Source organism: Triticum urartu, chromosome 2A (assembly GCF_056163025.1).
Source record: "Triticum urartu cultivar PI428250 chromosome 2A, HENAU_Tu73, whole genome shotgun sequence".
NCBI lineage: Eukaryota > Viridiplantae > Streptophyta > Magnoliopsida > Poales > Poaceae > Triticum > Triticum urartu.
In genome coordinates, this window is record NC_141874.1 from 658,518,630 (window position 1) to 658,590,718 (window position 72,089).

The 72,089-nt window shown below is 49.4% G+C and overlaps 2 protein-coding genes across 6 annotated transcripts; both read right to left on the reverse strand.

The window, feature by feature from the left end:
* Window positions 1-26,648: 26,648 nt before the first annotated feature.
* Window positions 26,649-27,784, reverse strand: LOC147986490 (ethylene-responsive transcription factor 4-like). Its single transcript, XM_087544786.1, has one exon. The coding sequence runs from the start codon at window positions 27,680-27,682 to the stop codon at window positions 27,041-27,043; it is 642 nt and encodes a 213-aa protein (XP_087400912.1). The 5' UTR covers window positions 27,683-27,784; the 3' UTR covers window positions 26,649-27,040.
* Window positions 27,785-33,248: 5,464 nt separating this feature from the next.
* On the reverse strand, window positions 33,249-40,204 carry LOC147986491 (uncharacterized). 5 transcript variants are annotated; one of them, XM_087544789.1, is made up of 9 exons: window positions 39,735-40,204; window positions 36,650-38,246; window positions 36,503-36,570; window positions 35,445-35,569; window positions 35,174-35,357; window positions 34,652-35,086; window positions 34,248-34,565; window positions 34,102-34,164; window positions 33,249-33,491 (listed from the first exon to the last, which is right to left on the reverse strand). In XM_087544789.1, exons 1-9 carry the CDS (start codon window positions 40,122-40,124, stop codon window positions 33,417-33,419), a joined length of 3,255 nt encoding a protein of 1,084 aa, XP_087400915.1. In that variant the 5' UTR covers window positions 40,125-40,204; the 3' UTR covers window positions 33,249-33,416. The 5 variants fall into 5 exon arrangements, with proteins under 5 accessions (XP_087400915.1, XP_087400914.1, XP_087400913.1 ...); XM_087544788.1 differs by having other exon boundaries at window positions 35,445-35,578; window positions 36,650-38,243; window positions 39,735-40,203; XM_087544787.1 differs by having other exon boundaries at window positions 35,445-35,578; window positions 39,735-40,203.
* Window positions 40,205-72,089: the final 31,885 nt, after the last annotated feature.

The following is a 72,089-nucleotide window of genomic DNA, read 5'->3' on the forward strand; positions in this document are numbered from 1 at the left end:
TATCCTCTTCGGTACCGTGCATTGCCCTTTCTCACATTGAGAGTTGGCGCAAACTTCGCCGGTACATCCAAACCCCATGATATGATACGCTCTTTCACACATAAACCTCCTTACATCTTCCTCAAAACAGCACCATACCTACCTATTATGGCATTTCCATAGCCATTCCGAGATATATTGCCATGCAACTTTCGATCATTCCGTTCATCATGACACATTCATCATTGTCATATTGCTTAGCATGATCATGTAGTTGACATAGTATTTGTGGCAAAGCCACCGTTCATAATTCTTTCATACATGTCACTCTTGGTTCATTGCATATCCCGGTACACCGCCGGAGGCATTCATATAGAATCATCTTTGTTCTAGTATCGAGTTGTAATCATTGAGTTGTAAATAAATAGAAGTGTGATGATCATCATTATTAGAGCATTGTCCCAAGTGAGGAATAAATAAAAAAAGGCCATAAAAAAGAGAGAAGGCCCCTCAAAAAAGAAAGGCCATAAAAAAGGCCCAAAAAATGAGAGAAAAATAGAGAAGGGACAATGTTACTATCCTTTTACCACACTTGTGCTTCAAAGTAGCACCATGATCTTCATAGTAGAGAGTCTCTCATGTTATCACTTTCATATACTAGTGGGAATTTTTCATTATAGAACTTGGCTTGTATATTCCAACAATGGGCCTCCTCAAGTGCCCTAGGTCTTCGTGAGCAAGCAAGTTGGATGCACACCCACTAGTTTCTTTTGTTGAGATTTCATACATTTATAGCTCTAGTGCATTCGTTGCATGGCAATCCCTACTCCTTGCATTAACATCAATCGGTGGGCATCTCCATAGCCCATTGATTAGCCTCGTTGATGTGAGACTTTCTCTTTTTTTTTGTCTTCTCCACATAACCCCTCATTATATTCTATTCCACCCATAGTGCTATGTCCATGGCTCACGCTCATATATTGCGTGAAAGTTTATAGGTTTGAGATTACTAAAGTATGACACAATTGCATGGCTTGTCATCCGGGTTGTGCATGATGAGAGCATTCTTGTGTGACAAAAATGAAACATGACTAAACTATATGATTTTGTAGGGATGAACTTTCTTTGGCCATGTTATTTTGAGAAGACATAATTGCTTAGTTAGTATGCTTGAAGTATTATCATTTTATGTCAATATGAACTTTTGTCTTGAATCTTTCAGATCTGAATATTCATACGACAATTAAGAAGAATTACATTAAAATTATTCCAAGTAGCACTCCGCATCAAAAATTCAGTTTTTATCATTTACCTACTCGAGGACGAGCAGGACTTAAGCTTGGGAATGCTTGATACGTCTCCAACGTATCTATAATTTTTTATTGCTCCATGCTATATTATCTACTGTTTTGGACATTATTGGGCTTTTTTTTCCACTTTTATATTATTTTTGGGACTAACCTATTAACAGGAGGTCCAGCCCAGAACTGTTGTTTTTTTTGCATGTTTTAGGGTTTCGAAGAAAAGGAATATCAAACGGGTCCAAACGGAATGAAACCTTCGGAAACATGATTTTCTCATCAGATAAGATCCAGGAGACTTGGACCCTCATCAGATAAGCCACGAGGCGGTCACGAGGGTGGAGGGCGTGCCCCCTACCTCGTGGGCCCCTTGAAGCTCCACCGACGTACTTCTTCCTCCTATATATATCCACGTACCCCAAAACGATCGGGGACGGAGCCAAAAACCTAATTCCACCGCCGCAACTTTCTGTATCCACGAGATCCCATCTTGGGGCTTGTTCCGGAGCTCCGCCGGAGGGGGCATCGATCACGGAGGGCTTCTACATCATCATCCAAGCCCCTCCGATGAAGTGTGAGTAGTTTACTTCAGACCTACGGGTCCATAGTTAGTAGCTAGATGGCTTCTTCTCTCTTTTTGGATCTCAATACAATGTCCTCCCCCTCTCTTGTGGAGATCTATTCGATGTAATCTTCTTTTTGTGGTGTGTTTGTTGAGACCGATGAATTGTGGGTTTATGATCAAGTCTATCTATGAATAATATTTGAATCTTCTCTGAATTCTTTTATGTATGATTGGTTATCTTTGCAAGTCTCTTCGAATTATCAGTTTGGTTTGGCCTACTAGATTGGTTTTTCTTGCCATGGGAGAAGTGCTTAGCTTTGGGTTCGATCTTGCGGTGTCCTTTCCCAGTGACAGAAGGGGCAGCAAGGCACGTATTGTATTGTTGCCATCGAGGATAACAAGATGGGTTTTTTTATCATATTGCATGAAACTATCCTTCTACATCATGTCATCTTGCTTAAGGCGTTACTCTGTTTTTAACTTAATACTCTAGATGCATGCTGGATAGCGGTCGATGATTGGAGTAATAGTAGTAGATGCAGGCAGGAGTCGGTCTACTTGTCTCGGACGTGATGCCTATATACATGATCATACCTAGATATTATCATAACTATGCTCAATTCTGTCAATAGCTCAACAGTAATTTGTTCACCCACCGTAGAATACTTATGCTCTTGAGAGAAGCCACTAGTGAAACCTATGGCCCCGGGTCTCTTTCTCATCATATCAATCTCCATCACTTTATTATTGCTTTGGTTTTACTTTTTACTTTGCATCTCTATACCAAAAATACCAAAAAATATTATTTGTCATCTCTATCAGATCTCACTTTCGTAAGTGACCGTGAAGGGATTGACAACCCCTAAGAGCGTTGGTTGCGTTGAGCTATTGTTTTTGTGTAGGTACGAGGGACTCGCGCGTAGCCTCCTACTGGATTGATACCTTGGTTCTCAAAAACTGAGGGTAATACTTACGCTACTTTGCTGCATCATCCTCTCCTCTTCGGGGAAATCCAACGCAGTGCTCAAGAGGTAGCAAACATCAACATCGTCACCACGTCGTCTTGTTGACGAAACTCTCCCTCAACACTTGGCTGGATCGGAGTTCAAGGGACGTCATCAGGCTGAACGTGTGCTGAACTCGGAGGTGCCGTACGTTCGGTACTTGATCGGTCGGATCATGAAGACGTACGACTACATCAACCGCGTTGTGCTAACGCTTCCGCTTTCGGTCTATGAGGGTATGTGGACAACACTCTCCCCTCTCGTTGCTATGCATCACCATGATCTTGCATGTGCATAGGAATTTTTTTGAAATTACTACGTTTCCCAACAGTATGTCAGACGGATCGAGTGTCTTGAAGTCAGGGCGTTCTTGAATCATCAGGGCTAGGGTGTCAAATGAGCTGTCAAGTGATCTCAGGAGTCTCTTGACGATTTCATGCTTGGTGATCTCAGTAGCGCTGTGAGCTTGGAGCTCATTTGTGATGTCAGTGAGGCGATCAAATGTAAGCTGAACATTCTCATTGTCGTTTCTCTTGAAGCGGTTGAAGAGGTTGCGAAGGATACCGATCCTTTGATCTCACTAGGTTGAGACGCCTTCGTTGACCTTGGAGAGCCAGTCCCAGACTAGCTTAGATGTTTCCAAAGCACTCACACGGCCATACTGCCCTTTGGTCAGATGACCACAGATGATGTTCTTGGCAGTGGAATCCAGTTGAACGAACTTCTTGACATCAGCAGCGGTGACACGTTCACCAGCCTTGGCGACGCCATTCTTGACGACATACCAGAGGTCGACATCAATGGCTTCAAGATGCATGCACATCTTATTCTTCCAGTAGGGATATTCAGTTCCATCGAAGACGGGGCAAGCAGCGGAGACTTTGATTATCCCTGCAGTCGACATAGCTAAAACTCCAGGTGGTTAAACCGAATCACACAGAACAAGGGAGTACCTTGCTCTGATACCAATTGAAAGTTCTAGTGATCGACTAGAGGGGGCTGAATAGGCGATTTTTATGAAAGTCTTCAAAACATGGAAGTTTCGAAGACAAACGATAGAAATAAACCTATTAGCATGCAGCGGAAGGTAGACTACACTAGGCAAGCCATAGTCAAGTATTCAATGAAGTGAAAGCACAAAGACTAATAGCAGCTAGGCAGTATGGATCAAGATGGAAGACAGTATGAAGCCAATCAGAACAAGCAGTCACAAAGTGAAGACAAATAAATAGTGCAAACAGGCACTGACTTCACAAGGACCAACTGTAAATAAAGAGATGGAAAGGATAGAACCAATTGCTCGTTGAAGACAATGATTTGTTGGACCAGTTCTAGTTGTTGTGAAAACTATACGTCTGGTTAGGGAGGCTGAGATTTAACTCAGAAGACCGTGTCTTCACCTTATTCCCCTTGAGCTAAGGACACCCAGTCCTCGCCCAATCACTCTGGTAAGTCTTCAAGGGAGACTTCCAAACCTTCACAGACTTCGTTCACCGGCGATCCACAATAACTCTTGGATGCTCAGAATGCGACGCCTAACCGGCTGGAGGATTCACAGTCCACAAGTGTAACAAGTCTTCAGATCACACAGACAGGAATACTTCAGTGATGCCTAACATTCTTTGGCTCTGGGTGTTTAGGGCTTTGTCCTCGCAAGGATTTATCTCTCAAAGGCTTCGAGGTGGGTTGCTCTCAAACGACAAAAGTCGTGCACTAACTCTGAGCAGCCAACCAATTTATGGTGTAGGGGTGGGCTATTTATAGCCACTAGGCAACCCGACCTGATTTGTCTGAAATGACCCTAGGTCACTAAGGAACTGACACGTGTTCCAACGCTCAGATTTCAAACACACGCGGCAACTTTACTTGGGCTACAAGTAAAGCTGATTCATCCAGGTCTGGATAAGATTTGCTCTCATTGTCTTCGCTCGAAGACATAGGATTTTGGTTAAGCATCACTTCAGTCACTCTGACTTTGTTCATTAGGACCCCACTTAACAGTACGGTGGTTCCTATGACTCAACAAATAAGAAAAGTAAACGACGAAATAGCTCAGTCTTCGCGCTCCATAGTCTTCACTCAATGTCTTCTCTTGTCATAGTCTTCAATGTGAATATCTTCACATACCACCTTTGTCTTCAATGTCTTCATACATTTTTAGGAGTCATCTCCGGTAGGAAAACCGAATCAATGAGGGACTACTACCTGTGTTATCCTGCAATTCTCACAAACACATTAGTCCCTCAACCAGGTTTGTCGTCAATACTCCAAAACCAACTAGGGGTGCCACTAGATGCACTTACAAACTTGATCATTTAAATTGGGATTGGATAGTATGTTTGACGCTGGTTGTCTGCATTGTAGATGAGCTCGGTTGAATCCTCATTCATGGACGATTCATCGTCGGACGAGGAATTTGATTTGCATGAAGAGGAGGACACATTGCTATGCTAGTGGCCATGGACAAGGGGAAGAAGCCAAAGCATGGTGGTTCCGTCTATGATGGTGCGTTCATTCGGAGAGAACGGATTGATGCACACAAACGGGTGATGCGCAACTACTTTGGATCACCACCTGTTTTCCCGGAGAAATACTTTTGACGCCATTTCAGAATGTCGAAAGACTTGTTCATCCACATTTGCAATTTCGTGAAGCAGCATAATCCAACCTTCTAGCAGAGAAGGAACTGCGCCGGGTTGCTTGGCCATAGCATTGAACAGAAGGTCACTGCCGCTTTGTGCATGATGGCATATGGTGTTCCGGCAGATTACATTGACGACAACTTAGCGATGGAAGAGATCACTTCTATCTTCTATGTCAAGCAATTTGCAATGACCATGGTAAAAGTGTGTAACACCCCGGTGTAATGATGCTACAGTAACCCCTGGGGTTCAGTTAATTATTTTGCTAAAAAGTGCTTGATCATTTTTGTCTCCTCTCTCTTTCAATTTCCAGTTGATTTCAAATTCAAATTTTGTGTGGAATTCAAAATGCTCAAACATGAAAATTAAAATGTTCATCATGTGTAAAATATTCTCCTGGTAATATTGGTGGTGATCCACCATTTTTGCAAAATGCCTAGGTGGCCTAAAATGGCTAAAACAGAAAAGCAAAAAAAGAAAAGGAAAAGCAAATAAAAAAAAGGAAGGGGCCAGAGCCCCTGGCCCCCCCCTGGGCCTCGGCCCACCCCTCCACCCGAGTGAGCTGGCCCAACAGGCCACGTGGCCCACTCCCCCTCCCCCTGTCGCTCTCCCTTCCTCCTGTTCAACCGACCGTGGGCGCGCGCTCGTGCGTCGCCGCCGAACCAGCTCGCCGTCGACGACGAGGGATAAGACCCCCGACGCCTCGGGCTCCCCTCCCCTCCCACTTGTCGTGCTGCCCCCACTCGCGCCAGTCCCTATCCCCTCTCCCCACTCACTCTGTCGCCTCGCCTCCTTCTCAGAGCCACCGCCCGAACGCCTCTGCCGCCGCACGCCGTCGTCCTCGCGGTCCCCATCGCCTCCGAGCCGAGCCATCATGCCATAGAACTCCGCCCTCGCCTTGTTCATCGACCGGTGGCCTCAGCTGGTGCTGGGAGGCCATGTCGCTGTTGGACGCCGCCATGCCCATCGTCTTCGACCTTCGGAAGCCCGAGCTCGCTGCCGTCGATTCGCTCCGGCGAGCTCTCCCCCGAGCACGCTGTGCACATTTGCAGGAGTGCTGTGAGCTCCTCTCCTTCTCCCCTCACTCCCTGCTCATCCATGCGCTCGTAGCCTCCGACCACGTCATGGCCGTACTCATCGCCGTAGACGAGCTCGCCGCCGTGACCACCGTAGCCCGAGCTCGCGTCCGAGCTTGTAGACGAGCTCCTGGAGCTCGTGCGAGTCCAACGAGACCCCTAGCGCCCCTTCCCATGCCATGTAGCGCCGTATCCGATGACGCCCGAAGTCCGGCGTCTGCTGCGGTGCTCGCCGCCGTCACCCCCGTCCAGCTTCGGCCTCGTAACCACTCCGGTTGGACGCGTCATCTTCTCCCCATTCGAACGCGCCCACCCGTGGCCATTTTGGCCGCCGGACGCCGAATCCCGACGCACGGCCACGCCCTCCACCGCGTTTTTGGTCGCCGGAGTTGTCTCCGGCGCCGACGCCGACGTGGCGCAGTGGGCCCCGCCTTTGTGTCACTGCCAGTGGGGCCCAGGGACCCTAGTTGACTGGATTGACCAGTCAACCCTGCTGACTGGGCAACCCCGAGCCACTGACCAGTGGGACCCTCCCCCTAATTAAGAGGAATTAATTAAATTAGTTTAGTTAACCTAAATTAGACACTGACAGGTGGGCCCAGTAGTTTTACTAACTAAATTTAGATTAGTTTGCTACCCTGTTTAACCCACTGTCTATGACAGGTGGGTCCCCCATGTCAGCTTGGCCAGTCAACCAAACTGTTGGCTGCTAACGTCACTCATACGCCATGCTGACGTCATATTCCTTTTCTGTTAAATTAAGTAATTCCAGAAAATTATTTAATCTTTAAAAATTCATAGAAAATAAACCGTAACTCTGATGAAAATGTTTCCTATATGAAAGTTGCTCAGAAAAATCCCATGAATCTGAATACGCGGTCCGTTCATCTGTCACATGCCCCTAGCATGCTGAACATGGAACCGTCCCCTCTCTTTCATCTGTCCGGAATCCGCCTAACGCCGGGAATTCATCCTCGGATGTTTATTACCCCGCCCCCCCCCCCCCCCGTCTGCAACATGTAGTACTACGTTAGGGCAACCCTAGCTCTGCCCGTCGTCATGTTATGCCTTGTGATGCATTGATTGCTCTGTATTTACTGTTTCTTCCCCCTCTTCTCTCCGGTAGACCCCGAGACCGATGATGCCGCTGTGATCGACTACGTCACCGACGACCCCTCCTTGTCTGAGCAACCAGGCAAGCAAACCCCCTTGAGCATTCCGATATCGCCCATTTCTTTCCCTCTCATGCTTGCATTAGAACTGCTACTGCTTTCTGTATGATCCTACTCTGATGCATAGCCTGTTGTTGTTACCTGCTTTCATACCTTACCTGATTTTCCTAAACTGCTTAGTATAGGTAAGTTAGTGTTCCATCAGTGACCCCCCACCTTGTCCCAGTTGCTCCACTTTATGTTCGATGACTCGATCAACGTGTTCGACGTCCAGGCCCCGACACCGCACATCACCCCCCCCTTAGTTGTACGACTCTGTAGAGTAACCATCGAGTGCCAAGGGTGGAACCTCATACATCACTCCTGATGAGATCTCTGTAGTGTAGCTATTCGGTCGTGATCATCGAGGGTGATTTCCTCCTTAACCACTTCCGTTACGGCTCTGTCGTGCAACCCCTCAAGTGTGAACCTCGAGGGTGGATCCTCTTACGTTCACCTTGATGATAACACCGAGTGGAATTCATCGGGGGTGATTCCTCGGGTTTTCCCCTTGGTGTTTGACACACAGTTACTATGACTTTGCATTGAACCATGTTGCTAAAGACGGGTCGACCCTGAGTGGTACCCGCGCGAGCTTAATTGCGGGTGATGTGGAGTCGGGTTGACCTGGAAGGTGCCCGCGAGATACTTACGAGGCGTGGCCGGGCATTCTTAGCCCTTGCCGCAAGTACTCGAGACGGGGCAACGGGGTCACATCGATCGTGAGTCTCTGCTCGTTACCGCGCGTTCCTAATCCACTTTGACTTGGATATTTGATCCGAGGGACCTCTGGCCTGATAGCACTAACCATCACATGGGCATAGTATGGGCGTTCTGCGTCGTATACATCAGCAGAAGCTTAATAGACGTCAGCGATTGAGCGGCGCGTGCCGGGTTGGACTGGAAAGCACCTACCTTGTTGAAGGACGTAGCTAGGTCTGCTCACCGGCCGCGTTCGCAACGTGCAGGAGTTCCCGAGGAGATGGCCCATGACCCCTGGGGGCATAGGTTTAGTCCGGCGTGCTGGCCTCTCTATTAAGCCTAGGTCGGGTTGCGGCGTATTGTTTGGCCGAGGCCGGGCATGACCCAGGAAAGTGTGTCCGGCCGGAGTTAATCGAGCATGGTGGGTAAGTTGGTGCACCCCTGCAGGGAAGAAAACATCTATCGATAGCCTGTCCTACGGTAACGGACACTTGGAGTTGTATCCCGATCGATACAACTAGAACTGGATACTTGTAATGAGAACTGGATGCTGATGAGAATTGGATTGTGATGATAACAGGATAGTATGGCTCTGGGATTGCTTTCTCGCAGGGAGTCGAGAAAGGTTCTCTGGCCGAGGTTGATAACACTTCTACAACTTTACTTTATGATACTCTACTCCCTCCTATTGCTGCAAGATGGTGGTTTCCAGAAGATGCTAGTCTTCGATAGGCTAGGCTTTCCCCTTCCCTTCTGGCATTCTGCAGTTTAGTCCACAGATACAACCCTTTCCTTTGATACAGATGCATACTTAGTTTAGGTCTGATGTAAGTCTTGCGAGTACTTTGGATGAGTACTCACGGTTGCTTTGCTACCTCCTTTTCCCCATACCCGATTGTTGCGACCAGATGACGGATCCCAAGAGCCAGATGATGCCACTGATGACTACTGCTACCCCGGGGGTGAATACTACTACGTGACGGCCGCTGACGACTTGGAGTAGTTAGGAGGCTCCCAGGCAGGAGGCCTTGCCTTTTTGATCGTTGTTGTTTTTGTGCTAGCCTTCTTAAGGCAAACTTGTTTAACTCATGTCTGTACTCAGATATTGTTGCTTCCACTGACTCTGGTGTATTCGAGCTTATGTATTCGAGCCCTCGAGGCCCCTGGCTTGTAATATAAAGCTTGTATTATTTTAATTTGTGTCTAGAGTTGTGTTGTGATATCTTCCCGTGAGTCCTTGATCTTGATCGTACACATTTGCGTGTATGATTAGTGTACGATTGAATCGAGGGCGTCACAAGTTGGTATCAAAGCCGACTGCCTGTAGGTAGCCCCCTTTCCAACTCCTTGGCTGAAGTTGAGTCTAGTCACTGAAAAACTTTTACTAACATTGGCCGTGTGTCTTACGGACCCACGTCGCCATTGGGTGGTATTAGGATCTTTTATTCCTCGTCTATACTCTGGGACTCTGATCTCTCTTCTATTCGGGTTAAAATGGTTTTACTAACTCTAACATTAGGATCCCATGACCACATCCACCCCAAAGCTGGATAAGCCATAGTTTTTCCTTAGAATAGTATTCTGGATAGTACACACACTGTCGTGGTGACAATGAAGTGGTATCCATCGTACCTCTTTCATTATGCATGTTTCATCATGAATGATCCTTTGTTTTTGCAAATGCTCAATGCTGAACTACCCCCTGTTACTTGTTAGCAGGATGGTTAGACCCGCTGGTCGTGGTCGTGGTGCCAATGATCCACCACTGCCCGAATTCTTTGCTGGAATGATGCAACAGTTTGAGCTGAATCGCCTATTCATGGAAGGAATGATGGCTCAGTTTCCTCATCCGAACATGAATCAACAGCCAACCCCAGGAACTTTGCAGGACTTCATGCGTCTCAACCCAACTATTTACCACAGCTCAACTCAACCCCTTGATGCTGATGACTGGCTCCGCGACATCACATATGAAATGGAGTCTGCTAGTGTGGCCCATGCTAGCTATGTCACCTTTGCATCTTTCTTTCTGAAGGGTCCCTCTGCTCAATGGTGGGACAGTCACAGGCGTACCCTACCTGCTGGAATGGTCATCACTTGGACGGATTTCCAAGATGCCTTCCGTGCCCGCTTCATTCCTCAGGGAATCATGGACAGGAAGAAGCGAGATTTCCGCAACCTCACCCAAGGCAACAATACTGTAGATGCTTATCAGCGGGAATTTCTGGACTTGTCTCATTATGCTGAAGAAGACATTGCAACTGATGCTCGTAGGCAAGAAAAGTCCCGTGATGGACTTCACCCTGATATTAAGCTAGCACTGCTCGCTCATGACTTTTCCGACTTCGCCACCTTGGTGAACAAGGCTATTCAGGTTGAGACTGGTCTTCAGGAACACCAGGGATCCCTTAGGCGCAGCCGTGATGCTGGCTCATCTTCGGGCCCGTCAGCGCAGAAGTGTCGGATATGGATTCCCCACAACATGTATCGTCCAACTGCACCTGCACCAAGACAGTCCTATGTCGCACCTCATCTGCCTCCTCCACCGCAGAGGCAGTCCCTTCGGACTGTACCACCCCGAGCTTCTGCTCAGAATCCCAATGATGGTCTGTGCTTCAAGTGTCGCCTTCCGGGCCATCACTCCAGGAACTGCCCTCAGAATCAGAACCAGCTGGCTTTGCCTTCAACTGGCCGTAACAACCAGCCCCACAACAATAATGCCAGACAGTATGGTCGTGGTCAGGCTAATCATGTTGATCTGAATGAAGCTCAAGACCAGCCTGCTACTGTGATGGGTACTCTCCTTGTTAATTCAGTATCAGCATCTGTTTTATTTGATTCAGGAGCATCGCATTCATTCATGTCAGAAAATTTTGCATATGCACACAACATTCGATGCGAGCCCATGAACACCCCGATAGTGGTACGCACCCCTGTGGGTCAGTGTCAAACTACCATGATTGGTCGCGACGTCCCCGTTGAAATTGAAGGGTTGGAATTTCATGTTTCTCCCATTATTCTGGAGTCTTCCAACATTGACCTCATTTTGGGAATGGAATGGTTGAAAGCACATACTGCCTCCATCGTTTGTGTCACCAAAGTCGTTCACCTCCTACATCCTTCCGGTGAGATAGTAAGCTACCATGCTCAACTTGTTCAAAACGCTGAAGCACGACTTTATGTCTTGAATGCGTTGAACACAGCACCTCTTGAGGGAATTGAAAAGATTACAGTTGTTCGCGACTTCCTAGATGTCTTTCCAGAAGAACTTCCAGGAATACCCCCTGCCCGGGCTGTCGAGTTCGTCATCAATTTGAAACCAGGCACCGTTCCTATTGCCAAACGACCCTACAAGATGCCGCCTCATGAACTCCTTGAACTTAAGGAGGAAATCGACAAATCTCTTCGCAGTGGTTTCATTCGTCCAAGTTCCTCAGCTTGGGGAGCACCTTCTCTATTTGTGAAGAAGAAGGATGGAACAAATCGTTTGGTACAAGACTATCGTCCTATCAACAAAGCTACAATTCAGAACAAATATCCGCTTCCTCGGATCAATGATCTGTATGATCAACTGGCTGGTTCATCAATATTCTCTAAACTCGACTTGAGGTTGGGTTACCACCAGATCCGTGTTCATGAAGAGGATATTCCAAAGACTGCATTCATCACTCGTTATGGTTCTTACGAGTACACCATCATGTCTTTTGGCTTGACCAATGCTCCAGCCACTTTCTCTCGTCTGATGAACTACATATTCATGGATTACCTCGACAAGTTCGTCGTAGTCTATCTGGATGATATTGTGGTATATTCGAAGAACAAAGAAGAACATGCTGAACATCTTCGACTTGTTCTAGAGAAGCTTCGAGAACATCAACTTTATGCCAAGTATTCCAAGTGCGAATTCTGGCTTCCTGAAGTCACCTACCTTGGTCATGTCATCTCCAAGGATGGTATTGCCGTCAACCCAGAGCGCGTTCAGGCTATTCTTGACTGGACCCCTCCGAAGACTGTCAAGCAAGTCAGAAGCTTTCTCGGTCTTGCCAGCTATTGTCGTCGCTTTGTCGAGAACTTCTCCAAGATTGCCAAGCCACTGACCAATCTGCTTCACAAAGGCGTTAAGTTCGATTGGACAGACAAATGTCAGGAAAGTTTCCAGGCACTCAAAGACAAGCTGACATCTGCCCCAGTGCTTGCTCCCCCTGATTCTCGCAAGGACTTTTTCATCTATTGCGACGCTTCACGTCAAGGATTAGGCTGTGTCCTAATGCAAGAGCGCAGAGTGATTGCTTATCCTCTCGTCAAGTGCGTTCTCATGAAGAGAACTACCCAGTTCATGACCTTGAGCTTGCTACGATTATCTTTGCACTGAAGCTATGGCGACAGTACCTTCTCGGTAATCATTGCGAGATCTTCACCGATCATCAGAGTCTGAAGTACCTATTTACTCAGCCAGATCTGAACCACCGTCAGCAGCGATGGATGGAAGCTATTGCTGACTACAACTGTGGTATATCCTATACCCCTGGTAAGGCTAATGTAATGGTCGATGCCCTGAGCCGTAAGTCTTATTGCAACAATCACATGGTTTTCAAAGCTCAACCCCGCCTTTATGAAGAGCTGTGCAAGCTGAACCTTCAACTAGTTCCACAAGGTTCTCTGAATAACCTTGTCCTGGAACCAACTCTGCTGAAAGCAATTAAGTCTGCTCAAGCCAAAGATGCTCACGTGGATTTGATGAAAAAGGATCTTGCCTTAGAGAAATCCCGAGATTTCTCGCTTGCTGAAGATGGGACCTTATACTTCAGAGATTGCATTGTCGTACCCCGATTTGAGCTTATGACAGAGAAGGTGATGAAAGAAGCGCATGGCACCCCTCTCTCTATTCACCCAGGAAGTACCAAGATGTATGTAGACATCCGTCAGAAATACTGGTGGTCTAATATGAAGCAAGGCATTGCTCGATATATTGAAGAATGTGACGTTTGTCGTCGTGTCAAAGCAGAACATCAGAAACCGGCTGGACTTCTACAACCGCTTCCGATTCCTGAATGGAAGTGGGATAAGATTCAGATGGACTTCGTCACAGGCCTTCCCAAGTCTCAGAAAGGTAATGATGCTATCTTTGTTGTCATCGACCAATTCTCAAAGGTTGCTCACTTTCTGCCAGTCAAGGAGACCATCACTACTAGTCAATTAGCAAACGTGTATATCTCCCGAATTGTGTCACTCCACGGCATTTCAAAGGAGATCAGTTAAGACCGTGACAGTATATTCACTTCAAAGTTCTGGGATAGTTTTGAAGAGGCAATGGGAACTCATATTACCTGGAGCACTGCTTATCATCCCCAATCCCAAGGCCAAGTCGAGCGAGTTAATCAAATTCTTGAAGACATGCTTCGAGCTTGTGTTATTTCTTTCGGTAAGAAGTGGGAAGAATCTATCCCTTATGCGGAGTTCTCTTATAAAAACAGCTATCAAGCCAGCTTGAAAATGGCACCCTTTGAAGTGCTTTATGGACGTAAGTGCCGAACCCCTCTGAATTGGTCAAAAACTTGGGAACGGATGCTCATTGGTCCAGACATTATTCAACAAGCTGAAGAGCAGGTTCGCATTGTCCGGGATAATCTCAAGGCGGCCCAGTCCCGCTAGAAGAGCAACTATGACCGGAAACACTGGGGTTCAACTTATCAACCCGGTGAGCAAGCTTATCTGCGTGTCACTCCTTTGAGAGGCACTCATCGGTTCGGAGTCAAGGGCAAGCTAGCTCCGCGCTACATTGGTCCCTTCCGAATCCTCGCCCATCGTGGACTGGTGGCTTATCAATTGGAGCTGCCACCTCAGTTCTCTCACGTCCATGATGTCTTCCACGTGTCGCAACTTCGTTGATGCTTCAAGGATCCGGAACGTGAAGTGGACCCGGAACTGATTGAAGTGCAAGATCTCACATACAAAGAGCATCCGATCTGCATTCTTGAAGAAGCTGAACGTCGAACACGCCACAAGGTTACCAAGTTCCTCAAGGTGCAATCGTCAAATCATTCTAAAGATGAAGCCACTTGGGAGCGCGAAGATAACCTCCGGGCTGAATACCCCGACATGTTCCCTTCTACCTCTTAATTCTCGGGACGAGAATTTCTTTTAGAGGAGGAGTGTTGTGACACCCCGGTGTAATGATGCTACAGTAACCCCTGGGGTTCAGTTAATTATTTTTCTAAAAAGTGCTTGATCATTTTTGTCTCCTCTCTCTTTCAATTTTCAGTTGATTTCAAATTCAAATTTTGTGTGGAATTCAAAATGCTCAAACATGAAAACTAAAATGTTCATCGTGTGTAAAATATTCTCCTGGTAATATTGGTGGTGATCCAGCATTTTTGCAAAATGCCTAGGTGGCCTAAAATGGCTAAAACAGAAAAGCAAAAAAAAGGGAAAGCAAATAAAAAAGGGAAGGGGCCAGAGCCCCTGGCCTCCCCCTGGGCCTCGACCCACCCCTCCACCCGAGTCAGCTGGCCCAACAGGCCATGTGGCCCACTCCCCCTCCCCCCGTCGCTCTCCCTTCCTCCTGTTTAACCGACCGTGAGCGCGCGCTCGCGCGTCGCAGCCGAACCAGCTCGCCGTCGACGACGAGGGATAAGACCCCCGACGCCTCAGGCTCCCCTCTCCCCTCCCACTTGCCCTGCTGGCCCCACTCGCGCCAGTCCCTATCCCCTCTCCCCGCTCGCTCCGTCGCCTCGCCTCCTTCTCAGAGCCACCGCCTGAACGCCTCTGCCGCCGCGCGCCGTCGTCCTCGCGGTCCCCGTCGCCTCCGAGCCGAGCCATCATGTCGTAGAGCTCCGCCCTCGCCTTCTTCATCGACCGGTGGCCTCAGTTGGTGCTGGGAGGCCCTGTCACTGCCGAACACCGCCACGCCCTTCGTCTTCGACCTTCGGACGCCCGAGCTCGCCGCCGTCGATTCGCTCCGGCGAGCTCTCCCCCGAGCCCGCTTTGCACATCTGCAGGAGCGCTGTGAGCTCCTCTCCTTCTCCCCTCACTCCCTGCTCAACCCCGCGCTCGTAGCCGCCGACCACACCATGGCCGTACTCGTCGCCGTAGATGAGCTCGCCGTCGACCACGTCATGGCCGTACTCGTCGCCGTAGACGAGCTCCAACGAGACCCCTAGCGCGCCTTCCTGTGCCATGTAGCACCGTATCCGATGACGCCCGAAGTCCGGCGTCCGCTGCGGTGCTCGCCGCCGTCACCCCCGTCCAGCTCTGGCCTCGTAACCACTCCGGTTGGACGCGGCATCTTCTCCCCGTTCGAACGCGCCCGCCCGTGGCCATTTTGGCAGCCGGACGGCGAATCCCGACGCACGGCCGCGCCCTCCGCTGCGTTTTTGGTCACCGGAGTTGTCTCCGGCGCTGACGCCGACGTGGCGTAGTGGGGCCCGCCTTTGTGTCACTGCCAGTGGGGCCCAGGGACCCTAGTTGACTGGGTTGACCAGTCAACCCTGCTGACTGGGCAACCCCCAGCCACTGACTAGTGGGGCCCTCCCCCTAATTAACAGGAATTAATTAAATTAGTTTAGTTAACCTAAATTAGACACTGACAGGTGGGCCCAGTAGTTTTACTAACTAAATTTAGATTAGTTTGCTACCCTGTTTAACCCACTGTCTATGACAGGTGGGTCCCCCATGTCAGTTTGACCAGTCAACCAAACTGTTGGCTGCTGACATCAGTCATACGCCACGCTGACGTCATATTCCTTTTCTGTTAAATTAAGTAATTCGAGAAAATTGTTTAATCTTTAAAAATTCATAGAAAATAAACCGTAACTCCGATGAAAATGTTTTCCATATGAAAGTTGCTCAGAAAAATCCCACGAATCCGGTCCGTTCATCTGTCACATGCCCCTAGCATGTCGAACATGGAACCGTCCCCTCTCTTTCATCTGTCCGGAATCCGCCTAACGCCGGGAATTCATCCTCGGATGTTTATCCCCCCCCCCGTCTGCAACGTGTAGTACTACGTTAGGGCAACCCTAGCTCTGCCCGTCGTCATGTTATGCCTTGTGATGCATTGATTGCTCTGTATTTACTGTTTCTTCCCCCTCTTCTCTCCGGTAGACCCCGAGACCGATGATGCCGCTGTGATCGACTACGTCACCGACGACCCCTCCTTGTCTGAGCAACCAGGCAAGCAAACCCCCTTGAGCATTCCGATATCGCCCATTTCTTTCCCTCTCATGCTTGCATTAGAACTGCTACTGCTTTCTGTATGATCCTACTCTGATGCATAGCCTGTTGTTGTTACCTGCTTTCATACCTTACCTGATTTTCCTAAACTGCTTAGTATAGGTAAGTTAGTGTTCCATCAGTGACCCCCCACCTTGTCCCAGTTGCTCCACTTTATGTTCGATGACTCGATCAACGTGTTCGACGTCCAGGCCCCGACACCGCACATCACCCCCCCCCTTACTTGTACGACTCTGTAGAGTAACCATCGAGTGTCGAGGGTGGAACCTCATACATCACTCCTGATGAGATCTCTGTAGTGTAGCTATTCGGTCGTGATCATCGAGGGTGATTTCCTCCTTAACCACTTCCGTTACGGCTCTGTCGTGCAACCCCTCAAGTGTGAACCTCGAGGGTGGATCCTCTTACATTCACCTTGATGATAACACCGAGTGGAATTCACCGGGGGTGATTCCTCGGGTTTTCCCCTTGGTGTTTGACACACAGTTACTATGACTTTGCACTGAACCATGTTGCTAAAGACGGGTCGACCCTGAGTGGTACCCGCGCGAGCTTAATTGCGGGTGATGTGGAGTCGGGTTGACCTGGAAGGTGCCCGCGAGATACTTACGAGGCGTGGTCGGGCATTCTTAGCCCTTGCCGCAAGTACTCGAGACAGGGCGACGGGGTCACATCGATCGTGAGTCTCTGCTCGTTACCGCGCGTTCCTAATCCACTACGATTTGGATATTTGATCCGAGGGGCCTCAGGCCTGATAGCACTAACCATCACGTGGGCATAGTATGGGCGTTCTGCGTCGTATACATCAGCCGAAGCTTAATAGACGCCAGCGACTGAGCGGCGCGCGCCGCGTTGGACTGGAAAGCACCTACCTTGTTGAAGGACGTAGCTAGGTCTGCTCACCGGCCGCGTTCGCAACGTGCAGGAGTTCCCAGGGAGATGGCCCATGACCCCTGGGGGCATAGGTTTAGTCCGGCGTGTTGTCCTCTCTATTAAGCCTAGGTCGGGTTGCGGCGTATTGTTTGGCCGAGGCCGGGCATGACCCAGGAAAGTGTGTCCAGCCGGAGTTAATCGAGCGTGGTGGGTAAGTTGGTGCACCCCTGCAGGGAAGAAAACATCTATCGATAGCCTGTCCTACGGTAACGGACACTTGGAGTTGTATCCCGATCGATACAACTAGAACTGGATACTTGTGATGAGAATTGGATGTTGATGAGAATTGGATTGTGATGATAACTGGATAGTATGGCTCTGGGATTGCTTTCTCGCAGGGAGTCGAGAAAGGATCTCTGGCCGAGGTTGATAACACTTCTACTACTTTACTTTATGCTACTCTGCTCCCTCCTGTTGCTGCAAGATGGTGGTTTCCAGAAGATGTTAGTCTTCGATAGGCTAGGCTTTCCCCTTCCCTTCTGGCATTCTGCAGTTTAGTCCACAGATACAACCCTTTCCTTTGATACAGATGCATACTTAGTTTAGGTCTGATGTAAGTCTTGCGAGTACTTTGGATGAGTACTCACGGTTGCTTTGCTACCTCCTTTTCCCCATACCCGATTGTTGCGACCAGATGACGGATCCCAGGAGCCAGATGACGCCACTGATGACTACTGCTACCCCGAGGGTGACTACTACTACATGACGGCCGCTGGCGACTTGGAGTAGTTAGGAGGCTCCCAGGCAGGAGGCCTTGCCTTTTCGATCGTTGTTGTTTTTGTGCTGGCCTTCTTAAGGCAAACTTGTTTAACTCATGTCTGTACTCAGATATTGTTGCTTCCGCTGACTCTGGTGTATTCGAGCTTATGTATTCGAGCTCTCGAGGCCCCTGGCTTGTAATATAAAGCTTGTATTATTTTAATTTGTGTCTAGAGTTGTGTTGTGATATCTTCCCGTGAGTCCTTGATCTTGATCGTACACATTTGCGTGTATGATTAGTGTACGATTGAATCGAGGGTGTCACAAAGTGTTTGGTCCACGGTACTTGAGAGCACCCAATGCCAGGGCATTCATAGGCTTTTGGAGATGAACAAAGCTCGATGGTTTCTAGGTATGCTCAGATATGTGGATTGCATGCATTGGAAATAGAGGAAGTGTCCAAAAGCATGGCATGGACAATTCAAGGGTCGTGGGAAGGATGCACTATCATTCTTGAGGCAGATGCCGATCATGAAACATGGATTTGGCATGCATGTTTTGGTATGCATGGATCTTGCAATGACATCTACGTTCTCGATTGGTCATCTATGTTTGCCAAGTTAGCAAATGGAGAAGCACCACCAGTGACCTTCGAAGCAAATGGCCGCACATACAATTATGGGTACTATCTTGCAGATGGGATCTACCCGAGGTGGAGTGCATCTGTCAAGCCAGTTGCAAAACCCGAAGGTAAGAAAGAACTCGTCTTTCACAACGCACAAGCAGCCGCTAGAAAAGATGTTGAGAGGGCTTTTGGGATTTTGCAATCTCAATTTGCTATGGTGCGAGGATCATCTAGATTTTGGGATCAAAAGATTCTTTAGTGCATCATGACTGCTTGCATGATTATGCATAACATGATCATTGAGAACGAGCGTGGAAAAAAATTTAGATTACAACTTCTATCACTTGATGGGCATTCCTGTTAACCCCATGCGAAAAGAACAGCGCATCAGACGTTTCATGAAGGTGTATATCGAGATTAGAGACACCGATGTGCATGATCAACTCCAGAAAGATTTGATGGAAGAGCATTGGAATGGCATGGCGAAAGAGCCGCATAGATTCATTATTTGTTTGTGAAAAACTATGTTGTATTGTGCAAAACAATGTTGCATTTGTGTTGCATTTTATCTCGTGGATTTGAAGAGCTATGTAATAATTTGATATTGTGGACATGTATAATTTTTTAAGTTGTTTTTAGATGTTTTTTGCAATATGTGCGGTTGTACAGTGGCTGAACAGCAGCCGCGCGGCCGATTTTACATCTTTATTTTGGACCATCTATTGGAGTTGATATTTTACATCTTTATTTTGAATCATCTGTTGGTGTTGAGACTTTTTCAGAGATGTAAAAAAACTCTTTTTGGATGCTCCAAAGTTTTACATCACCAATTTAAAGTATCAAAAGATACATCATCTATTAGAGATGCTCTAACCAAGTCAAGATGCATATACATACGTAAAGCTACTAGTAGGAGTAGTAAAGCTGATACGATATGGTCGCTTGCTTGCTTGCTTGCGAGAGCCTCCGTCCAGCCGCAGCAACAACAGTTGTCGGAGCAGGCTTTGCAAAATCCAACCGTGAACTGCTTCCCGGTGCCATGCTAAACAAAGATATACCGGGCGGGCAATGGCACCGGCAGCACCGCACCATCACTCACTTTAGAGCATCCCCAGCCGCGTTCCAGAAAGGTCTCTTCAGATGATTTTTTCACGTCGGTGCCGAAAAAACGGCCTAGTCGTGTCCCAGAAACCCGATTTACGCTGGCCTGGGTCGAAATTAGCGTCGGCGGACCCAGGCCGAACCCGGAGCGCTAGAGGCGCCGGGGCGAGCGGTTTTAACGCGAAAGAGCCGTGGGCCAGCCGCGTCAGCGACACTGCCCTCGTCTTCCCCCAACGCCTCGGTTTCCCACGGGGAATCAATGGCAAGGCTGCCGCCAGTCAGCCTTGCCATTGATTTCTCACGGGCGACGCGTCACGAGGCGGCGTGCCGACGCCTCTCCTCCCTCGCACGCGTACACACGGGCGCGGCGTGGCTATATAAGCCGGTGGCCTCCCTCGTCTCTGGCCACACCAGCCCTAGCCGCCGAGCTCTACCTCTTTGGTGCGCCGCCGCCGAGCCCTCCCTCACCCTCTTCCGTGCGCCGCCGCCGCCGAGCTCTCCCTCTCCCGATGGCCGAACGGTTCCCCGGAGACGAGGCGACGGCCAACGGCTTCGGCCGTCGCTCACTCCGCGAACAGGAGTCGTGGCTCCTGATCGAGGCCAACATTCCGACGCCGCCGGACATGCGCGCCGGGTCGACGGGGTGGAGGCTCAGCAACGGCGGAGTGCCCATTCCCCCGTTGCCCGACGCCGTGGCGCGCCCCTCCTACTCCGCTGACGAGGTAGAGATCATGCGCGCCTCCCTCACCGACGACCAGCTCGCCCTCCCCTAGTACGCTGCCGACAACCACGCGGCGTGGGCGGCGTACTTCGAGCGCCGTCAGCGGCAGAGGCTGGCGTCCACCAACAGGGCGCTGGTGGTGGGCGGCGTGAAGAACAGCGAGGGGTGCCACCTGTGGTGGGGCGTCCCCGGCCGCACGCTCGAGGGCGTGCTGACGCACCTCGAGGGCGGCAACAACCTGCCGTTGGCATACCCCCCGGCGAGGGCGGCCGCCCCGGCCCACCGCCGACGCGACGAGCAATGGATGCCCAGGAGGTTCGGCTCCTCCTCTTCTTCCTCCTTGCGCTCTTCTTCCCACTCCTCCGGCTCTCCGGCGCTGCTCGGCGTCAAGACCGAGCCCCCGGCGGAGACGCCGCTCGGCCGGCGCACTCGCAGCGCCGGCATCGTCATCAACGAGGGCGGCCGATGCGCCTCCTCGTCGGCTCCTCCGCGCTTCGTCAAGCCAAAGACGGAGCCGGGGCTCGTGCCGGTGAAGACGGAGCCGGGTCTCCCCGCCGTGAAGACGAAGCACGGCGACGTGTGGCACGACGACGACGCGGCTCTGGAATGAGCGCGCAAGGACTCCGTGAAGATGGTGAGGGAGCGCCAGTGCGCCGCCCTGCGGCGGTTCGAGCAGCGCCGCCGGGGCCGCGACGAAGGAGGAGTAGTCGTCATCGAGGACAGCGACGACGACGACGCGCCGCCGCCACCAGTCCACGTTGATGATGCCGGTCAGGGGTCCACCAGGGACGGCCGCGTCAAGAAGGAGGAGAAGGCAGCCGACGACGGCGGCGAGGATGGCGACGACGACTACTCGGCGTTCATCAATTTCTTTTATTTGCTATATTTGCTATGTACCGCCGAACATGTTAATATATGTCAAAATTTATCAAAATTTAGCCGTGTTTAACCGAACTTTGTCGAACCATTTTTTTTAATAAATTATACGCATCTGGGGCCGGCGACTGGGGACCAACTCGTTTTCAGGACTTTTTTTACGCCAGCCCGCCCCCAGTCGGCGATTTTAGACTGCCCGGGGGGGAGATGATCTGCACACGGGGACGCACACCGGCAACTCGGTGGAGTGGGAGGTCAACTTTGCCGCGTTCCGAAGGAGGCTGGAGTACCTAGCTAGTAGGGCGACAGACGGGAGGGCGCGCATGGCAGGTTGTTGCGGCTGCGGCTGCGTTGCGGCGTGGGAGAGCACGAGTGCGCGACCGCTGACCCTGTGCCCACTGCACTGCCTGCCTGGCGACGCGACGCGACGCGATTGCTCTCCGCTCCGCTCCGTCCGCGCGCAGTGTGTACGTACGTGCGGACGGACTTGTTCGTCCCTACCGGCCCCGTTGGACGGACGGACCCTCCTCCGCGTCGTTGCCGGGGCCGCGTCCGCTCCCAGTCCTCCCGCCCCCTCCTCATTCAGCATCTCCCGCGTGTCAGTACGTGTGGGCGTCGGTCGCCGGAGTGGAGCAGCCGTGCTACGCGTTGCGAGCCAGACGCTGGTGGCCGGCGGTGGCTCCGCCCTCCGCGGGCGCCGAAACGCGGAACGGACGCGAGATCATGCCGCGCCGCGCCCTGGTGACAGCACCAGTCGGCGCGGGTGGTCGGGCGGTGCGCCGAGGCGGATGGGTGCGCGGCGCCCCTCGAGCAAAGAGCAGGAGCTACGTACGTGCGCACGGGGCGGCCACACGCTGTCAGGGCACCCAACTTCTGCCGTGCGTGCGGGCTCGACGTGTCGTTCTTGGGCAGCGCCCGACCCGGACGGATGGAAGAAGGAGAGAAACCATGCGCTGCACGGCGGGTTAACCGGGCGGATTGCACTGCGATGGGTAGCTGGCTATCGAATCTAGTAGCGCATTGTTGACTTGCCGTTGCGTGCACAAATTCGTCGGCGGTGGCTCGGCGCCGCCTCAGCTGGCGGCACGGCGCCCCTCGATCGGTTCTACGCACCTGCCTCTGCCTGCCATGCCAGCAGCCAGCGCGCGGATCGTGATCCGCTGGTTGCTTATTTTATTCAGCCCGGCGCCGTCGCCATCGCATCCAACCCAAAGCCGCCGACGCCTGCCAGCTGTGGGCCCGTGCTGAGCGTGCTGAGTCCTCATTGGCCGGCCGGCCGGCTCGCTCGGGTTCACGGGCCAAAGGACAGCGTTATTCCTGAACGAAGTACTCCGTGCTGGAGCCGATGCCTTGACGGTGAAGAGAAGACTGACTCGAGTCGAGGGGCGACCAGTATTTTTTTTTCCGGGGAAAAGAGAGTTTTTTTTCTTGAGAGTTTTCATTCAAATCACGATACAGTATAAAGTAGTTGACCCTTACAAGCACGCTGAAACGCAAACACAAAGGTCCATGAATACCTATAGTACTCTAAGACAACCATAACACAAGCATTGTGTCATCATTCCTGAATCTTGAGAGAAGACCCTTGCAGCAGAAGAATCTGCAACCAGCCGCAAGCAAGTCATCATCTTCGACCACGGTACAATTGCCGCCACGCTACTTCCTTCTTTCTTGACACCAGCGCTGAAAGGGTGTGGACATCAATCCAACACACCTGCAACAGCCGTCGCCATCTTTAGCTTTGAGTACCGTGAAAAATGTCCCTTCCGAAAGGAAGAGAACTCGAGTCATTTGACCGGTCCAGCACCGCGGCCGGGCCATCCGCCCGAACAAAGCAAGATCTCCCACCAGCATCCGCGCAGAGGAAGGAGAAGAACGGCGGCAGCAAATCATCCCGACAAGGAAGAAGAAGGGTCTTCATCTCCCTGGATCCATCGCTCATCTGAGGACCCAAACGACCAGTGCCAATGGACCTCCGGCGACCATAGCCCGCGACCTCAACGAGATCCGGGGATCCCCCACCCCGCTGGCTCCTAGAAGAAGGCAAAAGCCTCTCCTGACCGGGAACGGAGCCCGGAGAAACTTATTCCGACGCGACACCACCGCAATGGCCTCGGCAGCGTCTCCCTAAACTCTAACCCTACCACACACCCACCAAGCAAACAGACCCGAGGTTCCCCCTCCCTTCTGCCGCCGGAGCGGCCGACGGAGAGAGAGGGAACCGGCGGCGCCACCGGCGGCGTGCAAGGGAACCCTCGCCGCCACCCTAGATCGCCTCGTGTGATTCTATTTTCCCGGCTTGTGCTTTTTTTGTTTGGGCGAAAAGAGAGTTTGAGAGTTACAGTCGAGAGGCAAAAGATTCTCAATACATGATGGACCTAGGTGCAACCACACAGTGGTACACTCTGAACGACTATAATTTGCCAAACGGTCAGCAATTCTATTTTTATTCCTAGATAATTTATGGGGAATAAACTCCTTGTCTTTCATCAACTCCTTAATTTCAGTCACTAGATGTCCATAGGCAGAACGGACTAGTCCATCTCATGTAAGACTAGACAAAGCTTCACTTGAATCAGATTGGACAATGACTGGAAGGTTAGAATGTTGTAAAGCAAGCGTCATTCCTTACATGATTGCATGTAACTCCGTTTCCAGTGCATCATTGCAATTGAAAATAAACCGATATGCGGCAAAAATAATCGATCCATTGTGATGTCGGATAATCATCCCTACCGCCGCTGCACCAGACTCCACCGAAAAGGCCATCCACTGACAGAGCAACGTAATCAGTAGGAGGAGGCAGCCAAAGCTTAGGAGTTGCGACCACTCTTACTTCAGGCAAAGTCCAACTAGCAACCAACATTTTACCCTTAATAATTTCCTCTGTGCTATAATTACTAGCATCTCCAATAGACTTCATATAACTCTCCAAATAGTCCACCGTAGCAGCCACCGGGGAAACCTCTTTATCATAAGTAAGATCATTCTGTAATTGCCAGATGCGCCATATAAACATAACGGTCGCGCTCAGCATCGTTACAATTAATCAGCAGGTTTAGCAACCACCCTTTCCCACTGTTAATAAGGAGTTGGTCACAGGGGAGCGACTAGACGCACCTCATGGCCTCCCAAATGCTATGTGCATGGTTGCATGCAACCAATACATGGCAGCTATCTTTCTCAACAGTGCCGCAGAGGTGGCACGTCCTGCGCGATGCAAGATGACTATACTGCATGCACGCCATAGTAGCTAACGTACTAGTCGTCACTCGCCAAGCCGTATGTTTCATGCGTAAAGGAACACGAGTTCCAGATAAGATTCAAAATGGATCGATCCCCGCCGGGGCTAGTGCTTGATGCCCCGCCGGCGAACTTTTCATCATGCACGGATTTTCCGGATGTCAGGCATACGGATTTTCAGAATTTCACTAACATCCAACGGCCGAAAATGGTCATTCAAAGGTTGCACCATCCAAGCACCATTATCATTAAGAAAATCAGATACATGGTTGAATCGACAGTTCCCTTTCGGTGCGACCAGTGTTTCTGCAGAAAAGGAAATATGTTCTCCCCGCCGGGGTGCGATATTAGCAATTTTGACTGCAAGGTGAACGTTATTTTCATAGAATATCCGGGGCTATTCACTCGTAAAAACATCCTGGTTTCCAAAAGAAGGGCAAGCCCCTGAACTATAACCACCTTTTTCTGCACCTTGACCTGGTTAATTTCGAGGCTTACCAAGAAACAAAGCTCCTCTCTGAAAGGGAAATCAAACTGATAAGTGATGCCGCTTGATTCTATGAGCAAAGCCAATCATAACAACGAGAGACGTCAATTTTTTGTTGAGCCGCCCCTAAAAATAAAAATGTTGAAATGGTCTTATGTCCTCTCTCCACACTGCATTACTTGTCGCAGAAATTGTTATAAATGAATTATCTAAAACTGAAAATACGTCTAGATATATCCATTATCCATTGCTATGACAAATAATTCCGGACCGACGGAGTAGCACAATACTACAGTAAAAAGCGAATATGTTTGCTTGCAAAAGCACTAATCGACACGGCAGACTTTGCGCTGCCGATCCCCCAGCTGTGAGCTATCCCTTCCGCGATCGTGCCCGTGCCGTGGTGAACAAAGATATATCGGGCCAACGGCACCGCGCGACCACGCGGTCACACACGGTGGAGGCGGGGACCCACGGGTCGGGAGTGGGAGGGGAGCCGGGCCGGGCTTTGCCGCGCTCCGAAGGTAAAGGCAGGTGTAGGGCAGGACGGCGTCAAACGTGCGCGGCCGGCTGTTGCGGCTGCGGCGCGGGATCGCGCGACCGCGTGACTCTCACTCGCTCAGCTGCCTGGCGACGCGACGCGAGTCACGCGATCGCTCTCCGGTCCGCGCGCCGTGTGTACGTACGGGCGGACCCGTTCGTTCCTATCGGGGGACCCCTGCTCCACGCGGGCGGCGGGCCCGGGCCATGCACCGCGCGTCGTCGGCTCCAAGTCGCCGCCGCGGTTTCCCCCGCCATCCTCTCTCTCAGGATGCCCCGCGTGTCAGTCCGTGTGGGCTGTCGGTCGGTCGCCGGGCGGAGCAGCCGCGCTGCGCAGTTTCGTCGACCCACAGCACCGTTCAATTCAACGACGCGTAACAGCGTACGTACTACGCATTTCTGCGCTTTTGCAGTCGGGACGACGATGAACGTGCCTTGGTAACCAAGGGTAATCTTCAGCAGTCACACCAGAGGGACTGAACGTCTCTGCACGACACGAACACAGTAACACGGAGTAGTTTCTTTTGCTGGTCAGAACATAAGAACTTGCTACAAACCAGTTTCCTTCGAAAAACAAGTTAGTAGATACCCAAAACAACCATATTATGATTACTGTTAGCATGCCAGTAAGTACTCAAGGCAGATCCACGAATCAGAGAGAAATCATACACAACAGCCATACACCGAATAAGGAAGAGCAACACATCGACAAGAATGGAAATCATAAATTTCACATTAATCAGAGAGACGGAGATCAAATATTGTACACTGAAGAACAAAATGCTCTACTACTGGCTTCTTCCATTTTTGTCTTTGTTTTTCCCTTGCTTTTAAGGAAATTGTAAGTAACATCGGGAGCAGATAGATGGATGTTCCTCATCATGCTACCTGCCTCCCCATGCAAAAAACGCACGCACGCACGCGATCTATGTACACCTACTTACCCTTACCCATCGATGGATCGATCCTGGCAATTAAACGGCCGATTAACCTCTTACTAGTAAGTACACGCCATTCTTCTAAACTTTAAGTTCTACCCACGAGAGAGCTTCGCTTTGCTTCCGGGCCGCGTCGTCATCGGGCGACCGAGATCGGTCCATCTCCTACGCCATCTCCACCGGCGGCGGCAGGTTCAGGTCGAACCCCACGCCCACGGCCGGCGAGGCGTCCACCACGGATGACGACGACCCCGTGTCGCTCTGCTCCTCCTCGCGGGACGCCGCCTTGTTCATGCCGCTGATCGCCGCCGACCGGCACGGCGCCGGCGCCGGCGCGGCCACGGCCACGGTCACCGCGACCCTCGGGTCCAGGAACAGGAACGGCTGCGCCGCCACCATGGCCGGCATCGCCAGGCTCAGGTCGAGCGCCGGCGGGGGCGCGGGGGCGGCGGGCGGCGCGGCCGGCGTGTCCCGGGACGAGGACTCGACGGTGCTGCTGCTGGGGCTGACGGCCAGCGCCTTGGGCGGCGGGAGCGGGACGTGCGCGAAGGCGGCGACGGTGCCGACGGGGAAGTTGGTCTTGGCCTTGGGCCCGCGGTAGTGGAGCGCGGCGGCGTCGTAGGCGCGCGCGGCGGCCTCGGCGGTGTCGAAGGTGCCGAGCCAGACGCGCGCCTTCCTGGCTGGGTCGCGGATCTCCGCCGCGTACCTGCCCCACGGCCGCTTCCGCACGCCGCGGAACCTCGGCTCCATGCCGGCGTCCGCGGCGGCGGCGGCGGCGACGACGGGGGCCGCGTTCTTGGGAGCCATGGCAAGTGTTCGACGCGGCGGTTGTTGTGGCGGTGGCTGGGCGGGGTGCGGCGTTGGTTGGTTGGTGTGGCTGGTTGGAGCTGGGGGAGGAGAGGCGACGGGGGGCGCGGTATTAATAGCGGAGGCGGGAGGCGTGGAGGGGCCGGCGGGAGGGGCGGTTTGACCCACAGCCAGCCAGAGGAGGGGAGGTGGACGCGCCGCCCCGCGCCGTCTGTTCCTCCGCTAATACCTCTCTCCCTCTAACTTTTTTTTTTCTTTCGATTATTTGGTGGTGTGCGTACTGGTGCGCGGGCGCAGTGCAGGTGCGGTGTGGTTGGATGGTCGCTTGCTCACTCTCTACTATACTGAGCAGTGCTGGTTCGGTTAGGGTGAGGTGCCCCGATTCTCTACGCCGTTAGTTCACGCCGTGCAGCTCTTTACAGCTTTTTATTCTGGCCGTGGATCGATGGAATGGTAATCGCGCACGTTTCAGGCTTCCGTTTTTCCCTCGTCGTACATGTACGGCAGCGTTAGTTGGTTCGGTATTCGTATGTAGCAGCACCAGTTGCGTTCTTTTTTTAGAGCATAGGCACGTGGCCCGTCTTGGCTTATACCGAGAGCAACCGTTACCAGTGTCCACAGATTTAATCACTTGCCAAGCTTGTGCTCACCGATCGAGCGGCGAAAGGTAATTACCGACCATACGGAATCGCGTCTTCCTCTACCGAAGAGTCTCTTTAGCTTTCCACACATGCGCGCGGTGCGATTCGGTCCACTGACGACTGGGCCTGAGGTACGTACGTACGTGGTCGGTCGTGCGTTTTCGCGTCAAGCGCCAACCGGCCGGTGGTGGTGCGCTAGTGCGTGCGATTCGGTGGCAGCAGTTCCGTGCGCCCGGCCGCAAAGACAGACAGCAACGGCGCTGCTGCGGCCGCGAGCGAGCCAACGGTATCGCCGTCCCCGTCCGCACGCCCCGATCGCTCTCCACCACCCGACCCGACCCGACGACGTGCGCCCGCCAGGCATGCAGTTTCCCACCGCGCGCGCGCGCACGGGCCACGCCCCCGCCGCCGCGTGGGGCCGGGTCTCGCGGCGGGCCGCGTGGCCCGCGGTGCGGTGCGGCCTACGTGTTGGGACGTGGACGGGCCGACGGGGACGGGGAAAAGGGGAAGCGGTCTCGTTTTTTTTATTAATCTGCAAAAAATAATCCGGGGGAGGTGGGCCGCCGCACCGCACCTGCACCTGCACCGCGCCTTCCTTCCTTGCCTGGCACGGCGGCGGCAGCGGTCCGGTCCAGGCGGATTCGCGGGAGATCTGCGTGGGGGCGGAGTATTGTATTATTGGCCGACGTGCTATGCTACGTGTGTCTGGATCGGGACGGAGGTAGTACCGGCCGGTCGCCGCCGTTCCTGTTCGGACGGTGAATACGAAAGCCAGCGGTGGGTTGATTTGTCTCGCTGTTCGCTGCCCGCTGCCGGCGGCCGAAGGGGGAAGTTGTTGGTTGCGTCGCCTCGAAGCTTCCTTGGGGTCGTTTAGCGGTGTTTAAGGTGTATACGGCCGCACTTGTACTGACTGTTTCGATGAGTATACTGGATAGACTAGATTTTGTCTGCCTGGTGCGAAATTTACGTGCATAAAATCGTATCATGTCACAGATGAATAGCATCTCCACCACGGAAGCGGATTTTATAGCACCCGGGTGCTCCACACCTCTATACGAGCATTAAGTTTTAAAAAATAGCGAGAAATTTGAAGAAAAAAAATCTGAGATTTTGTGATATAAAACCCGGGTTTCTGATCTACTCTCGTGTGAAATTTCGTAAAAAATACTAGGAAACGTATTCGTTGCAAAAAAGACAAAAAAAATCCTATGTAGTATCAAAAAAACTGTTTGAATGGATTTTTGTTCGGACAATATTTCCTTCGCCGCGGATACGTTCCTTCGTGTTTTTCCATGAAATTTCACATGGAAGTAGATTAAGAACCCATGTTTGGTATCCCTAAATTTCAGATTTTTTATATATATTTTTGGTATTTTTTATTATTAACCCAAGAGCTCCTGTGTATTATCCCTCCATCACAGTACATACTACTTTCTCCGTCCTATAATAAAAATCGTTTTCTACACTAATATAAGAGTGTATTAGTGTAAAAAACGCTTCTATATAATAAAACGGAGGGAGTACCTCGATATCAAAATATAAGACGTTTTTTAAGCTAAACTAGCCTAAAAACATCTTACATTTTTATATGGAGGGAGTACAAAAGCTTAGGATGTCTTATAACTAGACTCATAATTTTAATAAAGTTACGCTCCATTAAGACTATGTGTATCTAAAATACACGGGTTACACTCCCTTCCCCCAGCGTCGCTCTCGCAAGTGACCAGGGGAACGCTAACAACCGACCAACTCCCCGTCCATCCCTGCCCTCCACCACCTCCACCGTCGGCAGGCATCATCGGGTGAATCCCAACTGGCTTTGGAGGCGGCGACACCCTCCTCCATTACGCTCATTCTTCGCCAGCTGCTGTGGGACAGCAGGACTGAGCGGAGGCGCCGTGCTCAGCGAGGGCGGGGGCGTGACGGCGCCTGCGTCTCGCTTCGATGGCCTGGGTGTCCGTTGGCTGTGCGAAAGCGGCATAGTATCTAGATATGAAGGTGTGCGCCCCTGTGTCTGATCACGCCTTCTCGGATGCAACACCTGGACGACGGTGGGTGGCGCGGGGCATCGATCCCGGGTTCCCTCCTTGTTTCGATCCGCTCCTCCTTCCCTTTTTGCCGCCCTAGTGTTGCTTGGTCTATGATATTACGATGTTTGAAGCAGGGCATTTGCTGGCGGCTCCACCAGTCGTAGGGGTGCTAATCGGGGCAAAGCACATATCTTTGGTGGGTCTCGGGGGAGTGCGGTGTCAGGTTGTAGGGTGTCAATCCTGGCAGTGGGAGACATAGTGCTCCAGGAGGAACGCACGGGTCGGATGTGGACTAGCTACTATGGCCGCGTGGGTGGCATGGATGTTGGTGTGCGGCGTAGTGTAACAGTGGTGCTGCAGGTGTTCCTATGTCTGGTGGCACTCCGGTTCAGCAGAGGTGTGTAAACATCAGGGTGACTATCTTGCATGCAGGGGCGAAGCTACGTATAGCTACCCGGTGTCACTGGCACCGGGTGCAATTTGCACGCACTTATTAGCTTAGTGTGTAGGCCATTCAATTGTTTGATATGTAGGCATGTGTTCTTCTATATGGACACCGGGTAATTTTAAGTCTGGATCCGCCCCTGCTTGCATGGATTCTCCAGGACGACGGGAGCGGCATTTGTAGGCCACGTTCCCTTCCCCAAGGCTCCATCATGGTTGTTCCCTTTCATTTGTGCTGCTATGTGTGAACACTTGATCCCTCGGATCAGGCTGTGGCAATACTCTGTGTCGTGCCCTTCTTGAAGGCTCCGCCTTGGAGTTCATGCTTGGACGTTGTCCATCTTCATCTCCAAGTGATTCCTTTTTTCTCCATCCGTATTTTTTCTTGCTATAACTAGTCCCTAAAATTTAGGAAGTAATTAAAACATGAGATCGGAAGGTTGGGAGGCAGATTTCACGGTTGCTAGGTGTCGAGCCCGATTTTGGCCGGCGAAGGTTGCCCAATGTCGAGGAAAGGCGGCGCGGACGGGGCATGGGCCGAAGGGGAGTCGTGAGATGCGGCCAAATCTAGCGGTGGCGCGATGACCGAACGTCGAGAGCTCGACAAGGACTAGCGGCTCGCCGGCGGGCACATGGGGGTCGCGGTGGCCCCTAACCGACGTATATGTGTGGTGGCGGGATAGGGAACATCCGGAGTCAGGCGTCGGCGTCACAGTTGAGAGCGGCCGATGGAGTCACGGCAGCGGCAAGAACTGGTCGAAATTGGCATGGGTGGGGACAATTGATGGAGGGGATGTTTCATCGTGACGGTTGGGTTCCCGCCACGTCGATTTGTTTTCAGGCAGCCCATGCAAAAAATGCAACATTTGTCCCAAAAATTTAGGGCCGATGTAAGAAAACATCACTTCATAGAGACAGAGCATGGTAGGTGTTTTTTTGGGACCGACGGCTGTTTCAAATGACAATTTCTTGGGACCGACGGCTGTTTCTTGCATCTACTGAAGATGCTCTGTGAACAGCCAAAATGTTTTTTCGTCCAAAAAAAAACCCAGCCAAAATGGTTTGCGTGTACGTACCTACCAAACCATGCAACGATATTTTTTTTTAAAAGAACATGCAACGAAATTGGTTTTGCTCTAGGACGCAGCTCGCTCGGCGTCATATGGCACTCACATTCGGTGCGCTCACTCCAGCGCCCCTGGAGCGCGCACGTCGTCCACCGCAGCGGATCACGAATCGCTCCAGCCGCCTGCTTTCGGGGCCGAGGCAGCCCACGCCGCTCGCCGCTCGCCGCGGTGGGTGGTGGGTGCCGGGTTGCGTCACGTCCCCGCACCCCGCACAGCGCACACCGCACGCAGATCCCAGAAGTCCCACCGCCCGCGTCGCCCACCGCAACCAAGTTTCCACACCGTCCGTGTCCGTGTCGCGCTCCCCGCGCCTCCCGGATCGCGCGCGCGCGTCCACCGTTGCGGCGTCCACATGTCAGCGCGGTCGAGCACCGCACGCAGGCGGCCAGACGGGTGGGCACGGACACGACTGCGGGGGCGGCGGCCGGCGGACGAGGTGGGGAGCCGTGTGGCGGTGGGGGCCCCCGGGGTTCCCCGTTCCACACGCGTGTGCGCCCGGCCGCCGCTAGGCCAGTGGATTGGATGGGATATCCGCACTTGTTTATGAAATTTAATATAGTGGGGCGTGGATCGGCGGCCGGCGCCGCGCGGGGCCCGCCGTGACGTCGCCGTCTCCCCGTTCGCCGTGGCTTTCCGCCCCGGCGCGCTGTGCGGTCGCTCGCGGACCCGATTCGCTTTTTGTCTGACCACGCCGACAGGTCTCTTTTACACCTGCAAGGCTGCGACCGCAACCGACCGACGACGGGTGGTTGGGCGGCCTCCCTTGGCCGTGGCCGACCGAATCGGCTGATTGGCTCGGGCTGCCGCTCCACATCGTCGTAAAGCTACAAAGCTAGCGCTCGAATTCTGGTCGGTCTCGTAGTATCGAGAGTTGGGAGGTGCGAGATGCCAGGGCTTGGGAACGGAGGGCGGAAGTTCAAGATTTTGAATATGGGTGGATGGACTTCTCCGTCTCGCTGCCGGTGATTTGACGCCAAGAGCGACTGGATTGGATGATGAGACGATCCAACGCCAAACCTAGGAACTAATCATTCTGATCTATCTTATTGAAACGCGGCTGACGAACTACAGCGCCGGATTATTTTATGTCCAAAGACCGGCGACACGAGCGAGCAGGAGGATGCAGGGAAACCGGGTCAGGCAGACAGGCGTCACGTTGCCCACGACGGACGGGGCCGCCAGCGCGTGGCCACGCGCAGGTGGCGTGCCGCACCGCGTGATGGCCGGCGGTAAAGCGAAGGTCACGACGCCAGACGCCTCCGCGCCAAACAAACCAACACGGCCACCGCAAGCCGCGTCGGAGAAGCGAGTTCAGAGCGACGACTTTGAAAACATATGCACATGATCTAACTGGGTCAAAGGGATTCGCACATGATTTACACCCTGAGCTGCACGCACGCGGGGCTGATTGATTGCTCCCGTGCAGACGCACCGTCCTCCGATAGACAAAATCTGAGCCACAACAGGAGGGGCCCGCGTTGGCGCGTTGGGTCTAACTCCAACGCACATCATCCTGCTCCTCGCCGTCGTCTGGATCTTCCTCTCCCTCCGCCGAATCAAATGTGTCCTGCAAAGCATCGGAAGGGAAACCGTGTCAGTTTGCTCTCTCTCTCCGGCCAGTCTGGGCTGGAGAGTGCCAGTGGCATGGGCAAATTCAGAGACAATGCATGTAGTGCACTGGATAGATATGACCAATGGATGTGAAATCTTCTGCAAGTGCGAAACCCAGCGGAAGAATTTGGCAACCAGAGTTTCACAAGCTGCATGCTGCCAAGGACTGAAAGTATGCTGCATGCATCTGGTGAATAGTTCAGTGGTGATTTTGGACTTTGGACAGTTTCAATATATGAATTCACATGGTCTAAAAGGTCGCCCACCGTGGTTCATGGTTTCTGTTTCATTTTCTGTGGTTTGCTTAATAATTATTACAGATCACCAGCCACCAATCAACCTAAAAAGACCACGGTAGCATTAGATTGAGCACCTCAGTTTCTTCTACATATATAAACCAAAACATATTACTGCTGCCCAATACATGGGAGAAAACCCGGATTTTATCCCCACAGACCCCACCCATCAGAAGCTAATTTCTTCCCTTGAATATACCGAGGGGCCTCTTCTCCCTCCAGCCATTATCTATAGATGTATGTACAGACATAGGTAGATTTTATCATTACCTGCCGTGAAATCTGGCATCGCTTGTCCCTTGCAACAGCCACAGCTGACCTAGTCTTAGCACCCTGCAAAAGGATGTGTCAGAAATGATAAAATAGATATCAAACCCCTGTTAAATGAGTTAAAAAGTCAGCTATTTTTTTCTTACGACAGGAACAGCACGTGCTGAGGGCACGCTGCGCATGTTTTGCTCCAAGGACAGAAACTTCTTCTCCCAAGTTTCATTCAGTCCTTGTAGAGCTTGGTTAATCATCAGCTGCACCTGCTCCTGTGTGAATCTTGGCTCTTGTCCCTGTCTGCTCAAGAAATCTGGGGAGGATTTTGACGATGAATCAGTCTGGGCCTTCTTGCTGGCAACAGGAGTACCTTGGTACCTCCCACGCTTCGAGCTACCCACCTGCTCTTGCACAGGATGGGGGCCTAGCAGAGGATCTCTGGCCTCCTCAGCATGCCAGGATGTGGTATCCTGAAAAGTAGAACAAAACAGAATCATCAATACATTCTGAAAATCATAGCACCCAGAAATTGCATTCTTAGTTATTAACTTATTACCTTAGGGTGCTGGTGCATTGCTATGATTTGTGAGCCTGCAGCAGCAGAGGGGTGGCCTCCTGCATTCCGATTCTTTCTCTTTTGGTAAGAAACCTTCATAAATTCGTCTTGGGCCCAATGGTCACACAACATTTCCCACCATGATGGTTGCATCCAATCAGGGACAAACGGTTTCCAATTCAGTGGATCATCATGGTCAATCGACACAACGGACCCATCTCCCTGTCGTTCCTCTGAATCTTCTCTATCGTCTCCCTTTTCTAATTCTCCATTGGCCCTACCAACCGCCGTAGATCCTTTGAACTTCTTTGCTGCCAACTCCTCTCTAACCCTTTGCTTCTCATAGCAAAAGAGGTTAACTAACTGTCTAACTGCTTTGCGCTCAAAGATCTTCTGGCACTCCTCTTCGTGGCCAGGGGCCCACTTGTAGCGTTTCTGCAGTATTCAAATGACAGGAAATCATCACTCGCAAATCTTACAGTGAGCAAAACATAGTTTGAGACGTCCTGATTAGTTACTCACAAGGAATTCATCCAACACGGTAGCCCTTACATCTGGAGGGCATTGGTGCCAATAGTGAACCACAACCTCACAGGATCTTCCCTCGTCATCCACTGAAATACAGGTCCCAGGATAGTTCTGCTTGATAAGAAGGGAGATGGTAGTTGCTACCTTCTTAGGAAACGGCGGGTGGACACTCCAGTTGCTGGTTACAAATTAAATTGACACATGAAGATCAGAATGCATCAGTTCTCCAACCATCGACAAACATAAAGGCAGGGGGGATACTTACTCTGTACCACTGGGCGTCAACACAGGCCTATCAGCTTCTTCGCGTGGTTCCACTAGCAATGAAGGGCCACGCCCCTTGCGCTTTTTCGATGACTTGCTAAGAGATCCTGATAGCATATCATCACACTGTGCATCCTGAAATTGCTCGGTATCAGACAATCACGAAGATTTCCATGAAAAGGTGAAATTCTTAGTTTCTCGGAAAAAAAGAACACCTCTTGCAAAAGTTACATCCTTGGGTCTTTCTATCATAACTAGAACCTTTGGTGTGCCTTGCCATGCCGCTTAAGAAGATACGCAAGGATTAAGACATACCACAAGAAAGAAGACGACACGATGCATCCACAAGTAAAACATCCATACCCATGACCAACAGACCTTTGAGGAAAGAAATATACTCTTTGGACAACTTCAATCCCTAATTCCCTATACACCAAAATCACATACAGTCCAACACAGAAACCACGAGGAAAGACAACGGCCGATAATGAGTCCTGTGGCAGGCGACACATAAGGCGGATGCCAAACAGTGCCTGTCACTACAAACCACGGAAATGGAGGGTAAACTGAAAACACGCCTTATAATGGACACCTAACAGTCCTTTAACAACAACAGCCAGTCCCAGAAGGACATGCAGGGCGCCATTTCGGGTAGCCTTACAGCTTGGAGGAGATCCCATTGACAATACAGGGCTTTCCATTTGTAATACAATTAATCTAGCATGAAATATTAACACTAAACCAAAGGAAAGCTACTACAGATGAAACTCATGCCAACACCTTTTAACTGACAAAAAAGTTTTCAAGCTAACGTTCTAAAAAAAAAAGTTTTCAAGCTAACATCACAAGTTCGCAAACCTGCATCGGAAGTATCAATTTCAAATGGTAATAATCAAAACCCATCTCACCAAGCCATTGGCAAGAACACATTTGAGTGGCGGCACAACAGTTACAAGTGACACTATGCATTGCTGTCAGACGAACACTGCACATCACACATAACACTTCTGACCATGCATTGAAAACAAAGTTCAGTAAAGAAGGGGTGAGGAGAGGGACCTGGGAATATATAACTGCTCGTGGTTGGTTATGCGGTGTTATTGGACTGCTGCACTGAGGTGGTAGCTCTGCAAGAATGGGAGGCGCATGTTAGTGATACAAAGCTCTCAATAGAGATTACCAAATACGTTGCAGAGAGGGACATACTTTCAGGTGAAGAAAGCGAGGAAATAGTGGGCAAAGTAGCGGAAGCTGGAACAGGCAACAAGGCAGCAAGGCGGCTGCATGAAGCAGCCAAGTTTATCGGCCTGCCATGCTCTGCAAAATTCTTGCTGTGAGGCTTGAGTCGCACCTGCTCCGAGTGGTTCTTGCCACTGCAAGCTGCTTCTGCCACTTGTCCATCCATATACTGATTTTGACCATCTGATGGACTTGAATGTACTTCCTCATCACTTCCATCAAGCTGGTCAATCCCATTAAAGCTTTTTTGGGGAATCTCATGCTCATGCGATGAACTAGAACCAGGATTAGGAAGTGCCCACCCAGTCTCTGGAGAGAGTGTTTGATCAGCTATGCTACTCTCAATCTGTGGAGCTTCTGAATGATTTTGATGGGGGGGAGCATCTAACTTCTGGATAGGCTCAACATCAATAAGGTCTGGTGATGATCCCTTTGACAGGCGTTTACTGCGCCTAAGCTGAGGCCGCTCATTAGAAGAATTCATCAAATTCTTGTTTTTCCTCTTACGATTTCCTTTAGTATTTTCGGTGCTCTTTATATTTTTGTTTGATGGCTTGCAGACAGAGTCCACCTTTTCCTGCTCCATGTGGACTCCGTCACTAGGATTTTCACCTTCCTGCTGCTCATGGTCAACTTGATGCCGAGAACGTACCTGCTCATGCTCGATAGCACTAGGGACAGCCACATGTTCAGTTCTCTGCTTGCCGTGCTTTGGAATTGTGTCATCAGGAAACCCTCCGTCTGCCTGATTTATATGAACCAAAGACTCAGTGGGCATTACTTGTGCCTGTGATGCGTGGACATTTATCAAATTACTGTTTTTCCTCTTATGATTTCCTTTAGTATTTTCGGCGCTCTTCCTATTTTCGCTTGATGGCTTGCAAGCAGAGTCCACCTTTTCCTGCTCCATGTGGACTGTGTCAATAGGATTTTCACCTGCCTGCTGTTCATGGACAACTTGATGCTGAGAACGAATCTGCCCATGCTCGGTAGCACTAGGGACATCCACATGTTCAGTTATCTGCTTGCTGTGAATCGGAATTGGGTCATCAGGAAACCTTCCTACTGCCTGGTTTGTATGAACTGAAGACTCTGTGGGCATAACTTGAGCATGTGATGCATGGACAACCTGGTTAGGCTGCTCTTTCTGGACATTTCCTTCTTGCCACGATTTTGGACCAAATACAAATCTATATGTCCTCTTGCCAGACCTGGCAATATTTCCTTGGACAGGTTCAGTATGTGACTCCTCCCTGTGGATTGAAGCATTAGGAAGCTCATTTTGTAGTGTCCTTGCTGCATCAATTTGTGTCCTCTTGCCAGGCCTGGCAAGAGTTCCTTGGACAGGTTCAGTATGTGACTCATCCCTACGGACTGAAGGATTAGGAGGCTCAATTAGTAGCGTCCTTGCTGCATCAATCTGTGTTCTTGGTTCAGCTCGAAATGAGTTGAAGGTCTCCTCTCCAGAAAAATGCTTGTATTGTTGTCCATGTGTCGGCTCTGAATGAATGGGCTTTTGAACCATTCCTGCACGAGCTGATTGACTCGAAGGCTGCTGCACCTGCTGCACAATATGGGTCAACAAAGAGAAGAAAATTGAACAATAGATACAGTGCATGATATACTCCCTCTACTAAAAAAATATAACATTGGTAAATGCGGACAATTCTTTGTCAACTTTGACCAACATGTTAACAAAAATTGGATTGATCACATGATAACTGTATAAGTTTATCATGAATACATATTCATAATGGGCACAAATTCCAGTGAAGCCTCCAACGACAATAGCGAGTGGAGCTATGGCTCCATGGAGCTGATAAACAATTTTCTGTTCCTAATCTTGATATTTTGTAGCTTTTGCTATTAAGGTAATAAAACTAATGGTTCAATTTGCACAAACAAATAAATTTAATTTAAATGGGTAAAAAGAACACTTTTTCCATGGTCAGTAGAAGTAACATTACGATTCACTCTGACGAGTCTACAAGTTGATACTTGGCACTGGAATAGGGGCCCTACCAACATGCTGCCGCTGGACACCGACCAAGACAACTCTTCTCCTTGACCTGGTCCTCATCAGCCACCCATGTCACAAAGGTGCATGGTTGTTGGTCCTCTGAACTAAGTCTGATTTGCTGGCTCCTTTGCTTAGCATTTCTCCCTCTGTTTTTTGGGTCCAATAGCAGTACAAGTTGTTGTGCCACCACAGTAGTAGCTTCTCTGCAACACAGATCATGCTCTGATTTGGGTAGTTGTGTACAACATGGGAGATGCTTCTGACTTCAGGTTCGTCTCCCCTCCCTGCCTTCATATCTTTTATTATAATAGCGTGGCATTTGTATAGTTGGTGAGTTAGTTCCACAGCCAGTCAGAGATCGACGAGACCATCCGGCTCCTAAATATTGTTTTTTGGAATGAAGAGCGCAACAACAAATATCACATCCAATGAGGTTGTCTAAAATTTTCAAAGCATCTAAAACCCACATTCCATAGCCACACTGGTTTCAGTAAATAAAGTTGTTTGTGACTAACTTATCAATTAGCACAAATCTTGAGCTATCCGAAGCACTTCCTGCACTTGTATCCCTTTCTTTAGCTTTTTCTTTGATTAATTTTCACCGAACTTGCTTATTATTCTAAAAAGGACCGGCAATCCTCAACTCTGCAGGTAGTCCTTAACCTTGTCTGTTTCTAGCCGAACAAGAGAAAAATGCAGACTCCTACAACAAAATCGTGGAGACGGGGAGCCTACATTGGCCACAGCTTACTGAACCAAGCTATTCAAAAGTAAAGTAAAACATCCCAGCCCTAAATTCCTGGCCTGATTGAACCTCACTGACTAGAATTATTAGACTACTGGTCAGAAATGTTCAATAACTAAATAGCGACGACACAAGCATTACACATTATTTACTTAGCAATGCTTCTAGTAGCCTATTCAAGCTCATATAGCCAGAAATGTTAGCATCGTAGCAACAACCACCGGCACCAAGCTAAGCAACAATGCATGACAATGGAATCCCTTGGAGCGAACGACTGCGAGCAGTACCTCTGCGGCATTCATTGGCCGGGGGGAGGAGATTGGGACGGCTGTGGGCGACACCACGACCGGAACTGCGGCGAGGGGGAAGGACGCGAGCTCGACGCCACAGAGCGGGCAGGCGAATCGCCCGGGGCCGTGCGGCACGCTGAGCACGGATCCGCATCCGCCGCACGTGACTCGAGCGGTCGCGGCCGGCGGGGTGGGCGCGGCGTAGGGGGCGGCGCCTCGTCCGGGGAGCGGGAGCGCGCGGCGAGGGCGTGGCGGCATGAGCTCCGGCGGGAGCGACTGGGCCATGCCGCAGTCGGGGCAGGCGAACTCCATGAGGCCATGCTCCACCTCCAGGGTCTCGCCGCACCCCGCGCATCGCACCTCGAGGATCCCCGGCGGCGCCGCCATGGGAGGACGCAGCGGCTGATAGGGTTTTATTTTCCCCCTGTGGCTGTGAGCGCTACTGTTCTGTTCTGTGTGGGATGATTCAGCCGACAGCTACTTACGCGAAACAGAGTTTCCTGGCTACTCTCCCGTCAGTTGTTTTCTGTCATGGAATAGCGGCACAAGTTGCCATACCACCAATATTTGACAAATGTCAAATGTTTGCTAGTGCCTGGTTGGTTATCAATTTTTTTCACAAATCTCATGCAGAGTCGTCGACATTTCGCAACTTTTGATTTTGCCAATTATCATAGAGCGATCGTTGTTGGAAATGGTTTTCTGAACGAATGATCTGTGATGTGTTTGACCGTGAATGACACATGACAATGGTCATGGGGTTGCCATTCGGCGTTCGCTCCAATGCAACCCTTTGAGCGAACAACACGAACGTTCGTTCTTCATGGCAATGTGAGGAAACAACATAGGCCGCGTCTTATCCTTTTACTCTCCTCCACCCCACCACCCCCACCACCCCTGTCCTCAAAATTACATACAAATGGCAAAAAAAACTAGAGCATGTCAATTTATGTGTGTACCATGACATGTCTCTCTTTTTTTGCGAGTAACTTTCAATCTATTCATCAATTGTGAAGGTAGTATAAAGAACACTAGAAGTAAAATTTATATGCAGGTTCGTAGACCATCTAGCGGCAGCTACAAGCACTAGAGGAAGCCGAATGCACGCGCCGTCATCGCCCCTCTCTCGTCAGAGTCGGGCAAATGTTGTTGTAGTAGACGGTCAGGAAGTTGTCGTAATAAGGCCCCATAGGACCAGCGCACTAGAACAACCGTCGTCGATGAAGAGAAGTATAGATCGGAAGAATCCAACCTCCAGACACACAGACGTAAGCGAATGAAGACCGGATTCAGGCGGATCCAAAGAGGACAAACGCCGACCGAATCACACAAGATTCGCCGGAGACACGCCTCCACACGCCCTCAAGCGATGCTTGAAGCATCACCTGAACGGGGGCTAGGCGGGAAGAACCTTATTCCATCTTCAAGAAGTCATCGCCGCCCCATCTTTCTAAGCATGGCACAAACCCTAACAAAAGTCAGAAAACATCTAAAAACGGAGCCCTCCCGCCGACAAGGGTTGGGTCCATCACGCCTACATGGTCCAAGGACCATAGGAGACGAGGCAAAATTGGCAAGCGTTGTTGACTTCTATGTTGATCTAGCAAAATTGACAAGCGTTGACTTTCTATGTTGATCATGAATGCAAGAAAAGTCATCACGAATATTTAACATAGAAGTCAACGCTTGTAGCGCAAAAACAACTTACAACATGAATGCAATATATGCAACATACACTCGAAGTCATTGCAGCATGCGTACATTGTGTTTGCAGCAAACCAAAAACAAGCTAAAGATATGTTGAACGAATGTATTCGACACATAGAAATCACTAAATTCGCTACCAAATATTTGAGGTGTTGCTCTTCGCCATTTAAGACTCGTCGACAATAATTTTGACTAGTCGAAGTACCATTGTTTTCATATATTGTGAGTCTGGACTCATCACCCTCGTAAAAAATCAATCGTACCCCTTCACTAGTGCTACCAAGGGCATTCATGATAGGGTTTCTCCTGCCTCTTGCTGGCGTCGACGTCGGTCTACCTTGTCTCATGTGGTACTAGGACCATGGAAGCACGATGGATCTCGACCCTTTTGCCGATGGGAGGGCTCTATTTTTAGGTGTTTTTTGTTTTGTTAGGGTTTGCGTCCTGCTGGGGAAGGTGAGGCGGCTGCATTTCCCTGAAGATGGAATAAGGTTCTTGCCTAGCCCCTATCTAGTTGGTTCTTCTAGCGTCTTCGGAGAACATGTGGAGGTGTGTCTCCCACGGATCTCGCAGGATTCGGTCGGCGTTTGTCTTTGGTGGATCCACTTGGATCTAGTCTGCATTCATGTGTCTATAGGCTGGATCCTTCCGGTCTATGCTTCTCTTCATTGGCATTGGTTTTTGTTCTAGTGCGCTAGTATTATGGGGCCTTAGCATGATGACCTCCTAGTTGTCTACTACAACAACGTCTGTTTGGCTCTAGTGGGGAAGGGGCGCTGAGGACGACACACCTTTGGCTCTTTCTACTTCTTGTAGTCGCTGCTAGGTGGTCTATAGACTTAGATGTAATTTTTGACTTCTGATGTTCGTTGTACTGCCTTGACAGTTCATGGATACACTGAAAGTTTTCCCCACGGAACAAAGAACTCATCACCCTCACCCCATCCTTCATCATTGAGTTGTCGGTGCAAAAAACTCCAACTCGAAACTCTAACTCGACCTCCACTTCAAGAATCTGGTGAGGGGGAGCAAGAGAAGGAGGAGGAAGACACACCTAGAACCCCCCCCCCCCACATAACGGTTGGGACAAGAGGCGGGGGCATGGGAGAGGAGGATCTCAATTGAGAGGGTTTGGGAGAAGAAGACACGGGATTGCGTGGTTGTTCAGGAGAGACGAGAAAAGATGGAGAGTTGTAGGATCGAAGGAAGATGTAGTAGGCAGGAGGCGCACACGGTGCACCGGAACGATCCAACAATTGATTGGGTGGGTAAATGTAATCACTCACCAATAACATAATAATACTAGCAAAAACTTTTCGACGCCTTGCTTGCACACCCTTGTGGGCTTGATAACCCACAAGTATAGGGGATCGCAACAATTTTCGAGGGTAGAGTATTCAACCCAAATTTATTGATTCGACACAAGGGGAGCCAAAGAATATTCTCAAGTATTAGCAGCTGAGTTGTCAATTCAACCACACCTGAAAGAATTAATATCTTCAGCAAAGTATTTAGTAGCAAAGTAATATGATAGTAGAGGTAACAATGGCAAAAGTAACGGTATTGGTTTTGTAGTGATTGTAACAATGGCAATGGAAGAGTAACTAAGCAAAGATCAATATATGAAAAGCTCGTACGCAATGGATCGGTTGTGACGCCCCCGATTTAATCGTACACTAATCATACACGCAAACGTGTACGATCAAGATCAGGGACTCACGGAAAGATATCACAACACAACTCTACAAATAAAATAAGTCATACAAGCATCATATTACAAGCCAGGGGCCTCGAGGGCTCGAATACAAGAGCTCGATCATAGACGAGTCAGCGGAAGCAACAATATCTGAGTACAGACATAAGTTAAACAAGGTTGCCTTAAGAAGGCTAGCACAAACTGGGATACGGATCGAAAGAGGCGCAGGCCTCCTGCCTGGGATCCTCCTAACTACTCCTGGTCATCGTCAGCGGGCATCACGTAGTAGTAGGCACCTCCGGTGTAGTAGGAGTCGTCGTCGACGGTGGCGTCTGGCTCCTGGGCTCCAACATCTGGTTGCGTCAACCAGGTAGAAGGGATAGGGGGAAAGAGGGAGAAAGCAACCGTGAGTACTCATCCAAAGTACTCGTAAGCAAGGAACTATACTACATATGTATGCATTGGTATCAAATGGAATAAGGGTTTCGTATGTGGACTGAACTGCAGAAAGCCGGAATAAGGGGGGATAGCTAGTCCTTTCGAAGACTACGCTTCTGGCAGCCTCCGTCTTGCAGCATGTAGAAGAGAGTAGACTGAAGTCCTCCAAGTAGCATCGCATAGCATAATCCTAACCGATGATCCTCCCCTCGTCGCCCTGTGAGAGAGCGACCACCGGTTGTATCTGGCACTTGGAAGGGTGTGTTTTATTAAGTATCCGGTTCTAGTTGTCATAAGGTCAAGGTACAACTCCAAATCGTCCTGTTACCGAAGATCACGGCTATTCGAATAGATTAACTTCCCTGCAGGGGTGCACCACATACCCCAACACGCTCGATCCCATTTGGCCGGACACACTTTCCTGGGTCATGCCCGGCCTCGGAAGATCAACACGTCGCAGCCCCACCTAGACCAACAGAGAGGTCAGCACGCCGGTCTAAACCTAAGCGCCCAGGGGTCTGGGCCCATCGCCCTTAGCACACCTGCACGTTGCGTGGGTGGCCGGAAGCAGACCTAGCCTAGTGGCGTTCCAGTCCAATCCAGCGCGTGCCGCTCCGTCGCTGACGTCAAGAAGGCTTCGGCTGATACCACGACGCCGGGATACCCATAACTACTCCCGCGTAGATGGTTAGTGCGTATAGACCAAATGGCCAGACTCAGATCAAATACCCAGATCTCGTTAAGCGTGTTAAGTATCCGCGAACGCCGACCAGGGCCAGGCCCACCTCTCTCCTAGGTGGTCGGAACCTGCCCTGTCGCTCCGCCTCAAAGATCCACACAGAGGGCCGTTGGGACAAAGGTCCTTTCAGCCCCCAATCCGTGAATCACTCGCGGGTGCTCCACAAGCCGACCCGTCTTTAGTCACCACATGTATCATGTATAAAGCATATAGTATATACCCGTGATCAACTCCCGAGTGATCACGGCCCGATAGTATAGCATGGCAGACGGACAAGGATGTAGGGCCACTGATGAAAATACTAGCATCCTATACTAAGCATTAGGATTGCAGGTAAAGGTAACAACAGTAGTAGCAAGGACAGGCTATGCATCAGTATAGGATTAACGGGAAGCAGTAACATGCTACACTACTCTAATGCAAGCAGTATAGAGAAGAGTAGGCGATATCTGGTGATCAAAGGGGGGGGGCTTGCCTGGTTGCTCTGGCAAGAGAGAGGGGTCGTCAACACCGTAGTCGTACGGGGTAGCAGCGGCGTCGGTCTCGGTGTCTAGAGAGAGAAGAGGGGGAAGAAACAATAAATATAATGCAAGCATATGCATAGTGAAGCATGACATGACAAGTAACGATGCTAGGCGTGCCCTAACGTGGTATGAGGTGGTACCGGTTAAGGGGGAAAACATTCGGGAAAGTATTCCCGGTGTTTCGTGATTTCGGGCAGAGGAGCCGGAGGGGGAAAGTTGCGGGTTCGATAGGTTAGGGGTGTGTGGCGGACGAACGGACTGCGTATCCGGATTCGTCTCGTCGTTCTGAGCAACTTTCATGTTGAAAATATTTTAATCCGAGTTACGGATTAAAAGATATGATTTTCTAAAGATTTTATTAATTTCTAGAATTTAATTAATTAATTATTTAATTCGAAAAATGAATTTATGACGTCAGCATGATGTCATGCTGACGTCAGCAGTCAACAGGGTTGACTTGGTCAACCTGACAGGTGGGTCCCGTTCGTCATACTCTGTTAGTTAATTAACAATAGTTAATTAGGTTAATTAGCCATTAGGTTAATTAATCAGGATTAATTAAATTAAGTATTTACTTAATTAATTAATTAATATTTTAATTATCATTTATTTTTATTTTTAACGTTCTGGGGGGGGGGGCCTGCGGTCAGTGGCATGGCCGGTCCAGTCAGCAAGGCTGACCGGGTCAACAGACCGGCCGGGCCCCTAGGGCCCACGGGTCAGTGACCCAGGGGTGGCCCCAGGTCGGCCACGTCGGCGGCCGGCGTTGGGGGGCTCCGGGGAGCGTTCCCGCGGCGGAGGGGCGCCGGACCTCGCCGGGATTCGCCGCCCGGCGGCAAAAATGGCCGCAGGCGGGTGCGTTCGAACGTGGAGAGGATGCCGCGTCCAACGGTGGCAAAGGCACGACCGGACTTGGCCAGAAACGACGCCGGCGAGCGGCGGAGGCGGCGGTGGGATTCGGGACCGCGTCGGGATCGCGCTACGGGGCTAACGGGAAGGCCAGGGGGGCTGCGCGACGCGCTGAGCACCAGGGGCTCGGCCCCGTGACCATTTGGTCACCGGAAGGGCGCCGGCGACGAGATCCGCGACGGGGGTGCTCGGGTACGGAGGGGAACGAGGGGGACGAGGAGGGGGGGCCTTGACCGAGCGGAGGAGGCGCGAGGGGAGGGGGTACGTGGGGCGCGGTGAGCCGGCGCGAGCCGGAGCGCGACGAGTGCGGCGCCGGAGCGAGCTCCGGCCATGGCGACCGAGCGCGGGGGTCGACCCCTATGGCTACAGAGCGAAGCAGGGGAGGGAAGAGCTCACGGGGGGGGGGGGGGGAACGCGTGGGGTCTCGGAAGCGGGCTCGGGGGCGGTCGGGGGCGTCCGGCGGGGAGGAGGTCGAGGCGGCGGCCGTCCGGCGATGCGGATCCGGCGAGGTGGGAGTCGGGGACGGTCCCGAGGCGACGAGGGGGGGGGGGGTTCGGGCGTCCTGCGCGGCCGGTCGGGGAGGAGGGGAGGAGCACGAGCGCCGGTGGGGTGGGGCGCCGGCGTCGGGGGCGACGGGATCGGGCGGATCCCGATCCAAATCGGCGGGGGAGGGAGGAGAAGGGGATCGGGGGGGGGGGAATGGGGTGTCGGCTAGGGTTTCCGCCGACCGGGGGGGGGGGGTTATGGGAGTGAGGGGGGTGGGCCGGGCCAGGGGCTGGCCGGCTGGGCCAGGTGGGCTTGGCTCAGTTGGGCCACGGCCCAGGGAGGGGGGGGGGCTTTTCTCTTCTTCTTTTTTTTTGTTGCCTTGACCCTTTTCGTATTTTCTTTCTTTTATTTATTTTCTCTTGTGTCTCAATTCAGTTTAAAATATTTATGCATTTTATAAAACTGGGGCTCCTACACCACAATCATCTATGTAATATTTAGTACAAACCGAACATTTTTATTTCAATGTTTGAAAACTTTTATTATTTACCAAAGTTTGAATTTGAATCTTGGTCCGGTTTTGATCTAACGACCGATTAGCAACAGTAATGTAGGTAACGTGGCTCCATTAGCGTGGGATTACTGTAGCTTAATTACCCGGGCGTTACAAATCTCCTCCACTACAAGAAATCTCGTCCCGAGATTTAGGAGGTAGAAGGAAACAACGCGGGGTATTCTTCACGCAGGCGATCCTCGCGTTCCCAAGTGGCTTCGTCTTCAGAGTGATTCGACCACTGGACTTTGAGGAACTTGATCGCCTTCTGACGTGTGCGGCGTTCAGCTTGGTCGAGAATGCGGACCGGATGCTCTTTATAGGAGAGGTCCTGCTGCAATTCGAGCACTTCATGATCCACTGCTCGGATTGGATCCTTGAAGCAACGGCGGAGTTGTGACACATGGAACACATCGTGAACCTGAGAAAGGTTCGGCGGAAGCTCCAGTTGATATGCCACCTTTCCACGCCTTTCGAGAATAGTGAAGGGACCGATATAGCGAGGAGCTAGCTTGCCCTTGATCCCGAAACGGTGAGCACCCTTCATTGGTGTAACTCGTAGATAAGCCTTTTCGCCAGGTTGATAGACCATGTCTTGGTGATGACGGTCATACTGACTTTTCTGACGTGACTGAGCAGTCTTGAGATTCTCGCGAATAATGCGAACTTGCTCTTCGGCCTGTTGGATAATATCCGGACCGAAGAGTGGGCGTTCCCCAGTTTCTGACCAGTTCAGAGGGGTTCGACACTTTCGTCCATAAAGCACTTCGAAGGGGGACATCTTCAGACTAGCTTGATAGCTATTATTATAAGAGAACTCGGCATATGGAAGAGATTCCTCCCATTTCTTGCCGAATGAGATTACACAAGCTCGAAGCATGTCTTCGAGAACTTGGTTGACACGTTCAACTTGCCCTTGCGACTGAGGATGGAACGCAGTACTGAACGACAGATGAGTCCCCATAGCTTCTTGGAAACTCGCCCAAAACCTTGAAGTGAATAAACTGCCACGGTCTGAACTGATAACCAGTGGAATACCGTGAAGTGAAACAATTCTGGCCATGTAGAGAGTAGCAAGCTGACTAGCAGTGATTGTCTCTTTGACCGCCAGAAAATGGGCAACTTTGGAAAGCCGGTCAATGACGACAAGAATAGCATCATTACCTTTCTGCGATTTGGGAAATCCAGTGACGAAGTCCATTTCAACATGGTCCCATTTCCATTCAGGAATAGAGATAGGTTGCAGAGTCCCAGCAGGCCTTTGATGCTCTGCTTTGATTCGGCGACAAATGTCACACTCAGCAACATAACGAGCGATGTCCTGCTTCATATTAGACCACCAGAATCTTTGACGAATATCCTGATACATCTTTGTACTACCAGGATGGATGGACGGAGGCGTATCATGAGCTTCTTGCATAACCCTTTTAGTCTTATCTAGGTTTTTCTTCGAACATGGTACCACTAAGCGGCCTTTGAAATACAAGACGCCATCGTCGGCGATCGTGAAGAATGAGGGCTTTCCCCTTTTGAGGTCGCGCTTAATCTTGAGGACTTCATCGTCACATTTCTGTATCCATTTGATGGTGTCCACAAGATCTGGTTTCGCAACCAGGGTATTGAGAGAACCCTTGGAAACAACATGGAGGTTCTGTTTGGGGAAACCTTCGGGAGGGGGAGCGAGTGATCCCGGAGGAACAATATGGAGGTTCAGCCTTCTAAATTCTTCGGTAAGCGAGGGCTGAACTTTGTGGACCTGGAGGTGGTTGCAGTAAGACTTGCGGCTCAGGGCATCAGCCATTACATTAGCCTTGCCGGGGGTATATGATATATCCACGTCAAAGTCTGCAACAGTCTCCATCCATCTTTGCTGACGTAGATTCAAATCTGGCTGAGTAAACAGATACTTCAGACTTTGATGGTCGGTGAAGATCTCGCAACGATTACCGAGAAGGTAATGTCGCCACTGCTTCAGTGCATGAATGACAACAGCAAGCTCGAGGTCGTGAACCGGGTAGTTTTCTTCGTGAGGGCGCAATTGACGAGAGGCATAAGCAATCACTCTGCGCTCCTGCATTAGGACACAGCCTAATCCTTGGCGGGAAGCATCGCAGTAAATGACGAAGTCCTTCTTAGTATCAGGTGGTGCAAGCACGGGGGCAGAAGTCAACTTGTCTTTGAGCGCCTGGAAACTTTCCTGACACTTGTCTGTCCAGTCGAACTTGACACCCTTATGCAACAAATTAGTCAGAGGCCTGGCAATCTTGGAGAAGTTCTCGACGAATCGACGGCAATAGCTGGCGAGACCGAGAAAACTTCGGACTTGCTTCACATTCTTCGGAGGAGTCCAATCGAGAATAGCCTGAACTCGTTCAGGGTTGACGGCAATACCATCTTTGGAGATGACATGCCCAAGATAGGTTACTTCGGGAAGCCAGAATTCACACTTGGAATACTTAGCATACAGCTGATGTTCTCGAAGCTTCCCTAGCACAAGACGCAGATGCCCAGCATGTTCTCCCTCGTTCTTGTAAAATACAAGGATATCGTCTAGATAAACCACGACGAACTTGTCGAGGTAATCCATGAATATATAATTCATCAGACGAGAGAAGGTGGCGGGAGCATTCGTTAAGCCGAATGACATGACGGTGTACTCATATGACCCATACCGAGTCACGAAGGCGGTTTTTGGGATGTCCTCTTCACGAACACGGATCTGGTGGTAACCCAACCTCAAGTCGAGTTTGGAGAACACTGATGAACCAGCCAGTTGATCATAAAGATCATTGATCCGAGGAAGAGGGTATTTATTCTGAATGGTAGCTTGGTTTATAGGACGGTAGTCTTGGACCAATCGGTTTGTCCCATCCTTCTTTCTAACAAAGAGAGAAGGTGCTCCCCAAGGAGAGCAACTTGGGCGAATGAAACCTTTGACAAGAGATTTGTCGATTTCCTCCTTAAGCTCAAGGAGTTCATGCGGCGGCATCTTGTAGGGTCGCTTAGCTATAGGGGTAGTGCCGGGTTTCAAGTCGATGATGAATTCGACAGCTCTAGCAGGGGGAATCCCTGGAAGTTCTTCAGGGAATACATCTTGGAATTCACGAACGACGGGAACGTTTTCAATGCCCTCGAGTGGTGCAGCGTTCAACGCGTTCAAGGCATAAAGTCGTGCCTCGGCGTTCTGAACTAGATGAGCTTGATAAGCTATTATTTCATCAGAAGGGTGTAGCAAATGGACGACCTTAGTGGCGCAAACTATAGAAGCAGTATGCGCTTTTAACCAATTCATTCCCAGAATGAGATCAATGCTACAGGACTTCAGTACGATGGGAGAGACAAGGAATTCCAGTCCTTCGATTTCTACAGGGACGTCGTTGCAAATCATGGAGGTTCGGCATTGGCCCGCAGGGGTGTGTACTAATAGTGAAGCATCCATGTTCTCACATTTAATGTCGTGCAAGCATGCAAAACCTTCTGACATGAATGAATGCGATGCACCTGTATCAAATAAAACGGATGCTGGTACTGAATTTACGAGGAGGGTACCCATCACAGTAGCAGGCTGGTCTTGAGCTTCGCTCAGATCAACGTGGTTGGCATGAACACGACCATAAGACTTGGCATTGTTGCTGCGGGGCTGGTTGCTTCCACGGCCAGTTGCTGGAAGGGCCAGTTGATTCGGGTTCTGGTTGCATTCCCTAGCACGATGCCCTGGTTGTCCACACCTGAAGCACAATCCATTATTGGGAGTGGGAACAGGAGCTTGTGGTGGTGGGGCTGGGAGTCTTGGCCGCCTAGTCGGAGGAGTAGGCAGACGAGGTGCAGCATAGGTCTGCCTTGGGGTAGGTGCATCTGGTTGGTACAAGCTATTGGGAATCCATATCTTGCGCTTCTGCGAGGACGGGCCCGAAGATGAGCCCGTGTCACGGTTGCGCCTGTGAGAGCTCTGGTATTCCTGCAGACCAGTTTCGACATTGATGGCTTTGTTCACCAGAGTGGCGAAATCAGCAAAATCATGCACTAGAAGTGCGAGTTTGATGTCAGCTTGAAGGCCATCCCGGAACTTCTCCTGTCTGCGTGCATCAGTTGCAATGTCCTCTTCAGCATAGCGGGACAAGTCCAGAAACTCCCGCTGATAAGCTTCCACAGTTTTGTTGCCTTGGGTGAGGTTGCGGAACTCACGCTTCTTCCGGTCCATAACTCCCTGAGGAATGAAGCGAGCACGGAAGGCAGCTTGGAAGTCTGGCCAGGTGATGATTGTTCCAGCTGGCAGTGTACGCCTGTGGCTTTCCCACCATTGAGCTGCGGGTCCCTTCAGGAAGAAGGAAGCAAAGGTGACATAGCTGGCAGGGGCCACATCAGCAGACTCCATCTCATAGGTGATGTCACGGAGCCAGTCATCAGCATCCAGAGGCTGAGTTGAGCTGCGGTACACTGTTGGGTTCAGGCGCATGAAATCCTGCAGAGTTACTGGGGTTGGCTGCTGGTTCATATTGGGGCGAGGAAACTGAGCCATCACATTCTCCATGAACTGGCGATTCATCTCAAGCTGTTGGATCATACCAGCCATGTACTCAGGCGGTGGTGGGGCGTTGCCACCACGACCACGACCACCTGGTCTAACCATCCTGCTAATATTTAACAGGGGTAGTTCAGCATTGAGGAATTGTAAAAGCAAGAATCATTCATGATGAAACATGCACAACGAAAGTAGCACGATAGATACCACATAGTAGTCGGCATATCTTACAAAAGAGATCATGCATAGAGTTCGTTACACAGTGTTCAATACATAGACTAAGACATCATAGGCGGCACACAGGCTCGCGGCGAATGCATCTAACACTAATAAGCAAGTCTACGTCAGTCCCATGCGGTACTGCGGAGGTAGGTGTAGCCCGACAGCTGGTAGTGACGCGAAGGGAAGACCTCCACGCGAGTAGCCTGGGGTCCGCGGATACTCTGGTGCGGAACCCGATGCGCAGGTGGCAGGAGAGGGCCCAATGCAGGAGAGTAGCCTCCCACATCTGGCCAGCCGACGCCCTGGGGCATCACGGTCCTGGCTGGGTAGATAGCAGAACGCGACAACTCCCCAGATCCGACGAAGGGGTGCAACATCGTCAGAGCACGGTAGAGGTGCTGACGAGTGGTGTACAACTCGTGGCGAAGAGCTCGGTTAGCTCGATCCAGCCCATCAGCATGCAGAACCAGGTTCTGATGGTAGAAGGGCTCTCGGGTGATAGTGGAGTAGGCAGCAGTGTAGTAACCCTCCGCACCAACATCGGATGCGATAGCAATGTGCCTGAAGGGGGAGGTGTCCAACTCCTGATACTCGCCACGGAGACGTGTCAGAGCAGCATAAGCAGCATCGTGGACCGCCATATCGATAGTCACTCCAACACCATGAGCAGTGTGCAGCACGGTAGTGGAGTCATACTCTCGAGAGTAGAGGTGGACGATGGCACGGTACTGCTCCTGGTTGAAGTCCTGATACTCCTCATAGACGGTGTACTCAGGGTGCCAGCGATAACCCAGATAGGTCATCATCTCAGCCAACACAGCAGGTGATCCTGAGGCACCAATGGCCGTCGTGTGGCGCACGACCTGCCTCGTGGGTTCCATCTGAAAACAAAGTTGTTTTCACAGGAGTCAAATGACAATGTGGATAATGTTCAAGTACTACTCTAAAGAATAACTAGGGCTTATCCAACTTTGGGGTGAATGTCGTAACGGGATCCTAGTGTCAGAGTTAGTAAATTCGTTTAACCCGAGTAGAAGGGAGTTCAGAGTCCCAGAGTAAAGGTCGAGGAGTAAAAGATCCTAGCACCACCCGATGACAACGTGGGCCCGTAAGGCACACAGCCAAGTTAGTAAAAGTTTTTGCAATGTCTAGACTCGACTTCGGCCAAGGAGTGTGGAAGGGGAATTCCTACAGGCAGTCGGCTCTGATACCAACTTGTGACGCCCCCGATTTAATCGTACACTAATCATACACGCAAACGTGTACGATCAAGATCAGGGACTCACGGAAAGATATCACAACACAACTCTACAAATAAAATAAGTCATACAAGCATCATATTACAAGCCAGGGGCCTCGAGGGCTCGAATACAAGAGCTCGATCATAGACGAGTCAGCGGAAGCAACAATATCTGAGTACAGACATAAGTTAAACAAGGTTGCCTTAAGAAGGCTAGCACAAACTGGGATACGGATCGAAAGAGGCGCAGGCCTCCTGCCTGGGATCCTCCTAACTACTCCTGGTCGTCGTCAGCGGGCATCACGTAGTAGTAGGCACCTCCGGTGTAGTAGGAGTCGTCGTCGACGGTGGCGTCTGGCTCCTGGGCTCCAACATCTGGTTGCGTCAACCAGGTAGAAGGGATAGGGGGAAAGAGGGAGAAAGCAACCGTGAGTACTCATCCAAAGTACTCGCAAGCAAGGAACTATACTACATATGTATGCATTGGTATCAAATGGAATAAGGGTTTCGTATGTGGACTGAACTGCAGAAAGCCGGAATAAGGGGGGATAGCTAGTCCTTTCGAAGACTACGCTTCTGGCAGCCTCCGTCTTGCAGCATGTAGAAGAGAGTAGACTGAAGTCCTCCAAGTAGCATCGCATAGCATAATCCTAACCGATGATCCTCCCCTCGTCGCCCTGTGAGAGAGCGACCACCGGTTGTATCTGGCACTTGGAAGGGTGTGTTTTATTAAGTATCCGGTTCTAGTTGTCATAAGGTCAAGGTACAACTCCAAATCGTCCTGTTACCGAAGATCACGGCTATTCGAATAGATTAACTTCCCTGCAGGGGTGCACCACATACCCCAACACGCTCGATCCCATTTGGCCGGACACACTTTCCTGGGTCATGCCCGGCCTCGGAAGATCAACACGTCGCAGCCCCACCTAGACCAACAGAGAGGTCAGCACGCCGGTCTAAACCTAAGCGCCCAGGGGTCTGGGCCCATCGCCCTTAGCACACCTGCACGTTGCGTGGGTGGCCGGAAGCAGACCTAGCCTAGTGGCGTTCCAGTCCAATCCAGCGCGTGCCGCTCCGTCGCTGACGTCAAGAAGGCTTCGGCTGATACCACGACGCCGGGATACCCATAACTACTCCCGCGTAGATGGTTAGTGCGTATAGACCAAATGGCCAGACTCAGATCAAATACCCAGATCTCGTTAAGCGTGTTAAGTATCCGCGAACGCCGACCAGGGCCAGGCCCACCTCTCTCCTAGGTGGTCGGAACCTGCCCTGTCGCTCCGCCTCAAAGATCCACACAGAGGGCCGTTGGGACAAAGGTCCTTTCAGCCCCCAATCCGTGAATCACTCGCGGGTGCTCCACAAGCCGACCCGTCTTTAGTCACCACATGTATCATGTATAAAGCATATAGTATATACCCGTGATCAACTCCCGAGTGATCACGGCCCGATAGTATAGCATGGCAGACGGACAAGGATGTAGGGCCACTGATGAAAATACTAGCATCCTATACTAAGCATTAGGATTGCAGGTAAAGGTAACAACAGTAGTAGCAAGGACAGGCTATGCATCAGTATAGGATTAACGGGAAGCAGTAACATGCTACACTACTCTAATGCAAGCAGTATAGAGAAGAGTAGGCGATATCTGGTGATCAAAGGGGGGGGCTTGCCTGGTTGCTCTGGCAAGAGAGAGGGGTCGTCAACACCGTAGTCGTACGGGGTAGCAGCGGCGTCGGTCTCGGTGTCTAGAGAGAGAAGAGGGGGAAGAAACAATAAATATAATGCAAGCATATGCATAGTGAAGCATGACATGACAAGTAACGATGCTAGGCGTGCCCTAACGTGGTATGAGGTGGTACCGGTTAAGGGGGAAAACATTCGGGAAAGTATTCCCGGTGTTTCGTGATTTCGGGCAGAGGAGCCGGAGGGGGAAAGTTGCGGGTTCGATAGGTTAGGGGTGTGTGGCGGACGAACGGACTGCGTATCCGGATTCGTCTCGTCGTTCTGAGCAACTTTCATGTTGAAAATATTTTAATCCGAGTTACGGATTAAAAGATATGATTTTCTAAAGATTTTATTAATTTCTGGAATTGAATTAATTAATTATTTAATTCGAAAAATGAATTTATGATGTCAGCATGATGTCATGCTGACGTCAGCAGTCAACAGGGTTGACTTGGTCAACCTGACAGGTGGGTCCCGTTCGTCATACTCTGTTAGTTAATTAACAATAGTTAATTAGGTTAATTAGCCATTAGGTTAATTAATCAGGATTAATTAAATTAAGTATTTACTTAATTAATATTTTAATTATCATTTATTTTTATTTTTAACGTTCTGGGGGGGCCTGCGGTCAGTGGCATGGCCGGTCCAGTCAGCAAGGCTGACCGGGTCAGCAGACCGGCCGGGCCCCTAGGGCCCACGGGTCAGTGACCCAGGGGTGGCCCCAGGTCGGCCACGTCGGCGGCCGGCGTTGGGGGGCTCCGGGGAGCGTTCCCGCGGCGGAGGGGCGCCGGACCTCGCCGGGATTCGCCGCCCGGCGGCAAAAATGGCCGCAGGCGGGTGCGTTCGAACGTGGAGAGGATGCCGCGTCCAACGGTGGCAGAGGCACGGCCGGACTTGGCCGGAAACGACGCCGGCGAGCGGCGGAGGCGGCGGTGGGATTCGGGACCGCGTCGGGATCGCGCTACGGGGCTAACGGGAAGGCCAGGGGGGCTGCGCGACGCGCTGAGCACCAGGGGCTCGGCCCCGTGACCATTTGGTCACCGGAAGGGCGCCGGCGACGAGATCCGCGACGGGGGCGCTCGGGTACGGAGGGGAACGAGGGGAAAGAGGAGGGGGGGCCTTGACCGAGCGGAGGAGGCGCGAGGGGAGGGGGGTACGTGGGGCGCGGTGAGCCGGCGCGAGCCGGAGCGCGACGAGCGCGGCGCCGGAGCGAGCTCCGGCCATGGCGACCGAGCGCGGGGGTCGACCCCTACGGCTACAGAGCGAAGCAGGGGAGGGAAGAGCTCACGGGGGGGGGGGGGGAACGCGTGGGGTCTTGGAAGCGGGCTCGGGGGCGTCCGGCGGGGAGGAGGTCGAGGTGGCGGCCGTCCGGCGATGCGGATCCGGCGAGGTGGGAGTCGGGGACGGTCCCGAGGCGACGAGGGGGGGGGGGGGGTTCGGGCGTCCTGCGCGGCCGGTCGGGGAGGAGGGGAGGAGCACGAGCGCCGGTGGGGTGGGGCGCCGGCGTCGGGGGCGACGGGATCGGGCGGATCCCGATCCAGATCGACGGGGGAGGGAGGAGAAGGGGATCGGGGGGGGGGGGGGGAATGGGGTGTCGGCTAGGGTTTCCACCGACCGGGGGGGGGGGTTATGGGAGTGAGGGGGGTGGGCCGGGCCAGGGGCTGGCCGGCTGGGCCAGGTGGGCTTGGCTCAGTTGGGCCACGGCCCAGGGAGGGGGGGGGGCTTTTCTCTTCTTCTTTTTTTTGTTGCCTTGACCCTTTTCGTATTTTCTTTCTTTTATTTATTTTCTCTTGTGTCTCAATTCAGTTTAAAATATTTATGCATTTTATAAAACTGGGGCTCCTACACCACAATCATCTATGTAATATTTAGTACAAACCGAACATTTTTATTTCAATGTTTGAAAACTTTTATTATTTACCAAAGTTTGAATTTGAATCTTGGTCCGGTTTTGATCTAACGACCGATTAGCAACAGTAACGTAGGTAACGTGGCTCCATTAGCGTGGGATTACTGTAGCTTAATTACCCGGGCGTTACATCGGTGATGGATAATTATGTCGGATGTGATTCCCCATGCAACGGTTATAACATAGGGTGACACAGAACTAGCTCTAGTTCATCAATGTAATGTAGGCATGTATTCCAAATATAGTCATACATGTTTATGGAAAAGAACTTGCATGACATCTTTTGTCCTACCCTCCCGTGGCAGCGGGGTCCTATTGGAAACTAAAGGATATTAAGGCCTCCTTTTAATAGAGTACCGGCCCAAAGCATTAGCACTTAGTGAATACATGAACTCCTCAAACTACGACCATCACCGGTAAGTATCCCGATTATTGTCACTTCGGGGTTAACGGATCATAACACATAATAGGTGACTATAGACTTGCAAGATAGGATCAAGAACTCACATATATTCATGAAAACATAATAGGTCCAGATCTGAAATCATGGCACTCGGGCCCTAGTGACAAGCATTAAGCATAGCAAAGTCATAGCAACATTAATCTTAGAACATAATGGATACTAGGGATCAAACCCTAACAAAACTAACTCGATTACATGATAAATCTCATCCAACCCATCATTGTCCAGCAAGCCTACGATGGAATCACTCACGCACAGCGGTGAGCATCATGAAATTGGTGATGGAGGAAGGTTGATGATGACGATGGCGACGGATTCCCCTCTCCGGAGCCCCGAACGGACTCCAGATCAGCCCTCCCGAAAAAGATTAGGGCTTGGCGGCGGCTCCGTATCGTAAAACGCGATGAATCCTTCTCTCTGATTTTTTCTCCCCGAACATGAATATATAGAGTTGGAGTTGAGGTCGGTGGAGTGCCAGGGGACCCACGAGGCAGGGGGCGCCCAGGGGGTAGGCGTGCCCCCACCCTCGTGGACAGGGTGTGGGCCCCCTGGCCTTGATTCTTTCGCCAGTATTTTCTATATATTCCAAAAATATTCTATGTTGATTTTCAGGTCATTCCAAGAACTTTTATTTCTGCACAAAAATAACACCATGGCAATTATGCTGAAAACAACGTCAGTCCGGGTTAGTTCTATTCAAATCATGCAAGTTAGAGTCCAAAATAAGGGCAAAAGTGTTTGGAAAAGTAGATACGTTGGAGACGTATCAAGGCTATCATCCCGTAATACTCGATGTTGAGAAATAAGAGAATGTATCAACTTCTCATTGTAGGACCGAAGATGTGGACTAAACAAGGATGAATAGGCGACTACAAAAGTTTAAACTTTTGTTAAAAAATGTTAGGGATCGTGGATAAAGTAAGTTCTCTAAATATCCAAGTAGATGTGACATCTATACAATGAGCAAGCAATGATAACACAAGTGAATTGGATAGGATTATAAATAACAAGAACACATGGAAAATAAGATGTATCACTTCCTTTAAGGGAAGCTAATCTATGTTGGATAGTTGTGGGGAACACAAAGTATCCCAACGACACAAAGTCACACCTTCTTGTCCTTGAACCTAAGCTAATATAATGAACACAAAGTATCTATGTTGGATAGTTGTGGAGAAACATAATATAATCATTTGAAATTGCATCCCCCCTCATGGATCACCTTGATTATACTAATTCAGACTGTTGAGTTTGTTCCTCTAGAATTATTTCCAAAACGGAGAACAAGAGAACCATTATGTGTTAGTGCTAAATGGTGTTATTTGTTGCTGGTGTACCAGCTTTAGAGCATACCTAGCTGATCTTTTAAAATTTGCCCCTTTATATCTTAACTTCTTACATTTGCCCCGTTAAAAAATGGATCCTAACAAACTCTTAAATCTAGCTTTCTAAAAAATCACGCAAATCTGAGCATTGGTAGCCCAATTTGATTCAAACTAACCAAAAATAGCACAAGTAGGTTCAAACTAGATTGCACAATATGAATTTAAACTAGTCGATTCGAGTGAAATAATAAAAAAGTCAATCATCTTCTTTGTCCTCTATTTCGTCCATGATCTTTGTTGGAGAACGTAGTATTTCAAAAAAATTCCTACGATAACGCAAGATATATCTAGGAGAAGCATAACAACGAGCGGGGAGAGTGAGTCCACGTACCCTCATAGACCAAAAGCGAAAGCGTTTAGTAACGCGGTTGATGTAGTCGAACGCCTTCGTGATCCAACTGATCCAAGTACCGAACGCATGGCACCTCCGCGATCTACACACGTTCAGCTTGGTGACATCCCTTGAACTCTTGATCCAGTTGAGGTCGAGGGAGAGTTTCGTCAGCACGACGGCATGGTGACGTTGATGATGATGTTACCAGCGCAGGGCTTCGCCTAAGCACTACGACGATATGACTGATACGTCTCCAACGTATCTATAATTTTTGATTGCTCCATGCTATATTATCTACTGTTTTAGGCAATATTGGGCTTTATTTTCCACTTTTATATTATTTTTGGGACTAACCTATTAACCGGAGGCCTAGCCCAGATTTGCTGTTTTATGCCTATTTCAGTGTTTCGAGGAAAAGGAATATCAGACGGAGTCAAAACAGAACGAAATCAACTGGAGAAGTTATTTTTGGAAGGAAACCCACCTGTTGGACTTGGACCCCACGTCAGAAGATACGGGAGGTGCTCACAAGGGTGGGGGGCGCGCCCTCCCCCCTGGGCGCGCCCCCTGCCTCGTGGGGCCCCCGTAGCTCCACCGACATACTCCTTTCACCCATATATACCGTCGTACCCTAAAACTTCCAGAACAGAAGATAGATCGGGAGTTCCGCCGCCGCAAGCCTTCAGAACCACGAAAAACCAATCGGGACCCCTTTCCGGTACCCTACCGGAGGGGGGATCCATCTCCGGTGGCCATCTTCATCATCCCGGCACTATCCATGACGAGGAGGGAGTAGTTCACCCTCGGGGCTGAGGGTATGTACCAGTAGCTATGTGTTTGATCTCTCTCTCTCTCTCGTGTTCTCTCTCGTGTTCCATCTATGGCACGATCTTGATGTATCCCGAGCTTTGCTATTGTAGTTGGATCTTATGTTTCTTCTCCCCCTCTACTCTCTTGTGATGAATTGAGTTTCCCCTTTGAAGTTATCTTATCGGATTGAGTCTTTTATGAACACTTGATGTATGTCTTGCCGTGCTTATCTGTGGTGACAATGGGATATCACGTGCCACTTGATGTATGTTTTGGTGACCAACTTGCGGGTTCCGCCCATGAACCTATGCATAGGGGTTGGCACACGTTCTTGATTCTCCGGTAGAAACTTTGGGGCACTATTTGAAGTACTTTTATGTTGGTTGGATAAATCTGAGATTGTGTGATGCATATCGTATAATCATGCCCACGGATACTTGAGGTGACAATGGAGTATCTAGGTGACATTAGGGTTTTGGTTGATTTGTATCTTAAGGTGTTATTCTAGTAAAAACTCCAGGGTTGTTTGTGACACTTATAGGAATAGCCCAACGGATTGATTTGAAAGAATAACTTTGAGGTGGTTTCGTACCCTACCATAATCTCTACGTTTGTTCTCCGCTATTAGTGGCTTCGGAGTGACTCTTTGTTGCATGTTGAGGGCTCGTTATATGATCTATTTATGTTATTATTGTTGAGAGAACTTGCACTAGTGAAAGTATGAACCCTAGACCTTATTTCCTATCATTGCAATACCGTTTACGCTCACTTTTATCATTAGTTACCTTGCTGTTTTTATATTTTCAGATTACAAATACCTTTATCTACCATCCATATTGCACTTGTATCACCATCTCTTCGCCGAACTAGTGCACCTATACAATTTACCATTGTATTGGGTGTGTTGGGGACACAAGAGACTCTTTGTTATTTGGTTGCAGGGTTGCTTGAGAGAGACCATCTTCATCCTACGCCTCCTACAGATTGATAAACCTTAGGTCATCCACTTGAGGGAAATTTGCTACTGTCCTACAAACCTCTGCACTTGGAGGCCCAACAACGTCTACAAGAAGAAGGTTGTGTAGTAGACATCAAGCTCTTTTCTGGCGCCATTGCCGGGGAGGCTAGGTAAGCGGCACTCACACCCTGTCAACTAAGCTCTTTTCTGGCGCCGTTGCTAGGGAGGTGAGTGCTTGAAGGTATATCTTTAGATCTTGCAATCGAGTCTTTTAGTTTCTTGTTTTATCACTAGTTTAGTTTATAAAAGAAAATTACATAAAAAATGGAATTGAGTTTGTCTCATACGCTTCACCTTTTTAGTATATTTCGTGAGTATGATGGAAAGGATAATTGTGCTCAAGTGCTAGAAGAAGAAATCTATACAATTTTTGGCACTAAATATTTGAATGATGAGCATGATTGCAATGTTGTTAGTATTAACTCTTTGAATAGCCATGATGCTAATGATATGCAAAGCCACAAGCTTGGGGAAGCTATGTTTGATGAAGATGATATTTTTTGTCCCCCAAGTTTTGATGAGCAAATTTATTATGATGAAAGCATGCCTCCTATTTATGATGATTATATTGATGAAAGTGGATTTGGAGAGGTCATGACTTTACTTTGTGATGAATCCACTATTTCGGAAGAGGTTCCAATTGATTATGAGAACAAAGTTGCTATATATGATGATTATTGTGATGACTTGTATGCTATAAAGAATAATGATATCCATGAAACTTGTCATCATGATTTTAGTTTTCAATTGGATTATGCCTCACATTATAATTATTTTGTTGAGTTTGCTCCCACTATTATTCATGAGAAGAAAGTTGCTTGTGTGGAGAGTAGTAAATTTTCTATGCTTGTAGATCATGAAAAGAATGCTTTAGGTGCTGGTTATATTTTTGAATTCATTCATGATGCTACTGAAAATTATTATGAGGGAGGAACATATGCTTTTAGGAATTGCAATAATATCAAGTTTCCTCTCTATGTGCTTAAAATTTTGAAGTTATGTTTGTTTTACCTTCCTATGCAAGTTGATTATTGTTACCATAAGTTGTTTGCTCACAAAATCCCTATGCATAGGAAGTGGGTTAGACTTAAATTTGCTAGTCATATTCTTCATGATGCTCTCTTTATGTTTCAATTCTTATCTTTTATGTGAGCATCATTGAAATCATCATGCCTAGCTAGGGGCGTTAAACGATAGCGCTTGTTGGGAGGCAACCCAATTTCATTCTTGTTCCTTGCTTTTTGTTCCTGTTTAGTAATAAATAATTCATCTAGACTCTGTTTAGATGTGGTTTTATGCTTTTAATTAGTGTTTGTGCCAAGTAGAACCTTTGGGAAGACTTGGGGAAAGTCTTGTTGATCATGCTGTAAAAAACAGAAACTTTAGCGCTCACGAGAATTGCTGCCATTTTTATTTGGAGAGTGCTATTTAGTTAATTCTTTTTGCATATGATTAATAGGTAAATTACTCAGGTCCAGCAATTTATTTGAGAATTTTATGAGTTCCAGAAGTAGACGTTTGATCCAGATTACTACAGACTGTTCTGTTTTTGACAGATTCTGTTTTCGTGTGTTGTTTGCTTATTTTGATGAATCTATGGCTAGTAAAAGAGTTTATAAACCATAGACAAGTTGTAATACAGTAGGTTTAACACCAATATAAATAAAGAATGAGTTCATTACAGTACCTTGAAGTGGTGATTTATTTTCTTATACTAACGGAGCTCACGAGTTTTCTACTTTAAGTTTTGTGTTGTGAAGTTTTCAAGTTTTGGGTAAGGATTCAATGGACTATGTAATAAGGAATGGCAAGAGCCTAAGATTGGGGATGCCCAAGGCACCCCAAGGTAATATTCAAGGACAACCAAGAGCCTAAGCTTGGGGATGCCCCGGAAGGCATCCCCTCTTTCGTCTTCGTTCATCGGTAACTTTACTTGGAGCTATATTTTTATTCGCCACATGATATGTGTTTTGCTTGGAGCGTCAATTTATTTTGTTAGGATTTTCTTGCTGTTTGAATAAAATACCAAGATCTGAAATTATTAAATGTTAGAGAGTCTTCACATAGTTGCATAATTATTCGACTACTCATTGAGCTTCACTTATATCTTTTAGAGCATGGTGGTAGTTTTATTTTGAAGAAATAGATGAACTCTCATGCTTCACTTAGATTATTTTGAGAGTCTTAAATAGCATGGTAATTTGCTTAAAATCCTAATATGCTAGGTATTCAAGAATAATAAAAATTCTCTTATGAGTGTGTTGAATACTAAGAGAAGTTTGATGCTTGATGATTGTTTTGAGATATGGAGATGGTGATATTAGAGTCATGCTAGTTGAGTAGTTGTGAATTTGAGAGATACTTGTGTTGAAGTTTGTGATTCCCGTAGCATGCACGTATGGTGAACCGTTATGTAACGAAGTCGGAGCATGAGGTGTTTATTGATTGTCTTCCTTATGAGTGGCGGTCGGGGACGAGCGATGGTCTTTTCCTACCAATCTATCCCCCTAGGAGCATGCGCGTAGTACTTTGTTTCGATAACTAATAGATTTTTGCAATAAGTATGTGAGTTCTTTATGACTAATGTTGAGTCCATGGATTATACGCACTCTCACCCTTCCACCTTTGCTAGCCTCTCTAGTACCGCGCAACTTTCGCCGGTACCATAAACCCACCATATACCTTCCTCAAAACAGCCACCATACCTACCTATTATGGCATTTCCATAGCCATTCCGAGATATATTGCCATGCAACTTTCCACCGCTCCGTTTATTATGACACGCTTCATCATTGTCATATTGCTTTGCATGATCATGTAGTTGACATTGTATTTGTGGCAAAGCCACCACTCATAATTCTTTCATACATGTCACTCTTGATTCATTGCATATCCCGGTACACCGCCGGAGGCATTCATATAGAGTCATCTTTGTTCTAGTATCTAGTTGTAATTCTTGAGTTGTAAATAAATAGAAGTGTGATGATCACCATTCAATAGAGCATTGTCCCAAAAAAAGAAAGGCCAAAAAAAGGGAAAGGCAAAAAAAGGCCAAAAAAAGAAAGAAAAGGCCAAATAAAAAAAAGAAAATAAATAAAAGGGGCAATGCTACTATCCTTTTTCCACACTTGTGCTTCAAAGTAGCACCATGATATAGCGAGTCTCATATATTGTGCTTCAAAGTAGCACAATGTTCTTCATATAGAGAGTCTCATATGTTGTCACTTTCATATACTAGTGGGAATATTACATTATAGAACTTGGCTTGTATATTCCAATGATGGGCTTCTTCAAAATGCCCTAGGTCTTCGTGAGCAAGCAAGTTGGATGCACACCCACTAGTTTCTTTTGTTGAGCTTTCATACATTTATAGCTCTAGTGCATTCGTTGCATGGCAATCCCTACTCACTCACATTGATATCTATTGATGGGCATCTCCATAGCCCATCGATATGCCTAGTTGATGTGAGACTATCTTCTCCCTTTTTGTCTTCTCCACAACCACCATTCTATTCCACCTATAGTGCTATATCCATGGCTCACGCTCATGTATTGCGTGAAGATTGAAAAAGTTTGAGAACATCAAAAGTATGAAACAATTGCTTGGCTTGTCATCGGGGTTGTGCATGATTTAAATATTTTGTGTGGTGAAGATGGAGCATAGCCAGACTATATGATTTTGTAGGGATAGCTCTCTTTGGCCATGTTATTTTGAGAAGACATGATTGCTTTATTAGTATGCTTGAAGTATTATTATTTTTATGTCAATATGAACTTCTGTCTTGAATCTTTCGGATCTGAATATTCATATCATAAGTAAGAAGAATTGCAATGAAATTATGCCAACTAGCATTCCACATCAAAAATTATCTTTTTTATCATTTACCTACTCGAGGACGAGCAGGAATTAAGCTTGGAGATGCTTGATACGTCTCCAACTATCTATAATTTTTGATTGCTCCATGCTATATTATCTACTGTTTTACGCAATATTGGGCTTTATTTTCCACTTTTATATTATTTTTGGGACTAACCTATTAACCGGAGGCCCAGCCCAGATTTGCTGTTTTATGCCTATTTCAGTGTTTTGAGGAAAAGGAATATCAGACGGAGTCAAAACGGAACGAAATCAGCTGGAGAAGTTATTTTTGGAAGGAAACCCACCTGATGGACTTGGACCCCACGTCAGAAGATACGGGAGGTGCTCACGAGGGTGGGGGGCGCGCCCTCCCCCCTGGGCGCGACCCCTGCCTCGTGGGGCCCCCGTAGCTCCACCGACATACTCCTTTCACCCATATATACCGTCGTACCCTAAAACTTCTAGAACAGAAGATAGATCGGGAGTTCCGCCGCCGCAAGCCTTCAGAACCACGAAAAACCAATCGGGACCCCTTTCCGGTACCCTGCCGGAGGGGGGATCCATCTCCGGTGGCCATCTTCATCATCCCGGCGCTATCCATGACGAGGAGGGAGTAGTTCACCCTCGGGGCTGAGGGTATGTACCAGTAGCTATGTGTTTGATCTCTCTCTCTCTCTCTCTCTCTCGTGTTCTCTCTCGTGTTCCATCTATGGCATGATCTTGATGTATCCCGAGCTTTGCTATTGTAGTTGGATCTTATGTTTCTTCTCCCCCTCTACTCTCTTGTGATGAATTGAGTTTCCCCTTTGAAGTTATCTTATCGGATTGAGTCTTTTATGAACACTTGATGTATGTCTTGCCGTGCTTATCTGTGGTGACAATGGGATATCACGTGCCACTTGATGTATGTTTTGGTGACCAACTTGCGGGTTCTGCCCATGAACCTATGCATAGGGGTTGGCACACGTTCTTGATTCTCCGGTAGAAACTTTGGGGCACTATTTGAAGTACTTTTATGTTGGTTGGATAAATCTGAGATTGTGTGATGCATATCGTATAATCATGCCCACGGATACTTGAGGTGACAATGGAGTATCTAGGTGACATTAGGGTTTTGGTTGATTTGTATCTTAAGGTGTTATTCTAGTAAAAACTCCAGGGTTGTTTGTGACACTTATAGGAATAGCCCAACGGATTGATTTGAAAGAATAACTTTGAGGTGGTTTTGTACCCTACCATAATCTCTACGTTTGTTCTCCGCTATTAGTGGCTTCGGAGTGACTCTTTGTTGCATGTTGAGGGCTCGTTATATGATCTATCTATGTTATTATTGTTGAGAGAACTTGCACTAGTGAAAGTATGAACCCTAGGCCTTATTTCCTATCATTGCAATACCGTTTATGCTCACTTTTATCATTAGTTACCTTTCTGTTTTTATATTTTCAGATTACAAATACCTTTATCTACCATCCATATTGCACTTGTATCACCATCTTTTCGCCGAACTAGTTCACCTATACAATTTACCATTGTATTGGGTGTGTTGGGGACACAAGAGACTCTTTGTTATTTGGTTGCAGGGTTGCTTGAGAGAGACCATCTTCATCCTATGCCTCGTACGGATTGATAAACCTTAGGTCATCCACTTGAGGGAAATTTTCTACTGTCCTACAAACCTCTGCACTTGGAGGCCCAACAACGTCTACAAGAAGAAGGTTGTGTAGTAGACATCAATGACTGAGGTGTTAACTGTGGAGGGGGGCGCCGCACACGGCTATGAACAATTGATGTGTGTTCTAGGGGTGCCCTCCCCACATATATAAAGGAGGGAGAGGAAGCGAGGCAGCCTAGGGCGCCGAAGTAGGAGGAATCCTACTTGGGCCCCTAGTCCAATTCGGCCCCCTTACCATATTTGGACAAGGGGGAAAGGAAGGAGGGGTAAGGGGAAGGAAGTAGGAGTCCTACTTCATATTTTCCTTTTCCTCCTCTCCTTTTCCTTTCTCCCTGGCCCTATAGGGAGCGCACCAGCCCCTTGTGGGCTGGTGTGTTCCCTTACTTGGCCCATTAAGCCCATATCTTTGCCGGGGTTTGCCCGAAACCCCTTCCGGTGACCCGGTATCACCCGGAACACTTCCGTTGTCCGAATATAGCCTTCCAATATATGAATATTTACCTCTCGACCATTTCGAGACTCCTTGGCATGTCCGTGATCTCATCCAGGACTCCGAACAAGCTTCGGTACATCAAATCACATAACTCATAATATAAATCGTCATCTAACGTTAAGCGTGAGGACCCTACGGGTTCGAGAACTATGTAGACATGACCAAGACACATCTCCGGTCAGTAACCAATAGCGGAACCTGGATTCTCATATTGGCTCCTACATATTCTACAAAGATCTTTATCAGTCAAACCGCATAACAACATACGTTGTTCCCTTTGTCATCGATATGTTACTTGCCCGAGATTTAATCGTCGGTATCATCATACCTAGTTCAATCTCGTTACCGGCAAGTCTCTTTACTCATTCCGTAATGCATCATCCCGCAACTAACTCATTAGTCGCATTGCTTGCAAGGCTTATAGTGATGAGAATTACTGAGAGGGCCTAGAGATACCTCTCCGATACACAGAGTGACAAATCCTAATCTCGATATATGCCAACTCAACAAACACCATCGGAGATACCTATAGAGCATCTTTATAATCACTCAATTACATTGTGACGTTTGATAGCACACAAGGTGTTCCTCTGGTATTCGGGAGTTGCATAATCTCGTAGTCAGAGGAACATGTATAAGTCATGACGAAAGCAATAGCAAGAAAACTATACGATCATTTATGCTAAGCTAACGGATGGGTCATGTCCATCACATCATTCTCTAATGATGTGATCCCATTCATCAAATGACAACACATGTCTATTGTTGGGGATATTACTACTGGAGGTAAACCGGCCTTATGTAACCGGGCTGACTCCTTGAAGATTAGAAGCCCATAAAGATACAAGGATGATGGCGCTTCATGGAGGCCCAAGGCCCAAAGGCGGGTTAAAGCCTGTGAATGTAAACCGGCTTAGTCATGTAATTTGTATTGTAAGATAGGAAGGATAGAGACCGAGCTGGATACGTTTATGATCCGGCTTCGGGACTCTGTAAACCGGCGGGCATTAACCTATGTATATAAAGGGACGACCCGGCAGCGGTTTAGGGACAGACAACAACTCGAGAGCCAAACAAAGCGGATTCGCTCCCTGGCCTTCGAAACCCTAGCAATACCAATCACAACAGACGTAGGCTTTTACCTTCCTCGAAGGGGCCGAACTAGTATAAAATTCCCCGTGTCCCCTTGTCCGGTTTAACCCCTTAAAGCTAACCCGTAGCGATGGCTCCACGACTAAGTCCTTTCACAAGGACATCTGCCGTGACAAATCCATGACAGTTGGCGCCCACCGTGGGGCTATCGCATGATGGTTTTGAGTTCTTGAAGGGCAGCTTCGATGGATGACGGTGTCCTCGACTAGGGGGTACTCACCACGTCATCTCCCGATCTGTTAGATTAGGCCGAGGACCCCCCATGGCCGTATACTCATGGGCCAGTTCAGACTGTTGCCGCATACAAGGAAGATTCCACAAGACTTGGTGATCAAGACAAGGACTCCTCCCCACCGGTGTATTCGGCTAGGACTCTTGTTATCCTAGGCCTCTGGTGCATTATATAAACCAAGGCCAGACTAGTTGATAGATATACATACAATCATACCATAGGCTAGCTTCTAGGGTTTAGCCTCCTCGATCTCGTGGTAGATCTACTCTTGTACTACCCATATAATCAATATTAATCCAGTAGGACGTAGGGTTTTACCTCCATCAAGAGGGCCCGAACCTGGGTAAAACATCGTGTCCCCTGCCTCCTGTTACCATCCGGCCTAGACGCACAGTTCGGGACCCCCTACCTGAGATCCACCAGTTTTGACACCGACATTGGTGCTTTCATTGAGAGTTCCGCCGTGTGTTCGGTAAAAGGTCGATGGCTCGCCTGCAGATCAACTGCGACTCCGGCATGTTCGTCACCAGCTCGGCTGGTCACCTTGGTTCGACCAAGAACTGCGCCCCGTGTTCGGATCACCATGTTCGGACGAGGGCCTTCATCAAACATCAACTCCGATCTCTATCAAGATCAGGGGGAATCATCCATGGAGCTCGAGGGCTCAACGTCAACAGTGCCCTCAGGCGGCCGTGCTGTTTTTATGGACAACGAACTTGTATTCGCCATCACCACCTCCTTGAGCGCCGGTTTGATGATTACTTCAGTGGAATAGTGCGGAATTACGTCTACAACAGCCATGCAAAATTTCTTCGAGTTCCGATGGAGGAATCTCCAAAAATCTATGATATACCGGAGCCCTGTCAAATCTGGACGGGAATCTGGACGAGTTTAGGGTGTGGTCTCCAGGGCCCAGCTTGGAGGTCCCTTGGAAGATCCAACCGTTCATCTACTGCGTAATTCCCATATCTACCACCCCTCCAAATTTCAGCTTGATCCGATGGTTCAAACTTCGGGAACCTTTCGATGAATGGACCTATTTTCGGATTCGTTTTCTGCGCGAATACGGATCCGACCCGAATTCATGTTTCTTTATGAACGTGATATTGGACAACCTTTTTAGAGGAATTCTCTTCTAGGGTATTATGCGTTGTTTTTTAAACATGTGCCCGTAAATTTTTAAGCCTCCCCTGAGGTCATCTTCATCATCATGCTGGTGTCAAACCAGTTCGGCAATATTGCTCCAAGGCTGCCGACCTGCGCTGGACATGTCGTCACTTTGTTGAGCCAAGCTCAACTTCTTCGGATCATCATCTCGGCAAGCCGAACAAGAGTCCGACATCGCGATGGATAAATCATCACCAACATCGCCGCCCCACAGATTACACGGAGCGGGCATACCGGCATCACCGCACGGTCACTTCATCAAGCCGGCATCGATCACGTCACGACCTGCATCGGCAGGGCCGCACTATTGCTTCTTCAAGCTAGTGTCCATCGTGTCGACCTACTTCGAATCATCGGCTGACATCAAGGCTCAACATCTCGGCTAGACCGGGGGCTTCGCCATCTCTTCATCAACCTACTCTGAAGACTTCAGCGTCACTAGTCGACCAGCTCCCTCACGTTAGCTGGACCGAGGGCTTTGCCTCGGCGAGCCAACCTTTGCCAGCATCGCCATACCGTCGCTTTATTGCCCATCAGGCAATGGGTGTGCGGATCGAGTCCCAATTTTTGGAATCACCTTTCTTCGGATTGCTACAACAAATAAACCAGGTGCTATTAATCCTAGTATTTCTTGCTTGTTCGCAGGGTTGATCCTGAAATTTTGGGGGCCCAGGGCGAAACTAAAACCAGGGGCCCTTAATATAGGCATCATAACAATAACATGAATGTGCATATAAGTTAAATATTATCAATAACACTTGAATGCATCTAAAATCAGTATGCACATCAAATAATTTATATATATTACCTTTAAAATTTCTTTCAGCATTCCCCGATGCAAAGCTACTTCTGATGGGGTCGATGCTAATTCATTCAATAATTCTTCTTGATGCATAATTTGCCAAAACCATTTAACCTCTCTTGAGTCATTGTTGACCTCAAATAATTCTTCAGTGATTTCAACTTCGAAAAGCTTCTTTCGACCGATGCGACTATCACATGCGAAGTAAAGAAGATGCAATAATCAATGGAGATATTAGGGTAACAATCAATTTTTCTGACATGCTTGAAAGTCTCCATAGCAGACATTACACCAACTAGAAAGGTAAATCTCATATACCTCAACATCGGATGAACCATCAAGAGCGGAAGTTTCTGCAAAAAAATTGCAACACCCATCAAGTTCAAAATTTCTTCTTGTTTCTATTTTAGAGAATAGGCACTTGCAAGGCTTAACAAACTGAAGCTCTTATAGGTTTACAACAAAGTGTGGAACATCAAATAAAAGTAAAGAAGTAATTTCTTCTTGTTGTTGCTGAAAGTGCAACTATCCCTAGGTGGTTTTGGTAATTCATAACAACATATAGCTCATTGAGCTAATGCTATTCCAAGATGACTATTTCAGGAAAGCTCAATGATTGGCATGGCATGGATGTGAAAGTGGAACCCTCAAAATGCTAAGGACAAAGGATTGGCTCAAGCTCAGAAGCTCAAGACTCTTCATTTTATATTTTAGTGATCCAAGATCACATTGAGTCTTTAGGAAAAGCCAATACTATCAAGGAGGGATGAGGTGTTGCTTAATGAGCCTCTTGCTCCATGTGCTTAGTGATATGCTCCAAAACCCTCAACTACTTTCCCATATACACATATGACCTAAACCCTAAGCCAAACTCGGTCCTACCGATTCTTTCTATCCGGCGCCACCGAGTTTCACTTGTCATAAGCCACTGCCAAACCCTAGCAATTCGGTTCTACCGATAGGGATCTCGGTCTCACCGAGATGGGATTGCGAACTCTCTGTTTCCCTTTCATAACTTTTTGGTCTCACCGAAAGAGCGAATCGGTCCCACCGAGATTGCAGTGTAAACTCTTTGTTTCCTTTTTGTAACTTTTCGGTCTCACCGAAAGAGCAAATCGGTCCCACCGAGTTTACCTGACCAACTCTCTGGTTAGCTTATTACCAAACTCGGTCTCACCGAGTTTGTGTAATCGGTCTCACTGAGATTACGTTATGCCCAAACCCTAACCATATCGGTCCTACCGAGTTGCATGTCAGTCCCACCGAAAATCTCTAACGGTCACTAGGTTTACCTTTTCTCGGTCCGACCGAGTTTGTTGATTCGGTCCCACCAAGATTGGAAAACTGTGTGTAACGGTTGGATTTTGTGTGGAGGCTATATATACCCCTCCACCTCCTCTTCATTCGTGGAGAGAGCCATCAAAACACATACACAATTCCAACTCATATGTTCTGAGAGAGAACCACCTGCTCATGTGTTAAGACCAAGATATTCCATTCCTACCATATGAATCTTGACCTCTAGCCTTCCCCAAGTTGCTTTCCACTCAAATCTTCTTTCCAAAAAATCCAAATACTATGAGAGAGAGTTGAGTGTTGGGGAGACTATCATTTGAAGCACAAGAGCAAGGAGTTCATCATCAACACACCATTTGTTACTTCTTGGAGAGTGGTGTCTCCTAGATTGGCTAGGTGTCACTTGGGAGCCTCCGACAAGATTGTGGAGTTGAACCAAGGAGTTTGTAAGGGCAAGGAGATCGCCTACTTCGTGAAGATCTACCGCTAGTGAGGCAAGTCCTTCGTGGGCGATGGCCATGGTGGGATAGACAAGGTTGCTTCTTCGTGGACCCTTCGTGGGTGGTTGCTTCTTCGTGGACCCTTCGTGGGTGGAGCCCTCCGTGGACTCGCGCAACCATTACCCTTCGTGGGTGGAGCCCTCCGTGGACTCGCGCAACCGTTACCCTTCGTGGGTTGAAGTCTCCATCAACGTGGATGTAGGATAGCACCACCTATTCGAACCACGGGAAAAACATCCGTGTCTCCAATTGCGTTTGAATTCTCCAAACCCTTCCCTTTACATTCTTGCAAGTTGCATGCTTTACTTTCCGCTGCCAATATACTCTTTGCATGCTTGCTTGAATTGTGTGATGATTGCTTGACTTGTCCTACAATATCTAAAATCTGCCAAGAACTAAAATTGGGAAAAGGTTAAGTTTTTATTTGGTCAAGTAGTCTAATCACCCCCCCTCTAGACATACTTTCGATCCTACAAGTGGTATCAGAGCCTTGGTC

What these genes read in the sequence shown, in the direction of transcription:
- LOC147986490 (XM_087544786.1), bottom strand. Translation starts at nt 27,682, where the DNA reads ATGGCTCCCAAGAACGCGGCCCCCGTCGTCGCCGCCGCCGCCGCCGCG.
- LOC147986491 (XM_087544787.1), bottom strand. Translation starts at nt 40,124, where the DNA reads ATGGCGGCGCCGCCGGGGATCCTCGAGGTGCGATGCGCGGGGTGCGGC. An exon ending in CTCGCTTTCTTCACCTGAAA is followed by an intron (nt 36,571 to 36,649) that starts GTATGTCCCTCT and finishes CCATTCTTGCAG; the next exon opens with AGCTACCACCTCAGTGCAGC. An exon ending in CCGTGTTGGATGAATTCCTT is followed by an intron (nt 35,087 to 35,173) that starts GTGAGTAACTAA and finishes TGAATACTGCAG; the next exon opens with AAACGCTACAAGTGGGCCCC.